Raw genomic sequence first — 72,089 nt, 5'->3', positions numbered from 1 at the left:
AAAACCAAATGTAGATAAGTTGGAATCAAGGTCAGAAGTTTGTCAATTGCTAGGTTATCCAAAATGAATAAAGAGTTATTACTTTTATAGCCAGGTCAACCTTAAGGTGTTTGTTAGTACAAAGTCAGATTTTTAGAACATTACTATATGATAAGGAGCAATTCTAAGAATGAGGTCAACTAACTAGCACTCATACCCCAAAATTCATTACCTCTAAAACCATCTATCTAAAGTGTCTTGTGGAGATGACCTAATCACTATATAGTAGTTAGTTTTTTTTTTTTTTTTTTTAATTGTAGTTCAAGGACTAAAAGTTCCAATGATCACTCTAGTCTAATTATTTTTGGTAAACCTTCATTGCAAATATTATTTTTATTTCTTTAAACTAGAAATGGATGTTGAACCATATACCTATTACCACTAGCCTCTATCAATAGTGACCCAATCCTTGGGAAATATATGACCACCTTATGGTCTCACCTATAGGTTAAAGTTACTAAAGACTTTACCGCTAGCTCAATATCATCTCAAGGTTATAGTGTAGTAGCTTGGTGAGATCATGACAACCCGATAGCTAATGTCATGTCTCATCATAGGTATAATCCAATATGTAACCATACAAACTTTCTAGTAACCATAAGAAAACCATTCCAATGACTAAGACAAATGGTTCCTCTCGGGGGTTGTGTCTCTAGTTTTAGACAAAATTTGGGAATAAATCTATCAATGAAGTTTTCAAAAATAAAACTTAAATGAGATTAGTCATTGAAACCCTTAGTTCTTAAACCAAAAAAAAAAAAACAAAAACAAAAAAAAAAACTAACAATTGTATAACGGTTAGGTCATTTCCATGAGCCTTTAGATTGATCATACTAAAAGTACTAGTTTTGAGGGGTGTGACTACTAGTTGAACCAAAAATAAAAATAAAAAATAATTTTTTTATTTTTATTTTTGGAGAGGAAAATGATCCTAAAAATTGAAAGTTAAAAAAACTGATTTACTCTAAACGAAAAAGTTTATTGTATTTCCTTCTTTCTTACTCAACTCACCAACAAGGCTTTGACCTTATGCTTATGGCTTTAGGATCAGGCCAAGGGTTTACACCAACCATAGGGTTTCAATTAACATGAACATTACTTGCATCTTCTAAAGCTTAACTTGTTCTTATTACTCTTTTTTTTTTCTTTGCAATTAGATGATGTAGATGGGTTTGTGCTCATGTCAAAAGGGTTGTGTTTGGTCTATGGGTCCACCAACAATTATTCCTTGTGGTTCTCATAACTTTTAGACTAAGTTGGCAAAAACTCTTTTAGTCTTTATAACCATTAAACCAAGAAAGGTCATTTTCAACAAGCGATAACTAAACCAATGGTGAACTAAACTGAGATATGAAGACCTCAGCTTGTTTCTCCTTAGAGCAAGAAAGAAATAAAAAGAAAAACACACAATAGAGAAACACAAACAAAAAAATAAAAAGAATAAAAATTAAATTTTTTTAAAAAAAAAATACAAAATGAAATGAAACACAAAGACTAAAACAATCTAACTTATTTCCCTATCAAATTCCTCTTTCATTTGTTTATTTACAGTTCTCGTATACATAATTAAAAATTTTCATTTTTCCCCAAGTTAGCTACACTTCTTACCATGATAAGGACCTAAGTGTGTCAATGCATCCATCAATCATGTGCGAAGTGAATAACTACACTTCCTAATTTTTTAGTATAATACAATGGTGGTAAAGATGGATTAATCAAGACTTCAAGGGTGTCATTTGTTGCACAACCTTGAGTACACAATGACCATTTGTGCAAGGTGGATTTATCAAGGCAATGCATTAGTGTAGAAGCTATCTAGGATTCTCTTCCTTAGTGAAGGAAAAAAGACACTTTATAAACAAGGAAGGTATGTTAATCTATTGAAGAAAATTGTACTCTTAGGGTTGCTAATGTGCGTTAAGCTTATTAATGCACAATAACGCACTTAAGGTTGGTGTGGTGTACTTTGTAAGTTTTGTGTAGGATGGGTTGGTGTGGTGTGTTCCCATCTTAGCGTACTTAGAAAGTATGCGACTATTGAAGTTTTGAAGGCAAATATGCTATTCATTTGAGCTTGTTCAAAAGGTGCGCAATCTGAGTAGAGTCCCTTAAGTGCATTTATCTAAAGTGAATAATGTAGATTAGGCTCCCTAAGTGCACAATCCATACTACAACTCAAAGATGTGCAATCTAAGTGCATTTCTCTAAGTACACAATTTGGATTGGTGATCCTAGGGTGCACCATCTACAAAGGGTTCTCCTTAGTACACTATTAGGGTATTGCCACATCAAAGTGCACTCTCAATGATTGTGTACCTAACTTAGGTGCTCATTTCTCATGAAGTGTTGAAAATGTGTCAAATCTTTCTTAATTTTGCAAAAATCTCACAAAACACAACAAAAGAAATCTTCTAAAAGCATTAGCATCAAACTGAAGAATTAAGCTTGTTATGAGTACCTCAAGCACACTAAAATAAGCTCTTTTAGAGTCATCCTAATGCTTAATTTGAGTTATCATCAACAAGTCATCTATTTCATTATAAGGTAGTACACTACAACCTCAAATGGATTGCTCAAGTCTATGAACTAATTGCGAACAACTCATCTATTTGCAAAGAACCCATGACTTGGATCTCCTATGCAATTCCCAATGCATCTAATTTATGTACAATACAAAATATGTTAGGCCTTAATTCTAAAAGAGTATAATGCATGAATAGGATAGATAAATTTGGGAAATTGGAACCATATTATAGGTAATAAATTCATCCATTATTATATTATGTCATACTTTTAAGTCTCTATCCTAATAGTAGGTGTACTCGATCAAGTAAAACTATGTACTCTTTTCTCATAATTAGTGGATAGTCTAACGATCAAGTGACTACTCATGATTTTTTAAACACAATAAGTTGCTAGTTGGTTTTCCACACTATACTTGAATTAATAAAAAGGGACAAACCTAAAGTAGGTAATAAAAGATTTCATTTAAGGATTGATTTAGGGACTACCTATTCACCTTTGTATAGGTAATTTCATAATATCAAAACTAGACATTAAATTTCTTTCAACTTGAATTGTTCTATCTCAATTTCCAATGTAGGATGCACTTTCTATAAAATAAAATAAAAACACACACACACACACAAACATAGAAGAATGAAAGATGGCCTAAACCCATGACCTCAATGTTATTTTGTTATTTATTTTTAATGGAAGATGGATTGAGGCCATAACCTCAAGACTTGAGAAATGCACATTGCAGTACTAAGGATATATATATATATATATAGAGAGAGAGAGAGAGAGAGAGAGAAAGAGAAAGAGTAAATAAATTTTAACAATCTTATTCTTTCTATAATTATTAAATACAAGTACAAACTTATAAATAAAGTTATCAACATTTTTAAATTAAAAAATAATTATAAATGTATCACCATTTTCTTTTATATCCTTGAATTCAAAATAAATATACCTTCATTTTAATATTACTATGTTTCAAATGTTATGTCTGATGGTCTCCAAAAAGCCCACGGCCCGCGGCTCGCTTTAGGCCCGGCTCGGCCCGATGGGCTAAAGCCCGACCCGAGCCCGTTTTATGGGCGGGCCGGGCCGCGGGCCTAAATTTAGGCCTAACCCGTAGGCCCGCCCTTAGGCCCGCCCCTTTAAAAAAAACTACAAAAATAAAAAGTATTAAAAAAAATATTCATTTCAAAATTTTATTCATTGAATGTATAATTACATTTAAAAATGTGGGAAAAGTTTACATCACTACAAAATAAATACATCCCAACTAGGTTGGCACCTATTTATTTGTCAATCATATGTATTTTTCAAACACAAAAAATAAAAATAAAAATATAATATACATTTAGTCATTATTTTCTGGCGGTGATGGCGAACTATCATGCATCTATGAAGATCTTGATAATTTTAAAGATTCCATATCGGCAAGCATCTCTGTTTCTCGAATGGAATCGTACATCCTTTTATCTGCTATTTCCCAATCTTTCACACATATCCCTGCTTCAATAACATCTGGCGCTAAGTTGCACCGTTTTTTACTAACTACTCTTCCACCTGCACTAAAAGCAACTTCTGATGCAACTATACTCACAGGAACTGTTAGTACATCACGAGCAATTATAGAAAGCACAGGATATTTGTGTTGATATGATTTCCACCATATTAAAATATCAAAATCTTCTTGATCTTCAAATGAAATTATATCAGTATTAAGATATTTATCTAAATCAGATGTATTGTTTGGAGAACTATTTGTTGTCTTTTTTCGACTTTTCAACATTTCTAGAGCTCCTTTATAAAAAGATGAGGAGTTTGTAGATGTAGGTGGTAATTTAATACTATTAATATTATTACCATATTTTTCTTTATAATAGTTATATAAATTATGTAATAATGAATTTATTTCATTTTTAATTTCTTCAATTTTTATTTGGTCATTAAAATAAATAATTGTTAACCATTCATCCAAAGCTTCAAATTTCAATCTAGGGTCCACAATTAAAGCAATATAAAAAATTAAAAGTATTTCCCCCCAATATTTTCTAAATTTTTCTATCATTGCAAATATTGTATCATTAAATATTTCAAAACTTAAATATTTTTGAAGTACAATAAAAATATTAGTTATTTGCATAATAACTCGATTTGAAGTTGGATAATATACACCACAAAAAATGTTTGTTGAAGTATCAAAAATTTCAAAAAGATCTCTTAAAAGATCTGCAATATGCCAATCATAATCACTTAATGCATAAATATCTGCTTCACAATCATTGTTAAGTAATTGTATTTCATATAATTCGACTACTTTTCTATATTTTGTAAAAGTTTATATGTGGAATTCCATCTAATGGCCATATCCAAATTTATATTTTTTCTTTTTATATTTAACATTTTGCAACAATCAAAAAATAATTCATGTTTTGCTTGAGAACTATTAATACTATATGCAATGCCTCTAATTTTTTCCAATGTATCATCAACATTTTTTAGTCCATCCTTTACAATTAAATTTAAAATATGTGCACAACAACGCACATGAAATATTTTAGCATGATCTTCTTTTACTTGCTAATATCGTTTTAGTCTATGTATTGCTGTATCATTATTAGCAGCATTATCTAATGTTATTGTCAATATTTTATCACGAATGCCTAAATCTATAATTTCATCATTTATTAAAGATGCTATATTTTTACCACTATGTGGAACATTTATTAATTTAAATGAAATTATTCTTTTATTTAATTTCCATTCATTATCAATGTAGTGAGCAGATATACATAAAAAACCAGTGTGAGTTAAAGATGTCCAAATATCAGATGTTAAACAAATATTTCCTTCAAAATTTGCAAAAAAATTTTTTAAAATTTCTTTTTGTGTATAAATTTTTTTCATAATATCTCTTTTAACTGTATTTCCAGACCAACCTTTAAATTGAGGATTAATACCTCGTTGAATTGTTCCTACAAAATCATGAGTTTCCATCATGTTGAAAGGTTGTTCTGTTCTTATTATATAATCAATCATTTCTTCACGACAATTAGATTCATCATAAGAAAATGTTTTTAAATTTCCACTTTCATTTTTACCTAATTGCATATAATTTCTAATATCTACATTATTTTTAGTTTTACAATTTTCGTGATGTCTTTTTAAATGACTTGTGTCTGCATTTGAGCCACCAGTAAGAAATTTATTACAAATTTTACATTTTGCTTTTATTTCTTTTTTATTATTTTCTAAAATTATTTCTATTCTATCAAAAAAATTCCATATATTTGAAGTAAATTTTTTGTTTGATGATATTTCATCACATGGACTAGATGAAGAAGCACTTGTCATATTATAATTATTGATAAAATATTATGCCAAAAATAATAAAGTAATAAATATAAAAAAAATATATAACAAAAAAATAAAGTAGTAGGGGTGAAGTATGTTACTCAATTAGAGAACCGATGCAGAAATTCCTAGCAAATTTGAACTCTTGGAGCCACCAATGCTTGTTTTGCACCACCAACAATATTGTATAATTTGACGGAAAAATAAAAGAATTTGAAATATTGTAGAATGTGAGAGAAATAGAGAGAGAAATAGAGAGAATTTGATAAAAAAATGAAAAGGAAGAACATGTATTTATAGGAAGGTTTTTTAAAAAAAAAAAAAAAAAAAAAATTGGCCATGTGACCGTTGGGCTCCAACGGTCACATGACTCATATGGGCTCACATGGGTAGCTGGCTGGAGCTCCAATGGTCACATGACCGTTGGAGCCTTTAATTTTTTTTAAAAAATAATATACTTTATTTTTATATATATATAATTAACTCAATTATTAAGCACAAAAGGAATGTAGCTCAGTTGGTTAGAGCCTTGATATGAAAGCATGAGGGGAGGGGTTCGAATCCCCCCCTCTCCCTTCCTTTCTTTAAAAGCCATTTTGGCTTATTTAAAAAAGTCCACGGCCCGGCCCGCCCAGCCCGCCAGCCCGCGGGCTCATAAGCCGGGCCGTGGGCCTAACATTTTTCCATGGCCCGAGCTGGGCCGCGGGCCTCCTATTTACGGCCCGGCCCTCCCGTTGGAGACCCTTAGTTATGTCACAAATTATATCATACACATGTTAATTTCTTTAACCAAAAAAAAAATCTAATATGTGTATTATCATTTCCTTTGTCATTTTTTTAGAGTTTTCTCCAACTTTTTAATTTGATATTTTTGTCAAAATTTTAGTCGATATTTCCTAATATCTCCTGATATATCTATAAAAATCAATTTCTTCAAAAATAAAAAATAAAAAATTAATATGTGAATTATTATTTCTTTGATTATTTTTTGAAGTTTTCTCCTACATTTTTTTTTTGACAAATTTATGCTCCATTTTTTGTCAAAATGTTCATTGAAATTCTTAGATATATCCTAATATATTTGTAAAATCCAAACTATTGATATATTCATGAAAACTAACATTTTTATCGTTAGTAAAAGGAAGTTAATTAACGCCTAAATTCATACAAGTTCATTACTTTGCCTTTTCTTTTATGGAGTCATAGTGTAGACCCCAAAAATTGTCCCAAACCCATTTCTAATTTTTGTTTTAGACTCATTTCTTTTTCCACATTTTTTAAGATTCATTTTGGAGGTTCTTTGTGAGCCTAAACTTTTGTTAAGGGTCTCTTTAATTTGGTTTTACTCTTGAAGTAGGATTTGAGCCTTGGAGGAGATTATGACATTGTTGGGATTGAATCCCCTAAAAGTAAGACATAATATAACAAAGCTAGACTTAATTGTTCTCTTGCTATCTCTTTTATGTATTAATACCAATTTGGGCTCAAGTCACTTAAACCCATAGGAAAGTCTATATAATCTCCCTTAGGGTTAGGGCTTCAATCTTCCTATTCATTTTTCTAAAATTCTAGAGAGAGGAATCCTAGCCACCCTCACGGAAAAGAAAAGTTCACCCTTCTTTTGTGTCGAAAGCCATGAAAGGAGATATCGAGTGGAAAAACACTGGGTAAACAAGTTCTATGGCATTTTCGACATCTCCATTGGCTTGGATTTGACTTGGGAACATCCAGATCACAGGTTTGAGTTTTCATCTCTATATCTTTAGTATTTTTTTTTTAATACCATTTTTCCATTGTGCTTACATATAGAGAAACTTAGGATAGGATTGCATACACCCTTTTGATCTAAGGCGAAGCAATCTAGGGTTCTTAACAGACATGTTTCAAAATCTTCACCCTTCTTTAGCCTATAAATAAGGGTCTTAGGCCTATTTTTCAAGGGACTTCTCTTTTGCATTTTGAAGGGAAACTCTATCTAATTATTAGGAGAAAGGAAAAGGAAAAAAAGCTTTAGGATATTTTGAAGAAGACTTGGCTTGAAGATGAAACTTTTGCATACTAGAAGCCAAGTGTTTCACTTGAGAGGAGATTCTTGGTTAAGTTTATCTTCACTTTATTTTCTAATGAATATTTTATTTTTTTTTTGTTCATCTATCTATTGATTCTTGAGATGATGAATGTATTGGTTGTGTATGTTGAAAAGTCACATGCTTATTTGATGAGATGTTTATTCTCATGTTTAGTCTTTTATTTAGATGTCTTTCAAACCTTGTTTGATTTTCTTTTGTTCATTTATTAGGTTTTCTTCACTTTTTTTAAGCTCATTGACTTAATCATATGATATAGGGCTCCTTTAGACTTGAGATCCTTGATTTTTCTTTTGATCTTCTTTTGGGGCTTTTGTTTTCCTCTTTGTTTTGATGTTTTTTAGAAGCGTTTGTGATTGATTTTAAAATAAAGATTGAGTCACACGTTCAATATTTTTTGAAAACTAGTTTCCTCTAGAAAATTCTCTTTAGAACCCCTTTTGTCTTTTTTGCACTACAAGAATTATAAACTGTACCCACATAATTTTAGTGGGGGTAAAAAAGTCTCCTACTAAAAATGATATATAGAGGTGAGAACAATTTATTTGTGTTTGCAAGTCTTGAAAAAGGGAAATTCTGGAGTGAAAATTTCCTGGTAACTCTATGATCATGACAATAAGAGGAACCAACTCTACATATAGCTTTTTGGTGCACTGATATTTGTAATGAAACCATATATCGAGTGCTCTAGTAGCAAGCTCACTTACACTGCTACCAAAGGCCTATTGCAGTAGAAGCCTTCACCACTATTGTAAGTACCATGTATAAGCCCTAATTGGCCCTTTATTTCAAATTACTTTCCAAACCCACGATGAACAAACCTTTAACACGAAGACTCAAAGATGAACATCTCTTTTTTCAGATGAACATCTCTTCTTTCCTTTACATGGAGATCTACATATTCAGATTTATATCTTCAACGTCTCCATTTGGAAGAGGTTTGTTTGCGCCTGATAAAGTAGAACCAAGGAGTCAAATGAGAAATAAGAAGAACAAATCGGTTGGCCAAGATACCCTAAATGAAACTAGGATTTGAAAAATAATCTTACGAATCAATCTCTACAACTGTTAGAATTTCTACTGCTAAAAATTCTAGAACAATTGATGCTCTAATGGCAATGTCTAGGTATTTATTTTATGTTACTATATGTGTGTTTAAACCTTATTTCTTTAGATTTTTAAAGATCTTAAGTTATTGACAATTTATTTTTATAAATTAGGTTACAAAAATAGAAACAGAGAAAAAACTTATTCAAATGATAATTAGGGGATGTTTGGTGGTTATAGGTTTTAAAAAAATTATATCTTTTTCTTGACTATTCTTGAAATATAATAATGTCGTTTCTTTTGAAAAAGAATTACTTCTTGTTATTTTCTTTTTTAAAGAATAATTATGAACATGGATAGTTTCTAGCTAGTTGTTTTGACTTTTTAAATTTTAACATGTTCTTTCAATCTGACTTATTAAAATATATCCTTTATTTTCCTATCCAAAAAAACAAAGGAAAAAAAAATTGTCCATATTGTGGAAGTCTAGTACATTTTTGAATTTGCTATTGAAATTTCAAAAAATTAACAAAGTTTTCCACTGAATTATTCTTTGGTTGTGAAAATATGTGTTATGTTTAATTTAGTATCCTATTTTGTTCATGGGCCAATGTTTTATTCAATTTCCACTTAATTTTAACTGCATGGATCCTACTCTAGAACAAAATGTTGAGGCTAAGCTTTGATATGAAAATAAAAAAACCTTCATGTTTTTTTGTGTGGAAGAGATGCTAAGATGTTCTTAGATTTCTTTAATGCCTTTTTGTTGGAGAATAGCCAAGATTTTTGTGAGAGTTGTCCTTTGGGTTGATTCTACAAATATATGGGTGCTCTCTACTCTCATGTCAGTGGGTAAACCCCACAAGAAAATTCAATTTTAAAAAGTGTGGTTACCAGAATGTTGAGTGGAGTGTTATCTCTAAGCACTACAACACCCACATTAGTTACTAGATTGTGCTCTACCATTTTTTTTTTACCAAAAATTGTTTCAAACCTTTTTTCTTCTTGTTATGAATTATGAAAGCTTACGATCTATTTAGCAGTAAAGATTTGGTAAATTCAAGACAAATATTGTTGTAATAGATTTTTCATACAGAGGTTTTGGAAATAAATAAAATAGGAAATGTGTTGTAAGATATATAGGGGATATGTGTAGTGCATTGGATTTGCCATAATGTTTAATATGATTTTACAATAAAGCTTATGAGAATTTATTTCCTAGCAGCCCTAGTGCATCAAATGCAATAGTATTATCAACTTGGCGTTTTGTGAATTAATTTAGTCTTTGTAGTCTTGTTTTTGAGCTATGAAAGGTTTATTGAAATTTGTATTGTATGGTGCATGTTTAGACTCTTTAAGATTTTAAAATGTGATCTAGACATCTTATATATACTATAGAATTTTTATTTGATTTTCATCTCATCTATGTGCTTATGAAATAATTTAATCTTTGCATGCTTATTATGTAGCCTTATTTTTTAGCTATGAAATTTTTATTTAAATATGTATCATATAATGCATGTTTGGGCTCTTTAGGCTTTTGAATGTTTTAGATATCTTATATATGTTTTAGGTTTTTTTGCTTTGATTTTTATCTCGTCTCTAACTTGTTGAATCGACCTATTTTGGTATATTTTTAGCCTTCTCTGGCTCTTAGTTTACACCTTAGACACCTTGTGCATGTTAGACAAACTCTCTCTTGTAGCATAACTCCCATTTAACTTTTTATTTGGATTTATTTTGTAATTGGATGTGTATTGCCTTATTCTGCCTTTCTTTGCATGTTTGTGTAATTTACTTCATTTTGATGATTAGTTTAGTTATCTTTGACCTTTGATTGGATTTGTATTGTACATACTGTTTTATGTTTCCTTTAGTGTTAAATCACTTTTTATACTTGTGCACTAACCCATTCTTTTTTGTACTAACATGTTGCAGTATTTTGGTTTTAGAGGTACATTATCTTCTTCCCTTAACTTGTTTGATTTTGCATGCGATGCTCTTGTCTCCATTATCATACCTTGTGTTATTTCAATTTTTGTATCTCTATAATCTATTAAACAATTGTCTTTATTCTCTCTATTAGGAATCTTAGATTGCTTCGTTCCCTAGCCCTAGTTTTGGCTCTGGCTCTCGTAGGGTGCATACATCTACCATAGGCTTCTTTAAAACTAAATCAAAGCATAATCATGCCATTCAAAACACCAATATGATATCAAATTTAGAGAATAATGAAAATATACCTGGATTTGGATGTTCTTGAATCAATTACAAACCATAAAAGATGTTGCTGAAGAATTCAAAACCATAGAAAATGTTGTAGATCTCGTCTACCCAATAGTCTTCCACTTGATCTCTCCAAAAAGGGTCTAGACACAAGAAAAATGTAGGGTTTTCTCTCTAGAGGGTGGCTAGGGTTTCTCTCTTTGGAGACTCTCTAGAAGATGACAAGCATAACTGAAATCGTAACCCCTAACAAGGGTATTTATAGGGCTTCCTATGGGCTTAAGTGATTTGAATCCAAATTGGGTTTAAGTCATCTAATCCAACCCACTTGGGTCCTAATTAATTAATTAACCCTATTGAGCTCCAATTAATTAATTAGCTCATTTTAGAAAGTCAATTTATAAGATCTAGTGCAACTTTGCATTTTAGTCAAAACACCTTTATACACTCTAATGAACTAGAAACCCAAATCCCTCAAAACAAACATGTTACCATGAACTAGGAGCTTGCTTAGGGACCACTAGGACCCATAGGAAAAATACTTGATCTCTCATAATCCAATTCTAAAGTTGATTTAATATTCTACTAAGGAGAATCAATCGCACTCTAATATCCTATGTAATTACAACAAGGCGTGGCTCAGGTCCGTGCCCTACTATCTACTACATGCAAAGTCTTCATAAACTTGTGTCTGTAATCTAACAAGGTAGTATTATCACCTACCAAGATTACTTCTTCAATCCTTAAGTTACAGATCCTCCTTATTATGTGATCAATTGACGTACTCTAACTTCAAGGAGAATATGTAAAATTCCATTGAGTAAAATGTTACAACCATAGTCTTCCTATTAATATGCCCTTCGGATCACCCAATGGGACACATTGTCTTAATATCATATACATATCGCGGTGCCAATATTAAGAATATATGTGACCACTAGCCTTCATCAATAATGACCTAATTTATAGGGATATATGACCACTTTAATGCTCTCATTGATTTTGGCATAAGCTTAATGTCGTCTCAAGGTTAAAAGTTCATGTAGTATAGTAGCTTGTGAATCATGACAACTAACAACCTTATGTCATGATTCACTATAGGTCTTGTCTAATATGAAACCATAGACATTAGTACACTCACCATTAAAAACTCATCTAGACGGCCAAGACAAGTCATCCTTCCAATTATGAGGTAGTGCACTACAATCTTTATTAGATTGCAAAATCCATAAATTAACTGTGAACAATTTATCACTTTGCAAAGGACCTATGACTTGTATCCTTAGTCCAACTCCTAATGCCTCTAAGTCATATACAATGCAAGTGATATGAGTATGTATGCTTAGATAAACAATTAATGCAAATAGGATAATAAAAGGGAACCAAAAAACATAATAAATGAACGGATCTAAAACTATTACATCATGTCATACTTTCTAGGCCTCAATCCCAACACCCTCTACTTGCTTAGAAGGGTGCTACACTATAATACCTACTCAATAAGTAACTTGACCTTTGGAGTTAGACTCGATTTTCACGGACTTCACTTTTTCTTCAAAAAGGAGTTATTTTATGGTTCTATTTCTTGTGTTTCCCTCTAAAAATAAACCAAAACAAGCGACAACTCCAACTTTTTTTTAAAATCATTTTGTCACAATAAAAAAGTGAATTGAGTTATCGAAAGATGATGCACATGAAAAATACAGGTCCACACTTAGAGTTTTCCTTTTTATTTTGTTTCCCTTAAAAAAAAAACTAAAATAATTGTTTTGCCTTTATTTTATGGAGTCACATATGATTTTTCTTTCTTATTTTGTTTCCTTTAGAAAATAACTCAAATAAGCACATAAAGTTTTCTTTCTTATTTAATTTATTTAAAAAATATAATAACTAAAATTTAGATATTCAATCACCATGAATAGAATTTTAGAATTTTATATGTGTTGATAAAAACTTAAATTAGCATAAGGGCTTGCACACCCTTAAGTTTGAGCCCAATTCCACTAGCTAAATGTCTTGTTATTAATATTTCTTTCTTTCTATCTTTCTCTCCCCCCCTATAAATACCTCTTTAAAGGTTAGGATTTCCTAATGATTTTCTAGAGAGTCATCACTAGGCTACTTCTTCATTATGTGGAATCAATTTGGAAATGTCCAAATTGGAGGTAAAGTTTTCTATAGCCTTTAATGTAGATCTTTGAATGTTAAAAATTCTATTTTTTGCTTCTATTGCATAAGATATAGAGGCCTAGGTAGATTGCATGTACCTATACGATCCAAGGCATAGGATCAAAGAAATCCAAAGTTCCCATCAATTTTTCCTAATATTTTTATAAGTTTTGATCAATATAGACCACACCAAAATATGTGTGAATACTTTAGTGGTTCTCTAAGGATAAGGATGTAGTTGTAGCTTTAAAAAAAACCTAGTATGTCGGGTGTTGAATCTCAAAGAAGGGATCTTGGAGTGCAAGTAAGGTGGACAAATTAAGAAAATGAATAAAATCGGTCCTGAAAAATAACACTTATTTGAATTCTTGTTTTAACTTGTTTTAAACAAGAAGGCAGTTGAAAAGTGGTTTTATGTAAAACAAGAATTTGTTAAAACTTCATAACTAACTGTTAAGGAGAAGATATACCCTATGGGTTCCCTTTTCTCACCATGGAATGTCCTTTGGTAGTAATATTTCAACTAAAAGTGTTTATCTATCAATTGAATTCCACTATACAACCCTAAGTTTTTCCCAAAATATTAGTGATTTGAAAATTGTTGCCTATGGAACCCTAGCCTCCAACTTCTAATTTGGTATAAAAATTTGGTCATTTTATTTAACCCAATATCTCATCTATTTGTTGAATCACAACATTAAGTGCTCAATAGTGATCATTACAAGTCAAAATGACTTCACCATTAAGCATTTGAAATACCTCAGAGAGACACCTTAAGTTCAATTTCCAAATATAGAAAAGTTTAGTGATTTAAAAAAGCTCTATATTATTCTATTTGTTAAATTGCATAATTAAGGGCTCAATAATAGCTATTCTAAGGCAAAATGGTGAAACCATTAATCACTTGGAATACCCTAAAGCGACCCCTAAACTCCAGTTGTCAAATATTAAGAAATGTGTTAGGATGGAGCCCTTAAAAGCATGTCATAATGTAATAGATTTGGAGTTCATTATTTATTTCATGATATTCCAGTTTCACTTATATCTATCTTTATTCCATGCATTATACTTTATGAGCATTCTCACATTGGATTTCTTGCATTATATGACTTTGGTGCATTAAGAGTTGCATAGAAGATTCAAGTCATGGATTCCTTGCAAGTAGATGACTTGTTCACAATCAATTTATAGACTTAGGCAATCCATTAGAGGTTGTAGTATACTACCTCCTAATTTGAGAGATAGTTATTCTTGGCCATCAAGATAGGTTTCCCATGGTGAGTGCACTAGTGTGTATGATTACACATTGGATAAAACCTATAAAGAGTCATGACCTAAGGCTATCAAGTAGTCATGACTTCACTAAGTTGCTTCATTGTGTTATCTCTTAACCTTAAGAGAATATTGAGTTTGTGCTAAAGTTAGAAATGACTTTAACCTATAGGTGAGATCATCAGCTGATCATATATTCCTTATGGATTGGGTCACTATTGATGAAAGTTGGTAGCAATAAGTATTCTCAATAGAGGTACCATGATATCTCATGGGATTGAGATATATTGTCATCTTGGGCAATCCTAAGGAGATGTGTTCATGTAAACTATGGTCATAGTTGTTCCTTATGTGAAACTTAACATAGGCTTTTAGAGAGCTAAGATATGTCAATTGATCACACAATAAAAAGATCTATAACTCAAGGATAATAGGGGTAGTCATGAGAGGTCGATAGTTTTCATCTTATTGGACTACAGATACTAGTTTATGAGGAGATTGAATTGAATGTAAGGTCACAGACCTGAGCACTGGCACTGCCCTTGTATAATAAGCCGTCTCCATTGGGTCTCATTGTTATTTATATTAGGTACCATAATACAATTGATTCTCTATAGTAGGATGTTGAATCAACTTCATAATTGGATTCTAAGGGAGCCAATATTGTCCTATGGGTCCCAATGGTTCCCGTCATAGCTCATATACCTTGTTAACACGATTTATGAGGGTTAGATTGACTCTAGGTTTACTTTTGTGCATAAGAGTGTTTTGGGTAATTACATAGGGTTGCACAATGGTAAGTGAACAAATTCTTTGGATTGGGCTAATTGATTAAATAATAAACCTTATTGGGTCAATTAATCAATTAAGACTCATTTTAGGTTAGACTAAGTGACCAAGTCCTTAGTAGGTTCAAGTCACTTAAGCCCAATAGGAAACCCTATAAATACCCCCTTAAGGTTTAGGGTTTCCATAGAGTTGTCTTCCACCTCCAAAGAGAAAGAGAGTCATAGTCTTTACATTCTCTTCTCCACATTAGAAGTGTGCCAAAATCAAGGAAGAATCATTAGGCAGAATATCTTAGGTCTACGAGACTTTTGATGACATCAATTTGATTCTTCAACACTTGGATTCGAGATTTGGGAACATCCAAACCTAAAGGTTAGGATTACAACCCTAACGATCAATTTTTTTTTTTTTAAAATAGTATTGCTTTCATCTCTTAGATCTAAGATACCAACAAAATGTTGCGTTCATTTAGATAATGGGATTCAACTAATGGGTAAATTAAAACTATAAACACCTCATAAGCAAAGTCATTCCAATGGTGGAAGGGGATGCCCTAAAGTTTCCTTTCCTCAATCTAGATGACTACTCACAAACATTAAAGGAAATTTAAATTGAATGAATAAAACAAATATTATACAACTAAACATAGGAATCTTAAAACTTGAAATTGAACTTACAAGAATTCAATAATAATATAAAAACTCCATAAACCTTTTAAGAAAACAAATTCATGATAAGAAAATAATCTTAACAAAAGCAATAATGTAAAGAAAAACCTAAAACACAAAAGAAGTTCCAATATCTCCTTTCTCTCTAATATAGACTCCAAAAACTGAGTAAGAACGTTCAAAACTCCACCCAAGGGAGAAGATCTTGACCCCTCCAATGGCTGCCCATTCCTTCTTTTATATCATTTCCAAGCAAGCCTTAAGTTATCTCATGTGAAAGTATCTCCCCTTCACATGAAAGAGGCTCAAGGATGATTTGGAATTAGTAAGCTATTGGGTCTAGCCCATTTTTTTAGGTTTAAACAAAAAAAAAAAAAAAAAAAAAAAGGTCACTCATGGGCTACAATTATGTGCTCCTTAAAAGAAGGGGGTGGCACCACTCCCCTTTTGGAGCCCTTGGTGGCACTCTCTTGAATTGGAATATCACTCGTGTTTCTTTTTTTTATTTTCATCAAACAAACGACTTACAAAAATTCTAAAATTTGGTCAAACTCAAGTTCAGAAAGTTAGGAATCCAAAAAAAATTGTTTTAACTTGATCGGACATGTCTAGCATCTACAACCACCTCAAAACATTTTATTGGTAGGACAAAGTCAACACTTGACAACTCCTTGCAAATTCAATCTTTTGGTTCAATTCACCCTCCATTCTTACATCCAAGATGTCCCAAAAGGATTTGAAGGTCATCATTATTCATGAATATACTTGTAAATATAAAAAATTTAAAGAAAACATGAGAAAACTAGTTATATTCAAGATGACATAAAATTACTTATTCAAGATGACATAAAATTACTTAGTTGAAAAGTGTTTTTAATGGTGAAATTGAGCTAAAGAAGTGATCATCACTCCTACTTTTATATAGAATATTACATTATTCACATACCCATCTTATCGATATTTTTTGTTTAAATTTCATTCAATATTTTTTATATTTCTCAATATTTTTTGTGAAATTCAATAACCAATATTTTCTTAATTTCTATACTTTAATCCTTGGTTTCCAACAATTGTTGACACATTGGTACTAATACATGAAATAAAATCAATTTCTCCTAGTGTTTCTTTACTACCAAGTAATTGAATTTCTAAAGTATTAAAGCACCAACCTTTTAAATTGAAATTCTATTTTTATAAATTAAATAAAGTTCGATTATTTGATAAAAATTACATGAGAGAAAGTGTTTGATGGTGTTAGTAAATATAGAAAAAATTAGTGTTAATCTTAGATGAAAGTGTTTTTTTTTAAACCAATTTGCTTTTAAATTTTATATTGTTTGCTTGTTTTTTTTCTTTCTACTTTTTATTAACTTATTATTTAAATTTTTTTTTATTGAATAAGAAAAACTAAAATATTTGGCTTTTTCTAAATACCAAGAGTAACCTATTGGTTTTTCTTTACTTTTTAATATTTAATAGAAAAAATTATTTAAAAAAAACAAACTATTTAATATTTAACATTATTAATCAATATTTAGTTTTAAGTTCTATTTAGAATTTAAAAAAAAAAAAACACCACCAAAGTCTTTGTTGATACTTTCAAAGAATCGAATCCCAATTAGGATCTACAAATGAATTTCTCTTAGCTTATGTTTGGTTCCCATAAATTACTAAGGAAAGAAAAAAAATACTAAGAACAATAATTTTCTCACATTTGGTTTATCAATGAAAAATATGAAAGAAAAACAAATATAATTAAAATTAGTTACAGATTTATATATTTTTAAATTATTTGATCTTTACATAAGTGAGGGGAAAAAAAATGAATTTGAAGTAACCCATAAAAATGATTTATTGATTTTAAATCTAATTTTTATTTTTCTTCTCATTTTCTCTCTATTTTTTTTTCTTTGCATTTCCCCTCAAATATTTTGGAACCAAGCATAGCCCTAAAGAGAAATATGTGACCAAATCCAAATTTAATTGATTTGGGGAATGAGATACAATCTTTATTTGATCTTTTTATTCTTATAGGATGGAATTTGTCTTGGTTTGGATTGGACCTTAACAATCTTGGGCTTGAGCTTGGGTTTAGGTTTTAGGCTTGAACTTTGGCTTGTTTTGGGCTTGGGTTTAGGTCTAGGCTTGAACTTTAGCTTGTTTTGGGCTTGAGGTCTAAATTTAGCTAGGCTCATGTTATAGGACATTAAAGACATCTTGAACTTGATATTCAATCCTCAAACTTGAGCTTTTTGAATCATTAAGGCGTGAGGTATACCTATGTGATTTTGGAAACTAAGGAGACCCTTATTTCATGAAGGTTATTGAAGTTTTCCTTATTTCTTGTAGATATTGTTTCTTAATTAGTTTATATTTTGGAAGATTATGAAATATATTCGGAATTAAAAATCAATAATTTGGGAACATGGCAAAACATATTTGAAAATTTATCTTTTCACTTGTCAAACTTATTATTTTTTATTTATTTTGATAATTACATTTTAATAATTAAAATTTTTATTTATATTTTTATTTAATTTGAAGACAATTTATCTTGGCGGCAATTATGTTTTAGGGGCAAATAAAATTGATAATTGGCCTAAGGTCCACAAAACATGTAAAATTCAACCTAAAGGTTGATAATGATTTATACTTAAGTTAAATGATATGACTTTCTTATATTGTCAAAAATATCCAAAGGAAATGGAAATGGTATAAAATGAATATATGATATGTGACTATATTGTATCATTTAGGATGCACCATACTTGTTATATATTTTTTTAAAGTTTATTTCAGTCAAATCTTTTTTTCTAGTCTTATCCCAATTTTCTGGTTCTCCTCCAACTTTTCCTACTAAGTTCGTTTGGAATTCTCAAGTCCCTTTCAAAGTCAAGTCATTTGTCCTCATTGCAATTTATTTTTTAAAAGGATAAAAATAAATAAATTAAACCATGTAAAATTTTGATTTGAAAAGTTTATTTCAATATGTAACTTTAAATTATTTTTCAAAATATAATTTAAAATAAAAATATTAAAATTATTTTTTAAATAATTTTAACATGATTTTTTATTTTATATAATAACAATATATATCATATGAAAATTCTAAAATATATGCAAAAAAATCTTTAAAAAAAATGTTATAGATTTCTTTCATTTCAAATATATGAAAATTAAATTTAAAAAATGCTATTATTTATAATAGGAGAATAAAAATAAAACTAAAAATAAATTTAAATTATAAAAAATATTTGTTTTTACTAAAATTTAACTTATTCAATTATAAAATATAAAAATTAAATTAAATTAAAAAGGTATAACTAAAAGTCTATTTTTTTGCATTTTAAATTTTTTTAAATAAAGAATAAATGAAAAATATTAAAATGATTTTAGAAAAAAAAAATTAAAAAGTGAAATAAATATGACACTCAGATATCAAAAGAGGAGAGTAGAAACAAAAGGAAAGCATCTATAAAAGTCAATAATAAAAAGAATGAAATGAATAAGCACATTTAATTTCCTAATTTTCTTTTACGTATTTTTGTCTTTTGTATTTTATATCATAACATCAATTATGTTAAATATGTAGATTTTTTATTTAATTGATCCTAAATTTTATTTTAATTATGTTGATTAATAATAATATGTTACTTTTACTTAATAAAAAAAGTTAAATATTTTGATTTTTTAATCCGGTCATCTAAAACTCCTTTGCATTTTCTTTCAAATATATGAAAATTACATTTTAAAAATGCTATTATAAACAATAGGAAAGTAAAAAATTAAATTAAATTATAAAAAACATTTGTTTTTGCTTAAAATTTAACTTATTCAATTATAAAATATAAAAATTAAATTAAATTAGAAAAATAAAAAATTAAAAAGATATAACTAAAAGTCTATTTTTTTTAAATAAAAAATAAGAGTTGGTAAATATTGACAGCAGAGGGGTAACTCAGGTTGATGAATATAATAGGAAAATTACAAGAGAAAATTTTTTGAATTCACTATCTCACTCTCTTTTTTGCACTCTTTAAGCTTTCTCTCGAACTCCTTCTAAACTCTTCCTGATGAAGAAAGTTGAGGCTCTATTTATAGGCTAGGCTTCGGACTTGAGATTTTCTTCATTTTTGAAAATTTTGAAATCCGTCACATGTATAAAACAGTTAGAGCCTTGGTGAATTATCTCTGCAGAAAAAGGTAAGAAAACTTTGCTCTTGTCAGATTAGTTTGGAAGAGAAATTATTCTCTTTCAAAAGGATAAAAATAAATAAATTAAACCATGTAAAATTTTGATTTGAAAAGTTTATTTTAATATGTAACTTTAAATTATTTTTCAAAATATAATTTAAAGTAAAAATATTAAAATTATTTTTTAAATAATTTTAACATGTTTTTTTATTTTATATAATAACAATATATATCATATGAAAATTCTAAAATATATGCAAAAGAAATCTTTAAAAAACTGTTATAGATTTCTTTCATTTCAAATATATGAAAATTAAATTTTAAAAATACTATTATTTATAATAGGAAAATAAGAATAAAACTAAAAATAAATTTAAATTATAAAAAATATTTGTTTTTACTAAAATTTAACTTATTCAATTATAAAATATAAAAATTAAATTAAATTAAAAAAATTAAAAAGATATAACTAAAAGTCTATTTTTTTGCTTTTTAATTTTTTTTAAATAAAGAATAAATGAAAAATATTAAAATGTTTTTAGGAAAAAATAAAATAAAAAGTGAAATAAATATGACACTCAGAGATCAAAAGAGGAGAGTAGAAACAAAAGGAAAACATCTATAAAAGTCAATAATAAAAAGAATGAAATGTATAAGCACATTTAATTTCCTAATTTTCTTTTACGTATTTTTGTCTTTTCTCTTTTATATCATAACATCAATTATGTTAAATATATAGATTTTTTATTTAATTGATCCTAAATTTTATTTTAATTATGTTGATTGATAATAATATGTTATTTTTACTGAATAGAAAAAGTTAAATATTTTGATTTTTTAATCCAGTCATCTAAAACTCCTTTGCATTTTCTTTCAAATATATGAAAATTACATTTTAAAAATGCTATTATTTATAATAGGAAAGTAAAAAATAAAATAAAATTATAAAAAACATTTGTTTTTGCTTAAAATTTAACTTATTCAACTATAAAATATAAAAATTAAATTAAATTAGAAAAATTAAAATTTAAAAAGATATAACTAAAAGTCTATTTTTTTCCTTTCTAATTTTTTAAAATAAAAAATAAACGAAAAACATTAAAATATTTTTAGAAAATAAATTAAAAAAGTGAAATAAATATGACACTAAAAATTCAAAAGAGGAGAGTAAAAACGAAAAGGAAAGAATCAAGTCAATAATACTACGGATGAAATGTATATGCTCATTTAATTTCCTAATTTCCTTTCAGGGTATTTTTGTCTTTTGTATTTCATATGCTAACATCAATTATATTAAATATGCAGATTTTTTTATTTAATTGATCCCGAATTCTATTTTAATTATGTTGATTGATATTAATATGTTATTTTTAATTCAATAGAAAAAATTAAATATTTTGAAATTTTTAATTCAAATAAGAGAAAGATAAATCATGGTGAAGTGTTGTGAAGGGTTTACAGAGAAAAGACGAACAAAAAGCAGAGGCGTCATTTACTTGCGGCCTACGGGAAGGGAATAGAGGAATAGGGGGAGTTATAAGAAAAGAGTGATAATTAAAGGGAAAAAAGAGGGCGGAAATAATTAAATAAATAAAAAATAAACAGGAGAAGTAAACAATGTATCCAATTACGTAATTCCGAAGATATCCCTGGACTCTGGCCCTTTTCTACACTTTCTCCTTCGTGTTTACGTTGCAAGGGCTGCTTCTCCCTGGCGCTCTCTCCAATTCCTGTCTCAGATTCGCCGATCGGACGGCCATTCTTGTCCGCCAATGACTCTCATGACTCCTCCGCCTTTGGATGTATCTACCACTTAACCTTCTTCAACTCTGCTCTTTCACTTTCTCTCAATTCGATCTTCATACTGTTGGCTTAGGGATTTCGATAATTCCCGAAATCGACCCCAATTTCATCCTTTCCTCTGGTCCATGGTTAGCTCCTAGGGTTACTTTCACCAGATCGGAGCTCTTATATTTCACCTTGTTTTGCAGCAGGAGGACGATGAGATGCTTGTTCCGCACACCGACTTCGCCGACGGTCCTCAGCCCATGGAAGGTACTGCTGCTGCTGCTTCTTCTTCTTATTCTCTTTTTTCTTCCTTTTTTGGTTCCCTAGAAAATGAAAGAAAGTGAAATCTTAAAAAAGAGAGGAAATCAAAATTTTGAGGTCGTCATGGTTTTGATTTAAGAAACAATTGCCTCCAAGGCAGTGGCTTTTCGTGTTTGGATGGCGGCAGAACTGAGCGACGCAAAAGAAAATCGAAATCAGGGTTTTGGGACTTGGGTTTGTGTTTTGGTACGTTGGTGTTTCATCACACTCAATACCACTCGGCCAAGTGCAAAGTGGTTGTATTGGGTTCAGTTGAGTGAAGATATTCTTTGTTGAATATAAAATACGAAATCTCTTTTGTTTTCCTTCGTTTTCTTGCAAGCAAACAGGGCACATTTATATCATTTTGGGGGTGGGCAATAGACTTTTTCTTCTTAATTGATTTGATTCTGAATTGGTTTTTTCGTTTTCTTATTTAATTTTACTTTCAGTGGCGCAGCCAGATACTGCTAGTGCAGTGGATGCGCAGACAGTGGAAGATCCCCCGTCGGCTAGGTTCACGTGGACAATTGAGAACTTTTCTAGGTTGAATACCAAGAAGCTCTACTCGGATGTGTTCTATGTTGGAGGCTACAAATGGTAGTTGGATCTAGTCCATTCATTATGTTTCTTTTGTATTTATTCTGGTTCTTGATTATGTTTGGTTTGCTTATTCTTTAAATTCCTTTTGCATTGCATTTGTCTTGGGCAGGAGGGTTCTTATTTTTCCCAAGGGGAACAACGTGGACCATTTGTCAATGTACTTAGATGTAGCTGATTCAGCAACCTTGCCATATGGATGGAGTAGATATGCTCAGTTCAGCTTGGCTGTGATCAATCAAATTCATAACAAGTTCACAATTAGGAAAGGTACCTTCTTTATCGTATTTATATCACCTTAGAATTGCATGCAGTAGCTTGTGTCTGTTAATACACATGGATTCATCATTAGGATAAAGTGCTTTACTGGTAAAATTTGTGATTCTATATTATGTGATTTTTTATGACTTGTAGGCACTTATCTCTATCAGTACTTTGGGGTATTGCACACATGTTGATGCAATATCCTTGTCCATTTGCCTGATATGTGTTTTGGCATTTACAAAAAAATCCGATTGTATTTCCTAAGATGAATTTTTCATGGTATAGCATTGGAGGGAATTATGAAACTTTTGACATTTTGACCTATTTGGGGGAGTTCTTAATATGACTTTAGCTTTCTTTCACACTCATTCTGGACAAAGCAACAGTGAATCTGATTTTACTAATAGAGAAGTATGAAATGAATGTAGGGTTGAAGGTTGAAGAATCCCACACAAATCAGAACATAACAAAACAAGGAAAATAGAAAGAAAAAAAATGGAGAAAGGAATAAATTAAAGCAGATAACTATTCTCCCTATTGAAATGAAGAATGTTTGCCCTTCTTTATGTAAAAAAATATGCCTTTATTTTTTCTTATTTTCACATCAGGTTAAACTCCAGTGTCAGGAAGTGAGCACTTCCTCCTTTTACTCACAGAAGAAACTTCTGTACACCAAGAATGTAGAAGAATTTCCTTAAATTTGCAGCAGTATTATTCTTGCTCTCCAGGGGATAGGTGTCCTAAGTGTCTAAGACCTTTGAAAAGAGCACAATGTATGCTTTAATGGAACTATACATGGCTACCTTCTTATAGAAGGCTAGAGAGTACTTTGGATTTTTAAGGATCCCTCCAACACAGCCAGATTTCCAAAAAGATCATCCCCAAATTTAAACTTGGCAATTTCTCTCAGAGGTGTGTGCTACAACCTGTGCACCATTTCTCTCCTTGCCTTGGTTAGGATCATGCACCTACTAGATCACTCTGCATAATGGTGAGAGTGTTGCCTACCATGTAGAAAGTTTTGGAATAGAAACCATAAATGAGTCAGGTATGAAGTTGAATCTCAACCTCATTTTGGGAAGGCCTCTTTATCTTTCAAAATGATGGTATTTCCCTCAGCTCTCATTATTCAAATAAAGCCTAAAAGACAGCTGATGAAGTCTTGTGCCTCAGCTTCTGTCAGACCACAATTTATGTGTCTACTCTACCTGATGCGTAGGTAACTGTAATTTTCTGTGTGACTTGGTCCACCTAATGCCTTAGGATGGGTTTGGTGCTTAGATAACAAAATGTACCGCATCTTTCACTCTTTGGAGCAAATTGTTGCCATTCGTTTCCGGCAGAGGAGGTTTAGGGCTCTTGGACAGCTTTTGCGGTGGGAGCATAAGGTTTTTGAAGGATAAGTGGTGTAGAGATGAACCTTTATGTGCTACTTTCCCTTCTTTATTTGTCATTGCTAATTTGAAGGAGGCATGAGTGGCAGATGTATTGAATCAACTAGATGAAGGGGGTTGCTAGAATCCTCCTTTCTCTAGGCCTACGAATGATTGAGAGGTGGAAAAGTGGAGTGGCTCCTTATGATACTGCAGGGAAGAGGGTGTATTGTGAAGAAGAAGATAGAGTGATTTAGATAGAGTCAAACGGTAAGTTTTCTATCAAAGACCTCTATACTATCTTAGAGCCAAGGAGTTTAGCATCTATCCCAATGAATTTTGTATGGAATTCATGGATGTTGCCAAAGGTGGGTTTTTTTTTGCTTGGAGGTCATGTGGTTAACTTTTAAAAGGAGAGGGTGGCTTCTTTTTTATTTTTTTATTTTTAATTAGAAACAAAATAGATATTGATAATAGTAAAGTTGAAGAGAAGGATGAGAGGTCCTACTCACAAAGAACAAAATCTGATCTAAGTAAGGCTATACTCCTCTACTGTACAAGGAGAAGTACTGAAAAAGGCATGTACAAAATATCTCAAAAACCAAAAGCATACTCTCTCAAATGTTATCCACCTCTTTCGAATTACAAACTGAAAGCCAACTAACTGAAGAGGGAGAGGAATATAAGATCGTTTGAAAATGAGCAATCTAATTGAAGGCTAAAATAAACTTGTCTTTGTGATCTTTGGTCATGAATTAAGATGTTTATAGATAATGGTCCTTTATCTTTAATTGACTTTGTTGATTGGTTGAGTTCTTATTGATGGTGGGTATAGTTTAGCCCCTTTATTCTTTTGGTTGTGCTTTTGGGTGACTGTTGTATACTTCCTGTGTACTTTGAGGCACCCTCTTTGGCGTGTTCTTTTATATAATGCTATTTTATTTTACCTATAAAACAATGTAACTTTCTGATGATTGATCATTTTCAATGCTTTGATGATTTAAAATCCTTATGCCTGCGGCAGATACACAACACCAGTTCAATGCACGTGAAAGTGATTGGGGATTCACTTCATTCATGCCTCTTGGTGAACTGTATGACCCTGCAAGAGGTTATCTTGTGAATGATACATGCATAGTTGAAGCTGATGTTGCTGTACGTAGGGTTATTGATTACTGGACTCATGACTCAAAGAAGGAGACTGGTTATGTTGGACTGAAGAACCAAGGAGCTACCTGTTACATGAATTCCCTTCTTCAGACACTCTACCATATTCCTTACTTCAGAAAGGTTGGGAAATTCTCTTTTTTCCTCCTTTACTTGTTTCATTGATATTATTTGCAAGAAAGCACTACATTTGGAACTGTGTATTTCAGGCTGTGTATCATATGCCGACAACTGAGAATGATATGCCATCAGGGAGTATCCCTCTGGCTTTGCAGAGTTTATTCTATAAGCTCCAATACAGTGACACTAGTGTAGCGACGAAAGAGTTGACAAAGTCTTTTGGGTGGGATACTTATGATTCTTTCATGCAGCATGACGTGCAAGAACTCAATAGGGTTCTTTGTGAAAAGCTTGAGGATAAAATGAAGGTATAGGCGCTTAACATTGCCACTTGTTGGACTTCAGTGCTTATAAGCAAGTTTGGGAAATCATTAAATTTGATTGTTATTTTTAATGGCTCAGGGAACTGTTGTGGAGGGTACTATACAGCAGTTATTTGAAGGGCACCATATGAACTATATTGAATGCATTAATGTGGACTATAAATCAACAAGAAAGGAATCATTTTATGGTATGTATTTCAGTTTTCATGGACTAGATTGTATTATCTGTGATAGATTGGTGGGTTTCACTTGTCTGTATACATATTTGGTTACAGATCTTCAGCTTGATGTCAAAGGCTGTCGCGATGTTTATGCTTCATTTGACAAGTATGTTGAGGTTGAACGTCTCGAGGGTGATAATAAGTATCATGCTGAAATCCATGGGCTACAGGTTAGTTGACACCAAAAACATTGCATCTTTAAATTTTTTCAACTTTGTATTATTTCCTGAGGAACTTAAACCAATGAAGCATACAATGGTTTTATCAGATTTTTAAATGGCTCAATTTATATCAGGAGAAATCTTGTTTTTGTCTGGGATTTCATCTTGTTTTCTTTCTTTTCTTTTATGCATTCTCTTCTGGGTTTCCTGAAACTGTGGTTAGTATTTATTCAGTTTGAAGTTAGTTGTCAAAGTCATAGAGTGAAGTCTCTCTCCAGCTTTGCTCAATTATTAGGTGGAAGATGGCTCTCAAAGCTATACTGTATTTGATCTTTCCAGGATGCCAGAAAAGGTGTTTTATTCATTGATTTTCCTCCTGTCCTTCAACTTCAGCTAAAACGGTTTGAGTATGATTTTATGCGGGATACTATGGTCAAGGTTAGTGATTTGAATATTTTTTTCATAGACTGTAAAATCATTTAGCAATTGAATACTTAATTCTCTGCCTTTATTATTTACTTCTATCTGCCTTGTATGACTTGGCCTATTTCATGATCATGATTACTAGCCTTGTACAGTGCACGCAAATAAGTTATATACAAAGCACCAAAAAAATGGTTCCAGTGTCATACACTGTTCATTTTATGTTTCTGTGCCTCTGCTCAGTTGTTCTTTCTTGTATTCCCCATTATAGCTAAATTAAGATTTTACTTAAGCCTTGGAGCATTTACTAAGTTAAGATAAGAAAATTACATATGGTTGCCACACATGATGTTGCAAGCTAGAATGGTGTTTAGTGTTGAGATTCTGCCATGTGCAGCACAAATCTTTCATGAGTGCCTAGCATATTCATAATATCCAAAAGAATGTCAATTACTTCTTTTCTTTATTTATTTTTATAGTTTTTAATGGAATGGAAAGCTACTTGAGTAGCATATTGCTTCTTCCATTCTTTGTTCCATATTTCATCCTTGGAGTTTTGTCTTTAGAGATGTTAAATTCTTTTAATGTTTGTATGTAGAATTTTTATTCTTTTCATATAGTTTTCAGGGGTTCTTAGTAGGAGAGGCTAGCCATGTAAATGGTGAAGTTTTCATGTTTTGGGAGAGAGTAGAGTGAATTGAGGGGTGTGAGAGTTTGTGAGTGTGGCAGTAACCTCTTGGTGGGTCTCTTAAGTGGTGAATTCTTCAAGAATCCTCAGAGGGAGAGATCCTTGTGGCATCCAAACCAAGGTACTCAAAGCATTCAATTTACTTAATAGTAGGGCAGCGTATGCACACCTTTGACGTGCAACAACCTGTTTTGGGCTCTTCAAGCCCTAATTCCTGACTCAGACATGCATGGAACATCTGGTGTTTTGTTATTAGGCAAAGTGTAGGAGATGGGCGTTACTCTTGGGGCAATTGAAACATCCTTATGTGATCACCCTTGAGGCTTTGGGGGAGGTAGCCACTGAAGACACCCTCTTGAAGGGGGAGAGTAGGTGGTTATCCTTCATCACTATCTTGGAAGGTGTTGATGTGGGTTATTGGAGTTGGTGAGGATGCAGTCACTGAAATATCTAGAGACATTAGCTTTGGGAACCATGTAGAGATGGAGTCATGTGAGACATTCTGTTGGTAACTCTGCATGGAGTGGAACCACTAATGCATGATGTATGGGTATGCCTTAATGTGTCGTTGGGCCTGCATGTCAAAATGGACATGTGGCTTATATTTATGGTTCACTTGTTAGCCACAGTACTAAACATTTATTTGTATTTATGTGATAAAGGAATTGAACAAACGTCTGGTTCCATATTGATGATCTGTTTGAATCCTCAAGATCATGCCATTGGGGGCAGCCTCTTTTGTTGGTATATATATTTTTTTTGATAGGTAAAAGAATGTATATTGAAATTAGAAGAAGCAGTCAAGTACACCAACGTACATAGGATGTATACAATGAGCACCAAAAGCAAGCCCTCCAAAAAGAGCACAAAAAACACTCTAGCCCTCAACAAGACCCCACCCACTCCACAAAATCAAACAAGGTCATCAAATCTACCCTTATATACATGCTAACCCAAAAAGAGAGATTACAAAGAAATGAAAGTTTTCACCATTGGTCATTGTGTTCCTAATCTTCAAAAGCTCTTTGATTTTGTTCCCTCTAGATTGTCCAAAAGATGCAAAGAGGAGCAGTTTTCCACACCTTTTTCCTTTTCTTCCTAATAGAGGTCAAGAACAGAATCCTCACTGAAGAGGGATCACTCATGCGATCCTAAATAAGGAAAACAATAGATGCCATGGAAGCCTTACTTTAGAGCAATGAAGTAAATGATCAATAGACTCCCCCTCCTGCTTACATAGCTAACATCTATTCACCAAGGGTCGCCCTCTCTTCAGGAGATTATCTAAAGTTAGCACTATTCCCTAATTAGTTTTCCATGCAAAAAATTTGACTTTGGAGGGTACCCATGAATTCCAAATAATGTTCTTTGGAAAGATGATCGCCCCACATCCAAAACTTCATAGAAAGATTTGACAAAAAATGATCCTTTCTGATCGTCTTTCCAAACCACCTTGTCATTATCGCCCCTTCTGACCAAATTCCCTCTCAACCTGGAGAGAAAAGTCACAACGATGTCCAACTCCCAATCATTAAAGTGCCTAGTGAAGCACGGGGTCTAGTATCCCATTCCTCTTGTGTCATCCCAAAAATCTGCCACCTAAGCCTTCTTGGACGCCGCTAAAGCATACAAAGAAGGGAAAGACAAGTACAAGGGTTCGTCCCTACACCATTTGTCTGTCCAGAACTTTACCCTTTTACCGTTACAAACTTCAAAGGAGGTTCTATTGAAGCAAAGATCCCACCCCTTCCTAATAGCTCTCTTGACACTAGCCCTATATCCACCTCTAACTTCACAAGGATGCCAACCCATTCATTCCTTCCCATATTTCCCTTTAATAATTTGCTTCTAAAAGACATTCCCATTAGAGACATATCTCCACCACCACTTAACAAGAAGGGCCTTATTTAGGAGAGAGAGACTTGTAATTCCCAACCCCCCTTTTCTCTTCTCTATGCAAACAGTTGACCAACTAACCAAATCAGACATTTTCTCTAGAGCCTCACCTCCTCAGAGAAAGTCCCTTTAAATCTTCTCTAATCTCAATCTAACCTTTCTAGGGATGCCAAACAAAGACATACAATATTGGCAAGCTCGATACATTACTTCTACCTTTAAGGCATGACTCAAGTGGTAAAGCGATGGGGAGGGTTTGTGGGAGGTTCCAAGTTCAAGTCTCAATGGGGACAACAATTTATCTATTAAAAAAGAAAAGCTTGATAAAGTACTTCTAATCAAAGTAAGTCTCCCTCCTTTAGAAATGTATTGTCTTCTCCACAACGATGGTTTTTGTAAAATTTTTCTTTCACAACATTTCATAATGCTTTAGATCTATAGGAGGCTCCCAAAGGTAATCCTAGATAAGTGGAAGGAAGTTTTCCTATCTTGCAACCCAATTTTGTAGCCAAATTATCTACATATGTACCCTTCCAAGTGGAATCAATTTCGCTTTTATCTAGATTGATTTTGAGCCTTGATAATGCCTCAAACTACATGAGCAACCAACTCAAATGAGTCATCTCCTCTTAGGAATCTTCACAGAGGACCATAGTGTCGTCTACAAATAAGAGATGGGACACCACCATTCCCCCTCCCTCCTCCCTCTAACCCTGAAACTAGACAAGTACCCCCCCCCCCCCCCCCCCCCCCCCCCCCCCCCCTCTTAGGCTCTCTCTATTAGGTGGCTTAAGACCTCCATGGCTAGAACAAACAAAAATGGGGACAAAGGATCCCCCTCTCTCAACCCCCTTGAATTTTGAAAGAAACCAAAAGGAGTTCCATTAACCAACACTAAAAACCTTGCTGTGGAAATGTACCATTGAATCCATCTAATCCATTTATGGCCAAAACCCATTTTTCCATAATTGCAAACAAAAAAACTCAATTGACATGGTCATATGCTTTTTCTATGTCCAACTTGCAAATGACACCATTGGAGTCGACCTTCAAGCTTGAGTCAATTGCTTCATTTGCTACAAGGGATGCATCTAAAATCTGTCTCCCCTCTACAAAAGCGTTCTAAAACTTAGAAACCACTTTTCTCACCACTTTAATCTATTTGCCAACACTTCGCCAAAAGTTTATAAAGACCCCCGACGAAACTTATTGGTCTAAAATCTTTCAAATCCTCTACACACCCCTTCTTTGGGATTAAATCCAAAAAGGTAGTATTTAAACTTTCAAACTTGCCATTGGCAAAGAAATTCGAAAAGAACCCCATCACCTTATCCTTAATGAAATCCCAACTAAATTGCCAAAAGGCCATAGTGGAGCCATTAGGGCCAAGAACTTTATCCCCACTTAAATTAGATGAGGCACTAAACACTTCCTCCTCTAAAAAAGCCCTCTCCAAGCCCAAAGCCTCCTGCTGATCCAAAGTCTTCAAATATATGCCACTAATGCTTAGCCCCCCCAATCACCAAAATCAGACAAAAGATGGTGAAAAGCCTGTGCCACTCCTTGCTTAATTTCTGATTCCTCTGTAAGCCACTCCCTGTCCGCCTTGATCTTGGCAAAAAAATTCCTCCACCTATGAACATTAGCCATTTGGTGCAAAAACCTGGTGTTCTTATCCCCCTCCTTCCACTAAATCTCCCTAGACTTTTGCCTCCACGAAACTTCCTAAAAAATTTCCCATTTGCGAAACTGTTCTTTTGCTGCCTGTCTAGCTACCTCCTCCTCCAGCAGTAAAGGAGATTCCATCTCTTTAGAGTCCCAAAAACCCACTTGCTTCAAAGCAAACTCTTTTTAGATAGCTATATGACCAAAAACTTCTTTGTTCCACACCTTCACTCTCACTTTCAATGCTTTCAGCTTAGAACTCAAAACAAAGCTAAAAGATCTCTTGCATCCAGCTCCAACCACCAACTCTTAAGCAAGTCTTTGAATCCCTCTACCTTCAACCACATATTCTCAAATGTGAATGGGGTTTTGCCACTTCTCACCCCTCCCTCATCTAGAAGAATTGGTGTATGATCTGAGACAGGCCTTGTCAGAGAGCATGGGAGCAGCCCGCTAAATGATTTTTACACTCTTTTGAGACCAAAAAGTGTTCCAAGCATGATAAAATTTTAAATTTTTTAATAGATTACACATTGACATAGAAATAGAGACATCTATACGCATATAGATGTGTGTAAATATATATATATACACCTTCACACAATGTACAATATGCGCCTAAAAGCTAATCAAGAAAAGAGAACAAAAAACCTCCCTCTCCTTATTGCAAGCTTAGCCAATCAACAATGCCTATCATGGATATTGATTGATGATTCATGTTTTTTTTTATTTTTTTTATAGGAAACGACAAAGGGATATATTGATAGAAAAAAGAAGTACAAGAGAAGGATGAGGAATCCTCCCACCAAAGAAAACTAAACTACAAGAATACAAAAACAAGAAAATACTCGGTAAAAACAAACAAACTCTCTAGATTAGACCAATCCTTTGGAATTGCACACCGGTAACTAGTCAAGTTGTAGCACATTAAGGGGAGTCCCCTTAAAAACCTTGGAACAAAAAGCTTAAAGAGAAGTAAGGAAATGAATAGAATCCAAAGATACTCTGAATTCCTTACTTTATCCTAAAAAATCATCGCATTTCTTTCTCGCCGCACAACCCAAATTAAAGCGATGCTCGCAGCTTGCCACAAAACTATCCCTCTCTTAGATAAACCAAAACCATTATAATTGATGGACAACATGTCGAAGATGCTCATCGGGGGAACCTAATCCATCTTGGCTAATTGAAATAATTTGTGCCACAACCCCATCGTCAAAGAGCAATGTAGGAAAAGATGATCTGTTGATTCTCCATGCTTCATGCACAGATTACAAATATCAGGATTAAGAGCTTTGTAGGGTCTTATCTCAAGAGTTATGTTTACTCCTTGCTTTTCTAGGCAAAAGATCCAGCTAGTCTTCAAGAAATTTATTGACCATGGGTTAATAGTTTCTAAAGCTTTGTGTCTTGAAAATTAAAGTGCTGTTGACCAGTTTTCTTAAGTTTAGCAAATAAAGGTCTGGCTTTCCTGCTGAGATTAGGAATATAATCTCTAGCATAGTTGAGTATTCCTAATGTTATGGGCTTCCTGAAGATAGCTGTTATCTTCATTATGATCTAAAGGAACTATAATAATGTTTCCTTCGTTCTCATAGGCTAAATCTTCTTCCGTTTTAAGAAGGTTTGACTTAAAAAGGCTGTCTGAGTATTCCTTTAACTCAGAGGGGCTATAATTGATGAGAAAAGAAGAATTATGAAGAATTCTCTTATTCATCTTCTTCTTCTTCATTATTGCTAGTATTAGCATCTAGCTGAGGAACGCTAGTGGCTTTGTAAGAAGTAATCCTCATAGAAGTGTTACCTGCTGAATTGGTATAATAACTTGCTTTTTCTGGAAGCAAATCATTTAACTGGGCTGGCTGGACAAATCTCTGGATATTCCATTCTTGTCTTGCAGCTTCTTCTGCTTTATATTCTTTGGGCATAATCATGCTTACAGAATTATCAGCGGCTAATTCATCAAACTTGTTGATGTTAATGAGGTATCTAACATTCGAATTCTTAGATACTTTCCCAACTATACCATAGCATACTAATAAATTATTGCCACCAATCCATGAATCATCATATCCTTTGGTGTCAATGCTAATTTTGACGTATTTTGCTGATACCAAATTGAAAAAAGGGGGGATACCTTTCTTCAGCTAATGGTAAGGCTGTAGACATTAAAAGCGGAAACAGTCTATCAGCTGAATCCATCAGTCACTAAGATTTCCTTCTATGAATCCTATTTCATCCCAATAGGTGCTAGTAGAGGCTGCTGTCTCTAACCATCCTAACCTTCTTAATCCTTCTAAGGTATAAGATCTATATTCTACTTCATCAGTGGATGCTCCAATGGCTTTAAGATCAGAGATAGAAATACGAAAATATTTCATAATCTCTTCTCGCTTGAAAATCTCATGCTTATACTTATGGAAAATAGATCGGTGCTGTCTAACTTCTCTAAGATAATCTTCATAATGAAAATTATTATAAGAAGAGGCTATTTCGGCTGTATAAATAAATTTTTGGATAGAATATCCACATAACCAGAGGCTGAGAGGCTCATAAGGAATAGAAGTCGTGGCTTCAAGGGGCAAAGTTTTGACTAAACAGGTTTCGGCTTTGAAATAGGAATGCAGAACTGTGCCAACTTGTGATTCTTGCAAATACATGCAAATAATTCCAATATATCTACCCTCATATCTTTGAAGTGTTTGGCTGCTGATATAATCTGCACACATGATTGCATATGAGTTTAAATTAATGAACTTGGTTGTTTTCCTAATGAAATTCGACTGAACTTCTTCTAGGCTAAGCATGGCTCAAGAATCTGACAGAGGTTTTTATCACACCTTGAAATATCTGGATAGAAGCTACTCTCACAGAGGTATAAAAAAGGATACTTCTTGCCCTAAACGCCTATCCGTCGGCTAAAAGCGGGCATTTTCTCCAAAACCAACAGAGAAATAGGAGGTAAAAACCATTTCATGATGCCTGACATAACAGATCTTAAGACCATAAAATAAGCTTAAAGAAGAGTCAAAATAGGGAAACAAACATATTTCATTAATTGAAATCATAAACACATTGTACATATAACATAAACAATCTTAAACACTTACAAACATATTGAGGAAAGATTCTTGAACAAAGAAGCTCCTCATGGAAGATAGCACACTTTGCTTCCTTATTTCTAGGCCTACTCCCTTTAAAATGGTTTTAGCTCTTCATTCTCACACACTTTCTCATATTTTTATTTTCTCCCCATTCTCTCACTATTCTCTATTCTATATTTGTAACAAAGAGGGAGGCTCCTTATATAGGAGAAGGCTTATATGCTACGCAAAGCATAAAGTAAACAAGCTGTAAAGTAGGGAATATATTCCTACTTTAATAAAAGGCTATCAGCTAGCAGCCAAGTGCTACCAAAAGCTAAAAAAAAAAAAGAATCTTTCTTTCTTTTTGGCTGGCTGAGGGGACCACAAAGGACTACATCACTTTATCTTGGTCGGTTTTCTTTTCTGAAGAATCTGGCTGTTCTGGCGGGGTTGGAACAGTCACATGGGAGACTGCTTTTGAAAGGCTGTTGATGTTAGGATGCTTTAGTGTCTCGAATTGCTGCATCATCATCAAATAGAATCTTTCCATCTTTTGTTCCATTTTGCTTTCCAGTTGTTCAATAATGGTGGTTGATGGAGGCTTTTCATCTTTTGCTGAAGAGGCTGATGTAGACGACTCATCTTTTTTGATAAGCATGCTTTCAGTTGGAAAAGCGGGTTGTTGAGCTGGCAACTGATGTGCTAGCACTTCTTTTTCTTTCTTTTTCATGGCAGGAGTATTGGGCTTGAGATAAAGCTTATCTTGAGAAAGGGCTTGATTGCTCATGATAAAAGCTGCTGACTTGACATCTGGGATGAAGGTCTTTATAGTAACTGATAATGTCTTCATAATTCTCGATTTTTCTTTCGAGACTTTCAATGCGGCTTTCAAGCTTTAGATGCATAGTCTCTCCTGGCTCAGTAATGATAGACATTCCGGGGCTGACATAATAGTTTGGGCCAATTTCACTTCTCGCATATTCGAAAGCTTTAGAGACATCTCTAAAACCTTTCCAACGGTAAGACTGATCCATTGGGATGACTAGTTGAACTTCTGCCCAATTGGCAAAAATTCCAAGCTTAGCTCCTTTAGTTACCACATAACATGTGTAACTTTTGGTTAGAACATAGTTGTTGTAGTCTTCGAACACATATTCTAGACATTTGCAAACGTTAAAACAAACTTTCCCGTTTCTTGAAGTAAATGAAAACCAGAAATTATTGAGGATAACTTTCTAGATATCAGATGGCTTAGACATTCCTTTCCAAATATTTTGGGTGAAACAATAGAGTTCATTTGGAAAAGCACAAAGAGAATTCTTACCAAAGTTGAACCGCATTGGCTGAGGATTTTGATTGAAGGACTGATTCCTCTCGAAGGCTTCAATAGGCTTGCTCATTTTTGTAGATGACAAAAACGACTTGAAAGATGCTGTAAACAAAGAAAGAAGATGTTTTTCTTTGGTTAGCTGTGAAAACTAAAGAGCAGAAGGCTCTTATTTATAGGCAGAGGGCCTGTATAAAGCTGGTTAAAGTTAGGCAAATGGCCTTTGAACTTATGGCTGAAATTTAAAGAAATCATGATAAGATTCCTTTGATTGAAAGCAAGATAGCCTTTGAAGGCGTCTTTCTTACTAATACCTTCTTGAATAAGGTTACTTTGAGGGGAAGAGTGTTTGTGAAAACAATCCCTCTACTAATACCCATTTGAATAGGGCTACTAGAAAACGCTTAAACTTTCTTTGTCGGCTTAATCTTTTCTTCTTCCATCATTCTGGATAAGAAATCTGCTGCAGTGTTTTCTTTTCCTTTTATGTGCTCAAAAGTTGGAGTGTAACCATTCCCAATTATGGCTGATTCGAAATGTACCCTGCGACGGGTCCAAATTCGTCTTTCTTTTTGTTTCTCTTGAAAGGAAACCATGGCTTCACAGTCAGTTCTAATGGTAAAAGGTTTACTTACTACAAAAAGTCTAAATGCATGTAGGGCTTCAATTACTCCCCAAACTTCTGCTTCTGTGGCGGCTGTTATTTCGATTTTGAAAAGTCCAGATGCGTACCTGCACATTCTTTCAGAGTCTTTTGGGCTATACTTGTCAGGTTTACAGTAGAGAACTGCTCCCCATCCAAGTTTACAAGTGTCAGTCTGAATAATTAGATAATCACTACCTAATGGTAATTTAAAACTTTGTAAAGTTTTAACTATTTCTTTAATTTCTTTGACAAGCTTTGTGTCTTGAAAATTAAAGTGCTGTTGACCAGTTTTCCTAAGTTTAGCAAATAAAGGTCTGGCTTTCCTGCTGAGATTAGGAATATAATCTCTAGCATAGTTGAGTATTCCTAAGAACTTTTGAAGTTCTTTAAGGTCTTTGAAACTATCTGGCATATCCAGAATTTTTTGGGCTATATGAGGTTGGAGTTTTATTTCTCCATTCCCAATGATTGTTCCTAAGAAATTAATCTCAGGTTTGGCTAATTCAATCTTCTTTTTAGAAACTATTAACCCATGATCAATAAATTTCTTGAAGACTAGCTGGAGATGTCCAAGATGAGTATCATAATCTTTAGAAAAGACTAGAATATCATCAATATAGACAACAACAAACTTCTTCAAATCTTTGAAGATGTTATCCATTTTTCTTTGAAAAACGGCTGGTGCATTCTTTAATCCAAATGGCATTGCATTCCATCGAATAATCCTTCACTACAAGTAAAGGCTGTCCAAGGAATTGACTCCTTGCTCATTTTGATTTGATAAAAACCACTTTTTAAATCAAATTTGCTGAAATTTTTTGCTCCTTGTATAGCATTAATCAGCTGATTTTTCATCGGCAGATTATAGCTATCGCTTTTCATATTGTCATTTAACCTTTTATAGTTTATGACCATACGGGCTTTTCCTCTCTTAACTTCGCTATGATTTCTTACCATGAAGGCTGCAGATCTGTGAGGTGATACAGAAGGGCTGATGATCTTGAGTTTGAGCAACTCATCAATCTGTACTTTACATTCTTCTTGATCAAGATTGCTAAATTCAATCTGGGCTGTAGAAATGAGATGGTCAGGGTTAAGAATATCAAGTTTACATTCTATACCATCCTTTTCCCAATGCTCTAAAGGATTTTCTCCTATGACTTTTAAGATATCTAACTCGTGTAGAATCCTATTTAAATCTTTCTCGCTTTTGATATTGCCTAATGCAAAGAAAGAGTTAACAAGGCTTAAATGGCTAACTGCAAATTCAGGGACTTTGATTTTGCGCTTTGGAGGAATGAAGTCGATAATCTCGGTGGGAGATTGATCATTCTGCTTTGTGTATTCGAAAAAATCGAATTCTTCTTCATCTTGAAGAGGGACTAAAATATTTGTGGCTTCTATGTCGAGTTCAAGATCTAGTTTTTCCTGTATGGGTCTACCACGCTTTTCTCCCAACTCTGATGGCTGTGTGGGAACAGAAATTGTTCGTCGGCTAATATGGAAGGTATCCGAAGTGAGGATAAATGTTCCATTTTTGTCTAAAAGAAAATTTAACCCTAAAATAAGCTGGTAGGATAAATTAAACTTTTTAATCCAAATTGTTGGAGCTAAAAGCTTAATACCTGGCTGGTCACAAAATTCAAGTGTTGAGGCACAAAGAATTTTGTCTTGGATAAACTTAGTACAATCCATCTGCCTAACTTTAACCAGCTTTATACAGGCCCTTTGCCTATAAATAAGAGCCTTCTGCTCTTTAGTTTTCACAGCCAACCAAAGAAAAACATCTTCTTTCTTTGTTTACAGCATCTTTCAAGTCGTTTTTGTCATCTACAAAAATGAGCAAGCCTGTTGAAGCCTTCGAGAGGAATCAGTCCTTCAATCAAAATCCTCAGCCGATGCGGTTCAACTTTGGTAAGAATTCTCTTTGTGCTTTTCCAAATGAACTCTATTGTTTCACCCAAAATATTTGGAAAGGAATGTCTAAGCCATCTGATATCCAGAAAGCTATCTTCGATAATTTCTGGTTTTCATTTACTTCAAGAAACGGAAAAGCTTGTTCTAACGTTTGCAGATGTCTAGAATATATGTTCGAAGACTACAACAACTATGTTCTAACCAAAAGTTACACATGTTATGTGGTAACTAAAGGAGCCAAGCTTGGAATTTTTGCCGATTGGGCAGAAGTTCAACCAACCATCTCAATGGATCAGTCTTGCCGTTGAAAAGGTTTTAGAGATGTCTCTAAAGCTTTCGAATATGCGAGAAGTGAAATTGGCCCAAACTATTATGTCAGCCCCAGATTGTCTATCATTACCAAGCTAGGAGAGACTATGTGTCTAAAGCTTGAAAGCCGCATTGAAAGTCTCGAAAGAAAAATCGAGAATTATGAAGACATTATCAGTAACTATAAAGACCTTCACCCCAAATGTCAAGTCAACAGCTTTTATCATGAGCAATCAAGCCCTCTCTCAAGATAAGCTTCATCTCAGGCCCAATACTCCTGCCATGAAAAAGAAAGAAAAAGAAGTGCTAGCACATCAGTTGCCAGCTCAACAACCCGCTTTTCCAATTGAAAGCATGCTTATAAAAAAAAATGAGCCGTCTACATTAGCCTCTTCAGCAAAAGATGAAAAGCCTACATCAACCACCATTATTGAACAACTGGAAAGCAAAATGGAACAAAAGATGGAAAGATTCTATTTGATGATGATGCAGCAGTTCGAGACACTAAAGCATCCTGACATCAACAGCCTTTCAAAAGCAGTCTCCCATGTGACTGTACCAGCCCCGCCAGAACAGCCAGATTCTTTAGAAAAGAAGACCGACCAAGATAAAGTGATGTAGTCCTTTGTGGTCCCCTTAGCCAGCCAAAAAGAAAGAAAGATTCTTTTTTTTTTTTTTAGCTTTTGGTAGCACTTGGCTGCTAGCTGATAGCCTTTTCTTAAAGTAGGAATATATTCCCTACTTTATAGCTTGTTTACTTTATGCTTTGTGTAACGTATAAGCCTTCTTCTCCTATATAAGGAGCCTCCCTCTTTGTTACAAATATAGAATAGAGAATAGTGAGAGAATGGAGAGAAAATAAAAATATGGGAAAGTGTGTGAGAATGAAGAACTAAAATCCTTTTAAGGGGAGTAGGCCTAGAAATTAGGAAGCAGAGTGTGCTATCTTCCATGAGGAGCTTCTTTGTCCAAGAATCTTTCCTCAATATGTTTGTAAGTGTTTAAGATTGTTTATGTTATATGTACAATGTGTTTATGATTTCAATTAATGAAATATGTTTGTTTCCCTATTTTGACTCTTCTTTAAGCTTATTTTATGGGCTTAAGATCTGTTATGTCAGACATCATGAAATGGTTTTTACCTCCTATATTCCTTTGTTGCTTCCTATAAAAAAAATAAAAAATGTGGAGTGAAACTTTTTGGATCAAGTATTAGAAAGGAAGGGGTCACTATATGGAGATTGTGGATGAGAGGTTGTTTGTCTTTAACAAGCTTTATGGTCTTAGTGAAGGGTAGTGCCAAAGGATGAGTTAAAGCAACCAAAGGGATTAGACAAGGAGATTTGCTTTCTCATTTTCTCTTTACCATAGTAATTGATGTCTTAAGTAGGATGTTGTTGAAAGCGGAGGAATGTGATATCTTGGAAGTTTTCTAGTTGAGAGGAGTAGAATAAGGGTGTCCTACTTGCAGTTTGCAAATGATACCATTCTTTTCTCGAGTGTTAATAGGGAAGATTTGCAAAACCTTAAACTAATATTGTTGATTTTTAGGCACATTTTAGGTCTTAAGATCAATTAAGGCAAGAACACTTTATTTAGTTGATACATGCATAGTTTTAAAAGGCTCAAGGCGCACCAAGGTGCAAAGTAGTCCTGGAGCCTGAGGCGCAAGGCGCGAACTTTAGTGAAGTGAGGCGCACCCTAATTTACATATATATTTTTATATAATATAATCAAATTTAACAATCATTTATTTGTCCTAAACACAAATCATCAAATATCATCCAAAACTTCAATTTAATCAAACAAAACATAAAAATAAAGAACTCCAAGCATAAAAACAAATCCAAATCCATATTGCTAATAGCCTAATACATATCCAAATCCAAAGTTTCCAAACCAAAATATGAAATTTGTCCACAATTCAATAATATCATTAAAAAATGCAGAAAAGTGAAGAAAAGAGAAAAATACCGAGGTCTCGGAAGGTACGTGACTATTTTTCCTCTATTTTTCCTCTTCTTCTTCTTCTTCACTTCTCCACTGCATGACTGAGGCTAGGGCACGATTGGGAGTGGTGTCGGGTTCAAAAATACCATAAAAGGGAGCTGGAAGGGAAAACAGGGCCAAAACGACGGCGTTTTGGCCTGTTTTTTTTAAAAGAACAGGGACCAAAACGACGTTGTTTTGGACCCAAAAAATTTAAAAAAAATTGGGGCTCCTCAGCCCCAGCCCTCTGCAACCTGATGACAACTGAAGAAGAGAAGGAGAAGGAGAAGGAGAAGAAGGAGGGCGTGTCTGGTCGGAGGCCAGTCAGGCGACCGCGTCGCACCTAAGCGGCACCTTCGTTAAGAGGCGTCGCGCCGCCCCGAGCCTGGGCGTGCCTTTCACAACTATGGATACATGAGTTAGGATCAAACCCTAGGTTGGCTTTAATGCTTGAATGTAAGGTTTCTAAATGACCATTAACCTATTTGGGTCTTCCTTTAAAAGGAACCAAAAGGCTAGTGTTTTTTGGGATTTGATGGTAAGACAAAATTTTGTGGAGGTTAGATGGTTGAAAAAAAACGTTTGTATCTTTAGGCGATATGGGGTTTAGGAAGATTGCTTTAAGGAATAAAACACTCTTACAAAAATGGCTTTGAAGGTTTCCTTGCAAAAGTGATGCTCTTTGGCGTAAGGTAATTTTGAGTATGTAAGGAACTCATCCAATTGGTTGGGATGCCAACATCATAATTAGGTGGTCAAATCGATGCCCTTAGAAGACCATGACACAAGTTTTCTAGGATTTCTTTGGTTATACCTATTATGTCTTGGGGAATGGGGCAATTTGCTTTTGGGAATACTTGTGGTTGGGTATTCAACCTCTATGCTCTCAATTTCCAAATATTTTTAGAGTTGTGACAATTAGAAACTCATCTTTCTCATCTATTCTTGGAACCTCCTATCCTTTTTCTCGGAACTTTATATTTTGTTATAGTCTTACTAATGTGGAGATAAAGGATTTGGAAAGACTAATGTCCTCTCTCTCTCTCTCTCTCTCTCTCTCTCTCTCTTGTGCACTTGATTCCATCCTTGACAAGAGAGCTTGGTTTTTATCTTCTTCAGGTATGTTTTAAGTGAAATCCTTTCTCTTAGCCATATCCAATGTATCGGAAAAATTCATTTGACAATCTAAAGCCCAATGTAAGGTCAAGACCTTCTTGTGGCTGGTGATAAAAAAAAAAAACGTGAACACCAATGGCTTAATCTTCTTTCGGTATATTTTTAGTAAAATCTTTCCTTTTGGCCTTGTCTAATCTACTAGCTTCTATTTATTTCTTGAAGCAAAATTCATTCGGCAATTTAAAGCCCCATCTAAGGTCAAGGCCTTTGCTTGGCTTAGTGGCCAACAAGAAAGTCAACACCAATGACTTGCTACAAGTGAGAAGACCAATCAAGCCCTTGGTCTTGATCATTGCACTATGTGTATGATGAGTGGCGAGATGATTGATCATCATTTTTTGCATTGTCCAATGACTATGGTGCTTTGGCATAGATTATTTAGCGTGGATAGGGTAGATTAGGTTTCTCTTAAGAACATACCCGACATGATGGCCATTTCCTTCAAATGCATGGGTAGTGGCAACACCCTTTGGAAATCGCTCACCTTTCTTTGATTTGGATAGCCGGAGAGAAATGCAATGATTTTCAAGGATAAGTGGAGAATTACAAATCAATATGGGACATAATTTATTTCTATTCCTCTTTGTGGGCCTCGATAACTTTAGATTTCAAGGGCACTCCAATTAATGTTAATTCATCTTAATTGAAACTTTGTGCGTACATAATGATCATAATGGCCTTTGTTTTATCTAGGTTTTCCCTTAGGAGGGAATCCACAGACAATAGGATTTTGGGATCTGGTGGTTAATAGAATTTCGAGGAGGTTGGATGGGTGGAAAACATGCCTTTTTGTCACTAAGGGGAAAGATTACCTTAAATTCATTCATGTTTGTCTTACATCCTTAGCTATTTCCTCTTTTTTTCAAGATCCCAATATCAATAGCCTCAAAGATTAAGAAATTGCAAAGGGACTTTCTTTGGTCAAGGGCTGGGGAGAGTAAGAAAGATCATCTGATTAGTTGAGATGTAGTATGTAGGCCAAAGGAGATAGGAGGCCTAGGGATTGGGAAGACTTCCTTGAGAAATCGTGCTCTTTTAGGGAAATGGCTTTGGAGGTTCCCTAGGGAAAGTTGTGATCTTTGGCATCGGGTTATTACGTGTATTTATGGGACACATCCTAATGGATGTGATGCCAACATGGTGGTTAAATGGTCACACAGATGTCCTTGGAAGGCTATTGCACAAGTTTTTCAGGATTTTTCCCTATATATCCATCTTGTAGTGGGGAATGGGAATAGAATTTGATTCTAGGAAGATCTATGATGGGGCGACCAACTTTTGCGTTCACAATTTCCAAGTCTCTCTATAGTGTTATCTTAGTGAAAAACTCACCATCTTAGTTGTCTGTGGTAATTCCTATTCGCTCTCTTGGAATTTTAACTTATGTCATAATCTCATTGATATAGAAATTGAACTTCAGTGCATTTGTTTCATTTTGATGTAGATTAAACTTGGTCCTTATCCTCCCCAAACTTATTTATAGTAAAAAGAATTTTCTTGGTCTTGTACAATTTCTCAAATCGATTCCTGTTCCTTCAAGCTAATTTTCTATGGAAATCAAAACTCCTTCAAACGTTAAGGCCTTTGCTTGGTTAGTAGCACAAAGAAGGTAAACATCAATGACATGCTACTGTTGAGAAGATCCTACAAATCTCTTAGTTCTCAGTGGTGCATTTTATGCATAGGAAATTGAGAATTGATTGATCATCTTTTTCTAGATTGCCCATTAACTTTAGGGCTATGACACAAGCTCTTTAGCCTTGCAAGGATGGATTAGGTTCTAACAAGGAGTATTGGATGTATGATGATTATTTCTTTTAGAGGATTGGGGAATTCAATCAGAGGCAAGTCTCTTTGGAAAATTGCTTGCCTCACTTTATTGTGGATTATAGAGAGAAATGCTAGGATTTTTTAGGATAAGTGGAGATCGGAAGGGATGTTATGGGATTTGCTTCCCTTCTACTCCTCTCTTTGGGCCTCATGTACTGTTGCTTTTAGAAGAGTTCCACTTAATGTTATTCAACTCAACTGGCTTTCAGTTTGTGATTCAAAAGTTTGAGATGGTTGGAGGATGCCTTTGTGTAATAGTTTTTGTATAGTGGGGTGTCTAGTCTTACTTTGATCAGAATCTGCATTTTTGAGGGAAGGACCTCTCATCTTTCTCTTGTACCTTTATTATTATTAATATATATTTTGTTTCTAATAAAAAAAAAAATAATGGTTTTGATACAACAAATTTTGGTGCAAAGTTTCGACCTGCTTTTGTAGGTGCATGGAGTTCTTAGGAGAACAAAATCTCTTTTGTTTTGTGTAGTTGTGTGTAGTATATAGTAGACATTTTATACATTGGATATTTTTATTAGAGTTTGTATTTGTATATTTAGGAAAAATTTCTTATCTTTCTCATGCATTTCTAACTTGGTATTGATGAATTTTGTTTTGGATAGAAAAAAATAAAGTTCCAAGAAAGAGAGGATCCATAATGACTACAAATAGTTGAGCCATAGGAATCTCTTGAAGTGGAAAGCAAATAGAAACATCATAAGGGTTGATCTCCCCTCTAAAATACAAACGGATATAGAACTTCTTAAAAACAGATAATTGTACTATAATTAACATAAAAATGAATAAAATTATGATATTATATGTGCTTCGACAAGGGTGGGCATCTTTGTTTGGAAAGTAGTTTGGAGGAGGATTTTTTGACATTAGATTAGCTCAAATGGAGGTGATTGATGTTGCCAAATGGGTGTTATATATTTAAAATAGAGGAAAAATAGTTGATCATGTACTCTTTCATTGCTCTAAAGCAAACATCTTGTGGTAGTTGATTTACTCTTTGTTTGCTATAGTTTAGGTGATGCAATGTTTACTGAGAGGAACTCTTTTAAGTTGACATGAATCATTTGTTGGAAAGAAGTGGAAGGAAGCTTGAAGAACTGTTCCTTTCTGCTTATTTTGGACTATCTGGAAGGAGAGAAATAAGAGGTCATTTAAAAATGTTGAACGAATGGATCAAGCAATAAAATTGTATTTTATGTGTAATTTTTTGGAATGAGTTGGAATGTAAATAGAAGATTATCAATATCCATATGATTGGCTTTCTCTCTTCTTTTGTACCTTTTTTTGACACCTTTTGTATATGCTGTGTGTACTTTAGTGTGCTCATTTTCGGAGTGCTTTAAATATATTTTCTGATTGCCTATCAAAAGAAAAAAAAAAGAAAAAAGGGGGGCATAAACTTAAGAAATCAGGAAGCTCTGGGCAATAGCTTCGATGGAAAACAGTATAAACATCTAACCAGCATGTTGGCATCCCATCCGTTAAAGTTTGATCCATATATAATTATAACAATCTTGTGCTAGAGTGCATGACCCTGCATGGACATCTCCTCTGCTACATATAGCCAAGACAACTCTATTCCTCAAAGAAACCTTATCAGTGCCAAATCCCCTTTCACCTTTTGGCTTGTACACCTGATTCCAACCTATTCAATGATCCATCTACCCTCCTAAATCTCAGATAAAGAAATGTCCCACTGGCTTCTCTCAGTTCTAGTTGCTACCTTAACGATGATCTTGATTAAGTGATAGGATAACAAATAGAAATGTAAACCAAGAAGAATTTTTCTGAGTGTAATTATACCTTCTAAGGATCAAATAGACTGCCTCCTAACCATTGAAACTATTGGAGATTCTTCTAAAACAGAGTTCCAAAAAGGAGGAGCTCCTGGATTCCCACCCAAAGGTAGACTCATAAATGAAAGAGGGCACTAAATGTTGCAACCTCATGCAGTGGCTAACCTTTAGAAAGATCATGGTTGACCTTGATTCCAAAGTGGATGCTCTTACTGAGGTTAGCCTTTAGTCCTGGTGTCCACAACAAAACTGAGAGAATGCACTTGATATTAAGGATATCTTAACTTGAGAAGAAAATAATATCATCTGTTTAATGCAAAGTTTGACACCCTTGTATGATTTCTACCCACTACTCTGCTCAAAACATATCGACAATTGTCAAAAGAAAAGGTATCAATGAAATGCCTTGTTAAATTCTTTCTGATTTTGGTTTCTTTTTTTTATTTATTGGGTGCATTCCCCTTGTGACTAAGGTTTCTTTTATTTCTGAGAAATCAAACACGTGTGTGTGCCTTTGTCTGTTAATAGCTTTGATAAACTGTTCCACTGGTGGCCAACAGATAAATGACCGCTATGAGTTCCCTTTGCAACTTGATCTTGATAGAGAGAATGGCAAATATCTATCACCAGATGCCGATAGGAGTGTTCGCAATCTTTACACCCTTCACAGGTATTAGCAGTCTCAGTTTTCCTGTTCTATTTGGTAACCTCTTCTTTTTATTTGGTGAAATCTCTTGCAAAACATTCATTCCTGTTCATATTGTACCCGTTATCCAATGTCTTGATAATAAATAGTAATTATATTATTTGTTGCTCCGTGGGTTGGTCAACTTACAAAGTTTGTAGCTTCAATAAAGTTGATATTTTGTTACTTATCAATAAGAAGAGGGAAGTAATAAGGTGTGTAAGACAGACTGTAATTCTCCATTTACCCCACAGAACCACTTACCATTCTTTCCCAAACTGCCATCCACCAAACTAAAATAAAAAACTACACAAAATTAACAAAATGTGGTATAACTTAATGTTATTTGTTGGGATGCCACCTATGGAACAGATCAATTTATTGCAGCATCCATAATATATTTTGGAAAAACGAACATTCCCATATTGCGTTCATGGGAGATGCCTCTTTGGTGTAGCTTGTATTCCTTGCACCATCAATTTATTATGTATAGAAGAAATTGTAGGGAAGTGCCCTTATTGCAATACAGTCAATACACTTCAATTTCATTTATTAGGAAATTTTACTGATGTAGTCTAGACTTCAATTTGAAAGCCTATTGGAAGGACAATTTATAGGCTCCATAAACTGTGAACATAAAAACCTAGAAAGTTATGTTAATATTATAAAATTACCCTGACAGATGCCTGTAAAAAATTGAAATAACTAATCTAGTAACCTATGGGGCTTGATTTTGACGATTAAAATCTAGAAACTTCTAAAAATTAGGAAAAAAAGAAAAGAAAAAAGACTCCTACAAAGTGAACATTATGAACATAAAATAAAAATCTCCTATTATCTTGATTTTGTGGGTATCTTCTCGTGTTAGATCCTTCTACTTGGAAAAATTTGTACTTTTGAGTTTCCTCCAAGGAATTTTACTCTGAAGTGGCATCGACCCTATTCTTTTCTTTTAATGGTGCATGGTTGACTTTCATAATGCTGTTTACTAAGATTCACTAGTTTGATGGATGTCCCATTAATGCTATCAGTAAACAGATTGTTAAAATGTATTATTATGGTAGAATTCCTATTATTCTCAATTGTTTGTCTGCAGTGTTTTGGTTCACAGTGGTGGGGTGCATGGTGGACATTATTATGCTTATATAAGGCCAACACTCTCTGATCAGTGGTAAGCATTGAATTTCCCAAAGTTTTGACAGCTGTCAGCAAATTTACCAATTTTGTTACTTCCAAATTTTTGTTCTCTCAGTGCATGTTCATTCTCTCATTTGTACAAAGTTATTTATGTTTTACTGTGTTTAGACAACTTTCCCAAAGCTGCCATGTCATTTTCTAGTTCTCTATTTATTTTGGTTTGCCACTTGCTTTTGTGGACTGTATTAAAAAAATTCCCTCTGCCTTCAGGTTCTTATCATTGGGCTGTTCTCTTTCTTACTTTCATGAGTGTGCATTCATGCAGTTGTCAGGCTGCAATGACATTTTCTTATAGCATCTCCAATGGGGATACTAAAGGGAATGCTATCCTTGAAATATAGCATTTGCATTTAGCATTTAGCATTCTTGCTCCAATAGGCAATGCTATTTATGTGCCAAAACAATCATAGCATTATGTTTGGCATTGTGCATTGGAGTAATGTACTAAAATTTAGGACTTCTATTTTAGCATTTGCATTGGAGAGCAATTGCTAATGTCAAAAAATAACTTTTGTATTGCTGTTTTAGTATTTTGCATTGAGGATGCTCTTATGTGTTAATACACCTATTCCTGAGTAGCCTTTGGTTTTCTTCATTTTGATTTTCTATTATTTTAATTATGGTGTCTCATCATTTTCACTAGTGTCGTTTCTGTATTTTTTATTCTAACTTTCAATTGGAGTTCTTTGCTTTAGGTTCAAATTTGATGATGAACGGGTGACAAAAGAAGATATTAAGAGGGCACTAGAGGAGCAGTATGGTGGTGAGGAAGAGGTAATTTATTCACAAGCATAGATTGTAAGTTTTCTTTCTACTTTTATTTTAATCTTATTCTTATCAATATTATATCTGTCTGTATCCAACAGCTACCCCAGACAAATCCCGGATTCAACAACTCTCCATTCAAATTTACAAAATACTCAAATGCATACATGCTTGTGTATATACGTGAAAGTGACAAGGAGAAAATAATTTGTAATGTGGACGAGAAGGATATTGCTGAACACCTTAGAGTAAGATGTTTATTTGTAAATACTGAGTTGAGTTCTTCAAACTTCTGTTCTTTCAATAGAATTGTATTGAGCACTTTAGTTATTATATTCCAGATAAGGTTGAAGAAAGAACAAGAAGAAAAAGAGCAAAAGAGAAAGGAAAAAGCAGAGGCTCACCTTTACACTATCATAAAGGTTAGGACTTCACCTTCTCCCTCTCCTCCCTCTCTCTCTAGCTCTCTCCGTGGGTTGTTATTTCCTTGAAATTTAGTCTCTGCCTCATGGATTATTATTCACTAAATCAGTCATATCTGCCTCTAGGTTGCTCGGAATGAGGACCTTATTGAACAGATTGGAAGGGACATATATTTTGACCTTGTGGATCATGACAAAGTTCGTAGTTTTCGGATTCAGAAACAGACTCCTTTTAACCTTTTCAAGGTAGTACTCCTTTTTATGTTAAAGTTATTTTGAAGTTTCAGTAAGCTTTGGTTGGCTGGAGAAGTATAAGATTTAGTTTTGCTTCTAACTATTCATTAACGTTCATGCCAATTAATATTATGTAGCTCTGGAAGGCTTATATATGGGGCCTTGGGAAATCTGCCCGCATTGAGTTTTTATGTTCTAATTGAAGTTTCAATTTCTTCCAATCTAGAGCAATGATTTCTGTTTGGTTTATCACTTATCTTTTGCTAAATACACTTGGAAATTAGTTAGAAGGGGAAAACCTGTATCTATAATACCCGGATCCTTCAAGTTCACCCATTGTAGCCATGTTGACATGACATGACATGTGTGTAGGTATGGGGTCCTTGTTAGACACTCCTATTTTACTTTGTGTGTGACTTCTTGATTTTCCATAGATATTCTTTTCTTCTTTCAACTTTCTTGGTAATAATCACATTATAAAAAAAAAGTTAGTTAAAAAATAATTTTTTGTAAGAATATCTAGGGATATAAGGGGAAGAAAAGGGATTAGAGGAAAAAGATGGAAGCTTTTTAAAAAGGATTTCTTCATTTCCAATTTATTTTTAATGGGCTTTTCTTTTATTATGTCATATTCTAGTACCCCTGCCCCTTTTTGGATCCCTTTTAGTCGAGTTCTTGTATCCTAAAATTTGAGTTATGACACGTACCTATATCTGATGCTCATACCCAAACCCATGCAACATAGATATTAGAAAATATGTTCATTAAATTTATTTTAATGAACAAGTAAGCCTCACCAAGTCCTTTTTAGAATAAAATCCTTTTACTTTAGAACTTGAATTGACAATTGTGCATGGTGTATCCAACTTTACTTTTGGTCATATCCTTTTTACATATGTTTGGTAGATTCACCTCCTTCCCCTTAATTTATCCATGTTGACATGGCATATGGGACATATGTTGGACATGATTACTATTTCAAATGTACCCAAGTTTTCTAAAGTAGGAGAAAAAGAAAATGAAAGACAAAGATGATCTTTGTGTTCTTTCCTTAGTTTCAAATTTAGTGCCCCCTTTGAGTTATGTTATGAATCAAATTTGTGTATCTTAGGACTTTATCTTAGACTTCATTGGTGCTTTACCATCTTCTAGCTTGTTAGTCATCCCCTTTTTGTTGGCTTTTTCTGTTTGTCTTTTTTTTTTCTTTTTCTTTTTCTTTTTCACTTCTTTGGTGTATGTTTCTTGTATACCTGGGTGCTCCTCATTCTTTTATTGATATGCTCTTTTTAATTTATTTATCTGATTTGCCTATAAAAAAATAATAATAAAAATAAAACATCTAATTTTTGTTGTATACTGCTAACTGTTCCAGGACTTGCCATTTGTTTTGAGTTTCCTCTGTCCTATATAACCCGGGCATGGTTAGTAGACATGGATTTTCCATTTGTGAGAAAGCCCCTTGGATTTTCCATTTGTGAGATTCCCAGTGTAAAACTGAAAACAATTGCCATGATAAATGGATGGATTTTGAAGTGTGATCTCTCTTGCACTCTCCTCTTCCACCCAAACCTCCATTGTAACATGGTTTCATTCTATTAAAGCTTACATAATTCATTACAGAATTTTCAAAATATATGCATAACTTTTCAAGTTTTGAATGACCCAGCAGGAGTTATTCTACCTCTCAATTTGCTATAGTTGAAAATGATCCATAGTCATAATTTTTGTCTCCATGCACCTAAACAGTCTCTTTTAGTCTTTTTCCCTGATGATGGGAAAACTTCAAGCCCTGCTTCATGGGACCAGGGAAAGTTCTCGTTACACAATCCCTCTCAACAGAGCATGCATTGGGCAGGATTCATACCTGGATGTCCCACTTGTTTTGGGGTGTGGGGGAAGGCTTGCCATGTGCATGGTGGGATTGCCTGTCAGTTCAGTTACCTGTGGAGGGGTTATGTGCTGTCTCTTTCTTATCTTCTAAGATGTAGTTTCACACAAGCAACACAAAGACTTGCTTCTACAATCTAATCCCATGGCAATGAAGCCTTCCACTCGCCTTTGCATCTTTGCTCTATGTGGACGACATTCATTTCATGCAGCACAACTGGAATTGCTAGTGCTTGGAATAGTTCCATGAACAAAGACAGAAATGATCGAGTGGATTGGAAAAGATCACATTTTATTTGTAGGAAAGGCATGGTCAATGCATGGCCTCTTGCTTCAAGACTTGACAAGCCATTTGGAATCAAGTCTTCCACTTGCTATTGCATCTCTGCCAAATGTTTGGGTGCATTCTAAACTTGACACATTCTTGGATGGCAGTTAGTTGTGCTGTAAGTAATTTTATGGGTGAAGGCAGAAACAGTTACACAGAAGAGGAGGATCATCCTTTCCTGTGTGAAAAATGTATGGCCAACAAATGCTCTTGCTTTCACACATGAAACCCTTGCTAATAACTTCTTCACTTGCTCTTATCTCTTCCCTGTGTGTGGGTAACCTTCTAAATTTTAAGCAGTGCAAGACTGCAATTGGTTGTGCTGCAAATGCTTCTATGAACAAGGTAGAAACAATCATACTAAAATGAAAGATTGTCCAAAGGAAATTTTGACTTCAAAACAAATAAAAATTTTATACTTGAGATAATTATATAAAAAGTCTTAACTTGATGTTTGATTTTAGTGATATTTATAGGAACATATATGAATCAATGATTCATTAATTGAGCACAGAAAAGTCAGCTAAATGTTTTCACTTAGGGTCTGATAACAAGGCACAGACTCATTACTATGATTGAGACTGATAATAACACTGTACAATTAAGGTCGCTTAAGATATTTTTCAGTTTGTGGGGGCCATTGCTTGGGAGTCTCAACTGGTAGAATAAGGACAGGGTTTTTCATCAATGTTGAATTTAATTGTATGATTTACACTATGTATTTTAAAGATGTTCTCCAAAATTTATCCATAATCCAAAGGATTGCATTGAAATATGATGTTTGAAGTCATCTTGACTCAAGATTAATTTTTTTAGCTTGACACTTGATGGAAGCCATAATATTTTTTCTTTTTTCTTTTCTTGGTTTATGAGAAATTCTTTTGCTTTGATAAAATTTATTCATGAATAATCAATTTATAAAAAACAAATGGTATTTAGTTGGATAGCTTGCTAAATGGATTTGTATTAATGAACATGACTTTAACTTGATAAATTATCTAGGCCCCCTTGTGAGGCTGGTGGAAATAGTCAAACCCAAGCATTATTTCTTAATTTTATTTTTCTGCCTTCAATTTCTAGATTTATTTTATTTTATTTGTTCACCATTTTTAAATCAATTTGGTAGAAAATAATGCCTCTTATATTCTATTTCTTGTTATAGATTAGCAATTCTAGATTTATTTCAATTGGAGTTTGTTTTCACAAAACAATGTACAATCACAATCAACATTTTTTATTTATATTATTGTTCCTCAGGAGGAAGTTGCGAAAGAGTTCGGTATACCAGTGCAATTTCAACGTTTCTGGCTGTGGGCAAAGCGCCAAAACCATACATATCGTCCAAATCGTCCTTTGACACTCCAGGAGGAAGCACAATCTGTGAGTACTTCTGCATCTTTTTGTGTGCAACAGTATCAACTATATGTATATATGTCTGTATGTATGTATGTTCATCAGAAACAGCTGATATACCTCATGGTTGTCTAAAATAACTGGTTTTTTCTTAAATTTATTTTGATATTTATGTATTTGTGAACATGCTTACTTTGTAGCATTAGCCATTCTATTAAAAGGAACTCTGTTTTTGTACTTGGTCTGACAACTTTTGGAGGTAGGTGCTAAAAGAACACTGTAGAATAAGTTCCTGAGGAATATGATTTCCATTTGTATATCTCAAATGCACAGCAGATGAAGGCCAGGAGTGGAGGGTTGAGAGTGTTTTTAGTGCTTGTTCTTATGGATTGTTATATTTGGATGATGCAGACCCTTAAAATAGTGTACCTTTTCATGAAGTTTAGAATTAATATCATTGATGTCCAACATCTTAATATTCAATTGAGAGTGTATTTGGTGGATGCGTCCTTTCCCATTGTTATTTCTATGTGAGTTGACTTGTTTCATTTCTTCTGCTCCAATTGAGTTGCTTTTAATGACCTTAGGTTGGGTGAAGATATTGGTAGATGAAGTTAAAATGAACTCTTGGTAGGTATGTTGGATTACTTGATGAAGGACTGTATGCATATTTTATTGTTAGAGAGCAAAACTATTTGAAGCCACTTGTTGTAATTTTGTTAACATTGAGAGAGGAATATTAAAGAGAGATTGTTGGTCAATATTGAAGACAGATTCTTGGTCTTAGTGCTTAATGACCTAAATAGAGGAATAAGGACTTGTTTAATTGTTAGAAAACAAAACTAAATCGATATATATATATATATATATATATATATATATATAGTGTGTAAATGCTTGTGCAAATGTGTGATGGAAGACTGTTTTGCCCTTATTACAATATCTGATTCCTATGCACTTAACTTTCTGATACTCCCTTTAGTTTGGGGCATGGATATCCATCATGATCTACATTTTACATGGATTTGGAAAATTATGACCCTATATAGTTTTAGTAAACATTGTTCTCGGTTGGCTTCTAGATGGAGAATTCAAAGAAGTCTTGGTTGTCTAAGTGAACATGTTTGATGGAATCAGTGAAGATTTCAGCTTTGAGGGGATGCAAAGGAAAGATTTGGAGAATAAATTACTGAATTCCATTGTGCAACATTTCTCATCCAAGACTGAGGAGAAAAAAACACATTATGTGAGGATATTAAAGGGGAGGAAAGTTCATGGATTGGTCCCTTAGAAATCCTCTGGATTCAAAATTCTGGTCTAGGGAGGAGGTGAAAGCTAGTGTGCTAGAGGGTTGATTCCTCCACCACATATCCTCCCAGAAACTGGTCAATAATCCAATGCACCCATATTTGATGAATGCAGTCCTGGTGTCACTGGATTATAGTTTTCCAAGAAATAGCTGCAGCATTCTGCCTCGGGAGGTGTCATCCTTCTCATTCTTGTGCAAACCATAATCCTTCTAGTCACCAGTGCCATAAGGAATGCTCCCTGGGAATTGTGAGAACCACTCGCCAATGACAGTTCCATCTAGATTTTCTTAGTTCTGAAGGCTACTTTTTTTTTATAGATAAAGTTCTGAAGGCTACTTGGTCCAGGATTTTGGAGATGGAAAAGTTGGTTGGAACCAGATGACCTTGAATAGCAGTAATAATACCTTGAAGGAGATATTTTCTTTCTGAATTGCCAAGAGGAAATTTATCAAAGGGTGCCCAAAAAGGGAGGGAGATGCAGCCCAAGTACATGGTTAGTATGCAAAGGGTGTTGAAAGGCACAAACATAAGAATAAAGAGCCGAATATCACTAGTAATGCCCTCTACAATCGATAAAGACTAACAAGGACCAAATACCAACTTACAAGACCTTTTGGATCAAATGAAAAGAAGATATAGAAAAGATTCTCTTAAAAATTGATTAGTGTGTTTCAAGTCTTTGAAAGTTCTTTAATACGTTCTTGTCAAATGTTCCAGAACAAACACAATGGTGCTGTCCTTCAAACCTTTCTTCCTTTCTTGCTTACAAAAGTCTCATGCCAACCTAATAAAGACCTATTTCATCAATCTAGGAAGAACCTCCAAGAGTCCATATATGGGGAATGGGAAACTTCTTGATTTACAAGTTTTACTAGTGTAATAGGACATGGTTGGCTACTTTGGTGCGCTCTTCTTGGCGCTTTTAATGCATTTTTGCTTTCCTATCAGAAAAAAAAAGAAAAAGGACATGGTTGGCTCATTCTTTTTGTACTACTCCTTTCATAAGCTGATCCAAATACAGAATCCTGGACCCATTAAGTAGTTTAGAAACTTTATCCATGATTGGACCTTAAAAATGAGCATCTCTGGGGTTACCTCCTAAGGAGAGGCATTGATAAATGAATCAATAACTTGAATGGATGTTAATCTTCTAATATGATCGAGATCAAATTTGTGCCTTGTCATTGCTTGTCTGTGTTAAGGTTTGGATACTGCTGCATAGAGCCAAAGACTGGGCTTGGGACTATGGGCAGTATAAAGAAAGACGATGTTATGAGCAAATTGCAAATAAGAAACTATTCCTTCCAACCACAAACCCGTAATGAGAACAGCTCTATAGATTATCCTCTTGTGGGTATTAACCATACTAGTAAATAAAAAGAGAACTGAAGGTCACTTTTAAAATTTTTCTGGATGTTTCAATCCATCCTTCACTACACTTATACTGAGCTTTGCAAAACTATTTGACAATCAATGCCCTTGTATCCACCTTTGCAATATATCGTTGTTGTTGTTGGTTTTTCTCCCCCTCCCTTTTCTTAGTGTGCAGTTCACTTACCAATGTACTTTAATTTGAAAACTAATCCAGGGTAGCTTAATTTATATGGTTGTTTTCTAGTGAATCTGAGACAAATAGGTATTAGTGATTGTTCTTTAGGAAGGCAGGTATTAGTGGTTAGAGCTGTGGACACAACTTATCTCCGGAACGTGCAATGGGTAAGAGTTTTGGTCAGTTCAAATGAGAAAAGGACGCTTCGGTCGTTGCAAGTGGTAGTGGGCCTATCTTGCTTCGCTAGATAATTGTGGTGGGAAGCACCACCATGGATTTCTCTCGTGGTTCCGAGCAATGGGAGTAATGGTGTGAGGGTTAGGGGTGAGCTTGCGGGAATGTCATGCGCTAATGAGAGCATGAAGAGGCAATCTTCATTATTACTGAAGGGGGCAGTTGATGCGTTGCTCCAGTGTGGGCAGAGAGCAGGGTTAGTTTTGGTGGTGGCTGAAATTTCTGAAAAGTCTATGGTAAGTAGTGGGTTAGTAGATGTTGTGGAGGGCGACAGTGATTGGAGACAAGCTACTAGGGGGACTGTTTAGGTGTGATGTGTAGTAAGGGAGCATAAAGTGGGGTAGTTGGTGGGTTAGAAGAAGTGGGCCTTGAGGACTTGAAAGAGGCCTAATTCTTTTAAGGTTTTTCAAGTGAAGGGGCCCAACTTTCAAGCAGCCTAATAGAAGTTTTCAAGCCTCAGGAGGCCTGCAGGTTAGATCAGGGCTGTTACAAGAAGACGCAGTCCCAATAGGAAGGTGTGGGTTGTGTTGAGGTGGTCCTTGATGTTTGCATAATCAGCCCAGTGGTGGAGCTGGCTCTTTTTGGGGCCTTTCTCGTCTCTAGAGGGTTCGATTCTCAGATGCCTGAGCTCCTCCGCTGGTGGTTCACCCTCATGGACCGATGTGGCCCTCATGGTGGAAGTGGTAAGACCCCCTGGTACTCTCTCTCTCTTTTGGGCTCTTCTTTAGGGACTCAGGTAACTATTTCTCCTTCACCTTCCAGGAACAATCTTGGTTTGGAGAGAAGTGAGGTAAAGTTGCTTCCCTTGGGGAGGGTAATGACCATTTGAGGATGGTTTTGGTGGATGGCACTCAGTAGAGTTTGAAGATGTTGATGTGAGGCTGATTGAAGAAGTGGTGGGTGAGACAACTTGGGAAAAGGGCACATGTCTTGGTTTGGTTTCAATGAAGGAAGTGCATATGGAGGATTGGTCCTCAAGCAACCTAGCAGCTTTTAGTAACTGGTTGGGCTTACCAACAATAGGTTTTATCCATATTCTTACAGTTGCACATGAAAGTTGGTATTTGAATTTGATACACTGATTTAATTTGAAACAACTAGTTCAATACAAAATTTTTTGAGTATTGGTTCTATCTAGAATCTTGATATGTGGGCAAAGATTGACTAAATTTGACCGTTGGCTCAATTTTGTTCAGGACTTCAAAATTCTGAAGTTTAAATGCTTCTAAAAAACTTGATAAAGTTGAAGTTACCTAAACAGAAATAGCTTGTTTCTTTACCCAGCTAGAAGTAATATATATTTTATTGGCATACCCTTTTTCTCTGTCACAACCTGGTTGTGTTTAGTTAACTGAGGAAGTTGATTCATGATGTTTTGTATGGCATTCTTTTTTTAAGTCAAAACTTGGCTGATTTTTTTAACTTTGCCAGTTATTATACTTAATCGTAGGAGCATGCATTTTGTTTCGACTTACAAAAAATCACAATTTCTGGTTCTCTACACTTAAATCGTTTCTCAAAGTATGCGGGATGCTTAATGGAAAGGCTTGAAAATCTGGTGGAGAAGATTATGTCTATTTCTCAACCATTGGTTGATAGTGTTTCACTCTTGCTCTTCATTATGACATTTGGGCTAATAGGGAGTGACTGAAATGATTATGGAAAATAGGCTTAATAGGGAGCAATTAAAATGATTGATTGGTGTTGTTTCATGTTGCTCTTCATTTGGGCATTTGCGTTTCACTGAAGTTATTTTGCAGTTGTACACATTAATGAATGTCCATGATTTGTGCAACATATAGACTCTTTCTGGTGGATATTTAACCAGTTCTGCAGATTTGAGTAGTGGCAGTGTGCTTCCTTCTCTTTATTTATTTATTTTTTTGGGTGGAAATTCTTGCATTATTATTGAATTACGATGCTTCATGTGTGGTTGAAAATTGTTTTTCTGATATCATATCATATTTTGATTGGAAGTATTTCCATTTTTTATTTGAATATATATATATATATATATATATATATATATGTTTTGAAGTTTGTTGGAGCTGTGAGGTGTTCAACTGAAGTGGTTAACCAGTATGGTAAGCAAATTTTAAGTTGCTTGTGTCATTTTCCTTGTAGGTTGGACAATTGAGGGAAGTATCCAATAAGGCAAATCATGCTGAGCTAAAGTTGTTTTTGGAAGTTGAACTTGGGCAGGTGATGTTAGCTTATTAATTTGATTGTGGTTCCTTAATACTTGATTGCTTGTATTTCTGTTTAACTTTTGTTCAACTCAAGTAATTGGTTTGTTGTTTCTGTGGAGCTCTGTTTGTTGTACTGTTACTGATTTATATAATCATACAGGATTTACGGCCGGTTCCCCCACCTGAGAAGACAAAAGAGGAGATTCTCCTTTTCTTTAAACTTTATGACCCTTTGAAAGAGGAGCTCCGGTATTTACTGATTGCTGCTTTTTTCTTTGGCTGGAATTTTATGTGGAAATACTCAGGGTTTTTTCTATGATGGCAGGTATGTTGGGAGGCTATTTGTGAAGGGGAGTGGAAAGCCAATTGAAATATTGTCAAAACTGAATGAATTGGCTGGCTTTAGTCCCAATGAAGAGATTGAACTTTTTGAGGTCAGTCTTCCAGTTCCAGTTTCAGTTGTATTATTATTTTGTTGGTTTGTCCCCTGATGCATAATATTATGGTTCCAGGAAATAAAATTTGAACCTAATGTCATGTGTGAACACATTGATAAGAGGCTCACTTTTCGTGCTAGTCAGGTATATATTGTCGTTGACTAATTTCAAGCTGTTTATTTTTCAGATGATTGTCTTCTTTACCAATAAAGTTTACTACTTGCTTATATTCTAGTCAGGCATATATTTTCCATGACTATGATCAATATGAAGTTGTTTCTTTGGTAAATTGTGCTGTAGCAATTTTTTTTTTAATTTTTAATTTTCCTATTTAGCATTCTTTTTTCTTTTTGCAGCTTGAGGATGGTGATATAATTTGCTATCAGAGACTCCTTCAAATTGACAGTAGTCAACAATGTCGCTATCCTGATGTTCCTTCATTTCTGGAATATGTTCATAATCGTCAGGTATATATTTTGAACCATTTTGGATGATATTAATATCTTCCAAATTTTCATGTCACACATGTTGCAATCTCAAAATTTGATTTCTGTTATTGTGGATTCTTTGTACAGGACATTCAGTACTATCTTGGTTTATGGCTTGGGCTATTAAGTCTTAAAGTTTGTACCAGTCTTAAAAATGTTGATCCCTGGAAAAAGGAAAAAAATTGTGTGGGACTGGATTTTTTTTTTTAATAAATGTCTTTTCTTTTCTTTTTTCTTTTTTTGAATTGGGAAAAGGGGGCACAAGGGGTGGATAGGTGTTGCATTGTTTGGTTTGTCGTGGAGTTCCCTCCTTACTTTGGTCAAGTTAGGGTTTTTTTTTAATTCTATTTTTTTCCCTTTTATGAAGGGTTGCTCATTCTTCTTTGCATTTACCTCTCTTTGTGTATCATAAATTGTTCTACTTCCTATGAAAAATGAAGAAATGGAAAACAGGGGAGGGGAATTTTTTTATTTTTTATTTTTTTATGAATGATAGTTATACCCAAACAAATCCGAAGGGCCAATTCTAGGAAAAACTACGAAGGGTTGTTGTCTATCCGACCCTTCAAGAACCTGCTTATATGATAGTAACTAATGGAACTTCAACTTGATAAATGGTAACTCAATGTTATAAAAAATTGCCACATTTCTTTCCATTAAAATACACTAAAAAGTGTGTGTTCAGTTCCTTGCCTATGTCCTTTAACTCTTGGTGTACTCTGGCTTCTGTTAGATTCCTAAGAATTTGCATAGTGAACACTAAATTGACTTTTTAAACTGTACATTTTTTGTCATACTGGATTTTTTTTGGTTCATAATATGTAGCTTTATGTGTTAGATATGTTTGCTAATTGTTCTTTGTATATATTTTCAGTGATATTTGTCGATTTTGGAGTGCTGTAATACACATTAATATGACTCTCTGAAATTATATATCTGTTTATTTAGCCTTCTCTTTCAAACCTTTTATAGTTCAAACCAAATGGATCTTCCAGGAAGGCCAGATCAGCCATTTTCTATTTTTTTTTTTAAGGAAAGGAGCAATTTGTCGGTTCAAAACCTGCCTTCTACATGGGGCTGCAAATTAACTGTGTTGTTTTCCCTTTTCTTGGCATTGGACTTGCTTATTTAGTTCACATAGCAAGCTCAAGCCCCATTTTGAACCTAGTTTGATAGACATCCCTGAGCTTCATTTAGCCTGAACTTATGTGATCTTGGCTTTGCTTGGTTGGGCTTGTGAACAAGGTTTTATGATGGCTTATTTGTAATTTCTTTGAATTTTCAATCCTTCTTCCCAGTAATGTTAGGTACTCATACTTGAAGCTTCATAGATTGAAAATCTTACTAAACAAGTAGCTGCTCTTGAGATTTCAGTACCATCATCATACTTGTAACATCAAAAAACTTTTTTCCTCTTACATTCAATAATTTTTTTTTTTACCTTTTTATGTTTATTTTTATTTTTCACTTTGAACACGATAGATGTCTGGCAAAAAGTTAACAATTTATGCATGCTCTGGCTTGAGTTTGCTTGTGACTCTGGAACTGAGTTCAAACTTCGCTCAAAGGACTACTTGGTTTTTTTTTTTTTTTGATAGATGGCTCAAAGAACTACTTTCAGAATTTTGCATATCTGAAAATGTTTTATCCTCAGCTTTAAATGTTTTTTTATTTTACTTTTGTAGGTTGTTCGCTTTCGCTCTCTAGAGAAGCCTAAGGAGGATGAATTTTGTCTTGAGTTGTAAGTTATGCCAATACAAACTCACTAGATGGTTGAATAGTACTTTGATCAAACTTTGGATCTCATACTTGCTCATACTCTGATCTGTATAAATTTAGGTCAAAGCTTTTCAATTATGATGATGTTGTGGAAAGAGTAGCTGCTCATCTGGGATTGGATGACTCTTCCAAAATCAGGCTTACATCACATAACTGTTACTCCCAACAACCTAAACCCCAACCTATCAAGTACAGAGGAGTGGAACATTTATCAGACATGTTGCTCCACTACAATCAGGTTGTGCTTTAGATTGCTGTGATTCTGCATGAGACTTTATCATGCCTTCATGTTTCCTTTGTGTGTTTAGTTGGCTGACATAAAACAATTTTTTTTTTTGTTTTGGATAGACTTCTGATATACTATATTATGAAGTATTGGACATCCCTCTGCCAGAACTACAAGGTCTTAAAACTTTGAAAGTTGCCTTTCACCATGCTACAAAGGAAGAAGTGCGTACAGACCATGACAATCATCTTATATTTTCTTATTTGTTCTTTATATGTCATGTCAAGTTTTTATTTTTAGTAATTCTTGATTTAATTGTTCTCAGGTAGTGATTCATACTATTAGATTGCCAAAACAGAGCACTGTAGGGGATGTGATAAATGACCTTAAGTCCAAGGTAACCCTTGCAGCTTTTCACACTTTCTCTCTCTCTCTCTCTCTCTCATCCTTGTGCCTTATTTTGGAACAGGTGGAGTTGTCTCATCCTAATGCAGAACTTAGATTGCTTGAAGTTTTCTATCACAAGATCTACAAGGTAATGGATTGTATTCCAATAAATGATTTCTTTAGGGTGGTGGGGAAAAGGGAATCTTTGATTACCTTACAGGAAATATTTGTTTGAACCTCCTAACTTGATCATGCCTTCACCAATGAGATCAAGTAAAAGCGTTCCTTTTCACCTTGATCTTGCTTTCCCCTCACGGTTGAGGTGGAGGGGAACCACTTTAACCCCCTTAGTCCATCACCACAATCACAAGACTCACATTATCTTCTTAGATCTATGTTGAAGGTGCCTGTACACGATCCTGAATAATGGTTCTGCTTGAGTTCAGAGAAGGTCTCCTGGGGTTTTTACATTGGCTGACCTAGTGCTTGGGATTTTTGTAAGGGTCTTGCTTTAGTGGCCAGAGTTGGAATCTTTCCAATATCGGAATGAACCATAACATTTGTCAAAATTCTCTCGGTTGATTCTAGCAGAGAACAATTATTCTAGGCAAGTTTAGGAAAGTTGAGGGAGATCTAAGTACTAGGGAGGAGAAGTTTGTGGGTGCTAGTCGCTAAAAGGCTATTAGGAGAGATTGAGAAGTTCTCCATTCAAGGATGACTACCTCTATGGGTAATGGTCATCAAGCAAGGTCTTGATGTGATATTTGGTATGGGGAATTTCCATCTTCCCAATGTTGTTCAGTATCACTTCTCATAGAAATGGGTGGTTGATCCATGGTGGAAGAGTGTCCTCATGGTTATTGGGACCTTGCTTTTTAAGTACATTCTAATAATTGGGAGTTGTCAATGTTGGAAATACTCTTGAATTAGATGTAATAGGTTATTGCTAGGTCTGGCAAGTACAGATCATTTGGTGAGGAGGGTTTCCAAGTGTGGTTGCTTCTGGTTAAGTTCTACAATTCTTTTAGTTTGTGTGTGCCTTGCTTATTTCCAGGTAAAGAGGATGCGTACACTTGAAGAGCCTGTCCAAAGTCAGTTTCTCTATATGGAAGGCAATTTGGGAGAAAGTTCTTATAATCGATTAGCTTATAAGGTCTGGGTCTTTTGTGAATTGGTGTTGCCTGTACAACATAGTCCTGTGTCTGCCTTTTTTTCTTGTCTTGTTGTTCCCTTGGCCTTCGGTCTGCTCCCTTGGATTGTGACCCCCTAATAATATTCTCTAATCTTCCTATTAAAAGAAAAAAAAATGTTATCTGTTGCTCTTTAAGTTCTAAAATTTTGGCATTGGAGGAAAAAAATGAAGTCATCAGAAAATTCCTCTTTTGAGATATAGCTCATTAAACCTGCTGTTCAGGATTCTCTAAGAATCACAATGTCTTGCAATATTTACTCCAGATCACTTAATTCTTCTACCCTTTCTCTTCTTTGAAGCTGCTTCTCCGTCTGATCAAGGTTGGATGTGTGACCATGTGGTGACCTCCTTGCTTGCTAAGAACCCCAGATCAATAATAACTACTCTTTCTTAGATGGTTTTGGATTGATTCACAAACATTGGGAGCAGTTTGAATGTTGATAATAATTTAACATTTAGGGTAGTTTAAATTTTGAAATAATGAGAAAGTTATCCTGTTCTATAAATGAAACAATTCTTGGTGCCTCCTTTTATGATTGCCATCTTTAATGGAAAATTGGGTCCTTCAGGAGTTTCTTGAAGGGGATATGCTACTGCTGCTAAATGATTTTGTTGCATTTTGTTAGTTATTCTTTTTCTCTGTTTTTTAAGTAGTTTATACTAGTACGTGTATGAAATTTAGTAGACAAAATAGAAACTTATGCAGAGCTCCCTTTACTGAATTTGATCATTCAAAAAACATGGAGCCTGTAAGAGTTCTAAGCTTCAAATAGAGATTGTAAAGTTGATTTCCCGGTTTATCGAATATCTTTTGGAATTTGGATCACAAGCTTAGAGTAATAGTTGTTTTATTCTAAATATAATTATGAGTAGGATTGTACAGTGAATTCATTGTAATTATCAAATTAATTCCAACAATGATTCTTGAATTCCTCAATATCTCTTCGGATCTGTGAAAATGCTAAAAAAATGGAAGGAATTTTAGGGTCTATTTGGTAACTGTTTTTGAAAACAATTTTTTGTTCTCTAGAACATAAAAAAAACAAGAAAATACATTTGAAAACTAGAAAACAAAAAATAGTTTTCTATTATTAAAAACAGAAAATAGAATATTTTCAAATAACATCTTTTAATTGTTTTTACTTGTCTTCTAAGGGTTGTTTTAAAAAATTATTACACAAAATGATTAAAAACAAAGTTCTACATATATGAGCTATTTCTAAAATATATTTAAAAACATAGAAAACGGGTTAAAAACATTTCAAGTTGTGAAACTTGCATTTATTCTACACAATTTTTAGAAATTATTCTCAAAAAATGTTTTTCATAATTATTTTAAAAAACAATTATGAAATAGGCCTTAGTTCTCATTTTTTGTTGTGTGAGGGAGAATTACCCTAATTCAAAGCATTCTGTCTAGTTTTTCTATATACTTTATGTCTTTGTTTTGCATGCTAAGGTTAGTCAGATTGATGTTAGAGCAAATTCAGAGGGATTTTCTTTGGGGGGGCAGGACTCTTGTTCAGAAGCCACGCTTAGTAAAGTGAGAGATTGTTTGTTTAAATAAGAGGAAGGGGAGCTTGGGTGTGAAGTTTCTCTCAACACTCAATAAGGCTCTCCTTTGCAAATGGAATTCGCTTTCATGGACAATATTAGGAATTATGGGAAAGAAGGGGGGTGGTGTTCTTGTGAAGTGAGGAATAGGTTTGGTGTTGGGTTATGGAAAGCTCTAAGGAAGGATTTGGATCTTTTATTTGTATTTTGGGGTCTTGGACTAAGATGTTTATAGAAGATGGTCCTTCAACTTCAGTTAGCTTCTTGGTTTGGTTGGGCACTCGTTGAGGGTGGGTGGCGGTGTTGTAGCACTTCCTGTTTTGTAGCTCTTTTTCTTGGTTGTGCCTTTTGACTGTTGGGGTATATGTCCTCTATACTTTGGGTTGCTCTTTTTGCGCCTCTTTTTAATATATATACTTCTTTATCTATGAAAAAAATGAAGGAATGTGACATATAATAAGAATTATTTGAAGACTCATATTTTCAAATTCATTATTTTCTATTTACATTGAGAATAAAGTTGGAGAAGGATAGAATAAAAAGAATATTGAATTCAAATTTAGTTTTTGTTTTCCTGTTGTTTCCTTCTTCCTTTTCCTCACACTTTTTGTGATCCAGTCAGTCCTAATCATCTTTATTTTATCCTGCTGAGTGATCTAAAAAATTCCTCAATTGTGAAATGTGAATCATTTGTCATCTAATATTCCCCAGATAATGCACCTGTCAGAATTTGTGGGTTGATTTTAACTGGTACTTGTTGAGGTTTCCTGTAAACTGGAGAAGGGGCAGGCCAAAGAAGAAAAATGAAGACGGAATGTCATTGCGAAAGCTATTTGGTTGCTTCAACAAAAAATCTAAGTAGTTAACGGTTAACTGTACTTAGAGAGTTCTAAAGCAAACCAAAACAGCTCTGGCAATGATGTTGCCTAAAAAAAATCGTGTTGTTTATTGGAAAAGCCAAGAAGTGTATCAAATGCTGTTTCTTGCATACTTACCTTCTGGGCTTTGGACAGCCACAGGATTCCGAGTTCTATTAAAGATAGTAGAGATCATTAGAGATCCTTTGTTTGTGTTTCTTATTATCCTGCTTGTAATTCTGTGACTATCCCTGCAGATTTTCCCACTCAATGAGAAGATTGAGAACATTAATGATCAATACTGGACATTACGTGCAGAGGAGGTAAGTGTTATTTTCTGGTTGGGCACGTTTGTGAATAAGATTTTCAGTTCCCATATTGTCTATCTGTTTGGTTGTGTTTTATGTTTCAAATTAATGCTCTGGTCAGTGTTACTTTAACTTGATTGACTGTTTTGTTTTTTGACTTTGGACTTGAAATTCTTGTTGATACTTGTGGAAATTACATAAATTGATCCTCCTTACCCAGCTTGCTTGTTATTCTGTTTGTCTGATAATATCTTAAGAATTGCTTGCCTTAGACTTTAGGGGCAGTGAGGTAGACCAAGAGGTTTTCTGCCTTATATCAGATCTAGCTAGGAAAACCCATCAGATAATAACTAATAATGCCATTTAAATATGCAGTGTTTAGTTTTCTTTTCTACAATTTCCATTGATGTGAATTTTTCCTGTTTCCATTGTTTGAACATACCTTCTTTTCTTTCTTTTGTAGTTTGTGTATTTTAATATTTTGTGTTACTGGTTGGTATTTTACCAGATCAACCATCCACTTTGACTCTTTAGACCTGATTGTTATAGCAAATCAGTAGGAGGGTTTCAAGTAGTTTTTTAACTTGTTTCTTTACTACAGATTCCTGAAGAGGAGAAAAACCTAGGTCCTCATGATCGGTTGATTCATGTTTATCATTTTATGAAAGACACAACTCAGAATCAGGTGGTAAGCTAACGTGGATGAAAGTTTTATTTGGCACTGCCCTTTTTTTTTTTTCATGATTCATACCTACTTGTGCTGTGATGATTGTAATTTTATTCACACTTGTAAACAGAGATTCGGTTATAATTGTATATAAAATCAATTGGTTCCAACAGCAGGTTCAGAATTTTGGAGAACCCTTTTTCTTGGTCATCCATGAGGGTGAGACTTTAGCTGAAGTTAAAGTGCGCATACAGAAGAAATTACAGGTTCCTGATGAGGAGTTCTCAAAGGTATTTTTTTTTCCTTCCTGCCCTTGCAGCTATGTTCTACTGCCACCTAAAACTATGGGTTATCATATGTTACAACATCATAATCCTGCTTTTTACCATGGAATCTTTTTTCAAAGATAGATTATACTTTTTCCAATAATTTGGCCATAGCTGACCCATTGGTCTCAACACTTCAACCATCTCTCCTCACCAAAGGAAAACAGAGAAATGTTTTATTAAAATAATAAAATTAAATAAAATGGAGGACAAATCTGAAGCACCTTCTCTGAGCACTGTATTTCTAGAATCATACCTTTTACTGACTATGTTTCTTTTCTTCTTCAATATACCTTGATTTGTTGTGTTCAGTGGAAGTTTGCATTTTTGTCCCTCGGTCGCCCTGAGTATCTTCAGGACTCTGACATTGTCTCTAGTCGATTCCAGGTCTCTCTTTCTCTCTCTCTCTCTCTCTCAATGTGCCACTTGTTTGGATTCCACTTTTACCCAATTTTTATTTTTTGCTTTTCAGAGAAGAGATGTCTATGGTGCTTGGGAGCAGTATCTTGGTTTGGAGCACTCCGACAATGCTCCCAAAAGGTCATATGCAGCTAATCAGGTAAAAGGCTATTAATTATAAACAGGGTGGTTAGCGGCCCCCCCCCCCCAAAAAAAAAAAAAAAAAAAAATCTGGTTTTAACCAACACTGATTTTGGACCAGCAGGCTATGCTAAGCTTGTTATTATGATTCTGTTACCTTTCTCATGCCTCACATTGATGGCATTGAAGCTGCTATAAATGATGATTACATTAGCAGCTAAATAATTGTTAGTGGTAGTAGTAAAAGTATAATACTATGATTTGGTGGTAGGGAGCTCTTATACTAATAATCTTCAGCAGCACGGTAATGAACTTCACTCACTCGGTTTTGCAGAATCGCCACACATTTGAGAAGCCAGTAAAAATTTACAATTAGGAAAATCAGACAATTTCCACCTTTGCATCAGCTGCATCAGATATGGGTTCAATGGGGATGTTCAGCATTTTGGGAAGAGCAGAAGATGCGAAAGAAAGGAAGCTAGCAGTGAGAGTTACTGCTGGATTCAGTTATTGATTTTGTTAGGATGTGTAATTCTTTGTTAGAGGGTGGTGGAAGGATTTTAACCTGCAATTTATGTTTCCTTTATAGTTTGAACCTGCCTCCCAAGTTTTTCTCTGTGGAATGCACCCGTCTCAGGGGTGAGGTAGGTGGTATTTCATATTTTATTCCATTGTAATCTAGAAGTACATAAGATTTTGGATTTTGGGTTGGGAGGGATGTATAGAGAATATAGGCTTGGGTTTCAACGTCCTTTTTTCCTTTGTCCTACACTCCCTTGGTGGTTTGTCTTTTAGATGAATGAGAGAATGGGAGAGGGGTCTGTATAATGTTTGACTTGGTTACTGCGCTTCTGTGCAAAAGAAACAACTACTATTCTCCACATTTGAGTTGCTCTTGGTCTTGCGCTTTCTTAGCTGGGCAAAGTTCCCTGTGTTGGAAATCCTTGGTCTTTATCATATCATCTCTACTTGGATCCCAATTAAAGATTTACCAAGGACACCGACATTATCAAACTCCGCCCCATCCAATCATCTGAGTCAACACACCCTGGACTCTACAAAAAAATTAAGAGTGCGTTTGGGAGTGATTCTATAAAGTGTTTCTAGCATTTTTTAACACTTGAATGATAAAAATTTTCAAGTATTAAAATTATCTAAAGTGCTTTTTAGAATCATCATCAAACGAACTTTAAGTCTGCTTGCTTGTCTAAATTAATGATAAATCTTATCAATATGTATTGGACCGTTGTTGCTAATGACTGAACCAAATTCAACTGAGTGGTCTGGTACTTAACAAATCTCCCTTACTTCTTTTTCCTTCATGGTCTTTAAAAGGCAGTTGTGTTGGATGATTTGAGCTTTGAATTCAACATCAAATCCTTTTCATAAGTCTTTTTTCTACTTCTGGGCAGAATGTTAGGTGTCTTCGTGAAGCCTGGCGCATAGTTGCAGTACAACTACCGGGATTTCGAAGAAATATTGCAGTTTAAAAAAATATTTATTAAAATATTGCACTTCTAAAACTATTTCCAAATGTACGGGAGTTAAAAAAAATCAATTTAAACTTGTTTTTTGGAAAGGGAATTTAGTTGAATTTTAAAATTGTTTTTTCAATATTTCCTTTAATATTTTTTAAAGAGTTATAAATTCCCACCTTCAGAGAGAATTTTTCTATATAATTATCATGTTTTTAATTTATCATATATCCTTACATGTTATATAGCAAAATTTTTATAAATTAGAAATTATTTTCCCAAATTCTCAATCTATTAGTTATGTTTGATTTTCGAAAAGTATTAAGAAAAGAAATAAAAAAAATGGGAAGAAAGTTGGGTTTCTCATGTTTTGTTTTAAGGTAGAAAATACAAAAGAAAATAAAATATAATTAAAATTAGTTAGAAATTTATATATTTTAAAATTATTTAAAAGATAAAGAAAAATAAATGAAATAAATTTAAAGAAGCATATAAAAATGATTATGAACTTCAAATTTATTTTTTATTCTGCTATACTTTTTTTTTCCTTCTACTTTACCAATCTATTATCTTTTTTTTTTATTTACATTTTCTCTCAAATTTTTTGAGAACCAAACAAAGCTATTATGTTTTTAATTATTTTTTATTCTTTTTCACTTTTTTTTTTTCCTTCTACTTTACCAATCTATTTTCTTTTTTTCTTTTTATTTACATTTTCTCTCAAATTTTTTGAGAACCAAACAAAGCTATTATGTTTTTAATTTCTTATGAATATCCTATGTAATTAATTTAATAAATAAATTTCTATATACTAGGATTAGGAATATATCATCCTTTAATGTATTTAATTAATTTTATAACAGGTGAGTATTTTTTGAACAAAATTCCTAAGTGTCTCTTAACTCGGTTTTTTGAATCCTTCATACTTGCGTAATGAAGAAGAGGTCGAGATCAAGCTTGGTAAGGACTCCAAGTATGTTCTAGAAGATAAAGGCATGCGGCTAAAGTGAGAAGGTGCTAGTCAAGTAATCCGTGAAGGATTAGTGGACTTGAGCTGAGTAAATCCTTGTACACATTGGTTGTTCTTCATATTGGAATTTTTTATTGTTGGTATACCCATGGTTTTTTTTAATCTCTTATGAGATTTTCCACATAAAATCTAGTGTCTTTGTCTTTCTTGCTCTAATTCTAGTCTATGATTTATTTCCAATTTTTGTTATCCTCTGTTACTTGAGAATGTTTGTTGAAAGGATGAAATATGAGTTGAAATTGGTGTGATTACCTTTTGAATAATTTTGAATAATTTTTCTATTCATATCGTTAATAATATCAAATAGTAATTGGAAATGTATGAGGGAGATAATTAGTCTTATATTAGTTGGAGAGTGTTGGAATATTTGCATGTGGCTTGCATTGATAGATTATTAGGAGAGTATTGTTACATTCATGCTTGCTTGTGTTTTTTATCCTTTGTTGAACAATGGTTGAAAGAGAGGAATATAATTTGTCAGGATTCAAAGGAAAAGATAATATACATTAGGGGACCTTTTTGAATTTGTTCAACAACACATATTCACCCCTCCTCCTCCTCCTCTAGGTGTAGTTCATCATTGGGATTCACTTTCAATTGGCATTAGAGTAGGTTTTTAAAGCAAAATCATTTTTAGTCCTTGAATCTCAATCATAGAATCTTATCAAAAGAGAGCTTGCATTGGGAGACCACCATTCTAAACTGGCAAAAATTATTCTCATTGGAAAGTGAGAATGCAATATATTCTCAAAATGCAAAGCGAAAGACTTTGGAACACTGTTGAATTTTGTTGGTCTCCACCTAAGGTGTTTGGATAGAGAAGGTAGACCAATAAATGTTATCAAACCTAATTAGAATGAGATAGACGTGAAAATGAAACTAGTGAGAATAATGCTAGAGTCATGTATTCCATCTTCAATGTCATTAGCACAAATGAATTCCATAGGATTGCTACCTATACCTCAGCTAAGGAAGCTTGAGACATCCTCTAAGTGACTCATGAAGGAACTAATGCTGTTGAAGTGTCCAAACTTTAAATGTTGACTTCTAGGTTTGAGACAATTAGGATGGAAGATTATGGGAATTTTGGAAAGTTTCATACAAAATTGATGGACATTGTAAATTCTAACTTTAATCTAAGTGAACACATCCCTAATTCTAAAGTGGTTAGAAATATTTTAAGATCTCTTATGGAGAAATTTAGTGCAAAGGTCACTACCATTAAAGAGTCCATGAATGTGGATCCCTTAAATATAGATGAAGTTGTAGGTTCTCTCCAAACATTTGAAATGACTTTGGGATCACCTAAGAAATCAAAGGATATTGCCTTGAATGCCATTAGATATGAGTCCTTAGGTTCCGAAGGCAAGGGTGATGAGAAAATGTGGGAAGGAGGAGGTACTAGATTTGCTAGAAAATTCAAGAATTATATAAAGTTCAAGAAATATAAGAGTAAATCCAAGGAAGATGCTAAAAAAAATGGAAAAATCTAACAAAAAGATCAAGTGGAAAAGACAAAAAAAAAGAAAAAAGACAAGTGTCAAAAAGGAGTTTGAGATTGAGTGCTTCAAATATGGGGGAAATGGGGACTTTTCCATTGAATGGGACTCAAAGAAAAAAAAAAAAAGGAAAGAAAGTCATGCAAATCACTTGGAGTGACACAAAATCATGTAAATCAAGTGAAAAAGAATCCAATGGAAGTAAGGAATGCACTAACTTTACAACCTTTGTGGCAAGTGTCAGTGAGGAACCACCCATGAAAAAGGCTTTAAGTAAGTCTTTTGAGTCAAGTGATTCTAATGGTGATAAAAGGAGTTTTGACTTTGCATATGAAACTTTGTACGAGGAATGCTTAAGCCTTCAACAAGAACAAACTAAGTGGAAAGCTTCCAAGAAGAATTTAACCAATGTGGTTAATGCTTTAAAGGGAGAAAAGAAGTTTTTACTTGATAAAATTGTTTTTCTTGAAAATGTGCACTTTGACATGAAGAAGAAGTGTGATGAGTGGAAAAGTGAAATCAAGTGTTTAAGAATGAGTTAAGTTTTAGGAAAGAAAAGTCACATCCTAATTCCAAAAGACTTAGTGAATTAATCAATTCAAGGCATAAATCTTTTGATAAAAGAGACTTAGGTTTTGTTGATGAATCTACCATTCCAAATAATGATAAAACAACTTTTCTCAAGCCTAGTGAAGGAGTGCTCCCTAAGAAAACCCATTCTAAACTGAAATTTCATTGCACTCATTGTACTAAAATAATACATATCGTTGATCGATTTATGCAAAGATATTTGAAAGTTTTCAGAAAAAGTTGACCAGCCTAATGAACAATCATTTACCTTGAGAAATAAGTTGATACAAGGTGGCAAGAAAGTGTCCAAGAGGGATTTAAATGTCCCTCATCATAGTGGATCCCAAGGAAGTACTTCCAATGGAAAATCAAAGTCACAAATGTCCAATATAGGTGAAAAAGAATGAACTTAATTGCCTTGTTGTCCATACCGCACTTAGAGCTAGTGAGTCACACTTACGGTACTTTGATAGTGGTTGCTCATGCCATATGACATGTAATAAATTGTTCTTCACTAATTTCATTGAACTTGATGAAGGAAATGTGATATTTGGTGATGATAATGTAGCATGTGAAAAAAAAAAAAAAAAGATTGTATGTGCCCCCAACATTCCTAATTTTGAAGAAATCTTGTATGTGGATGGATTTAAAGCTAACTTGATTAATATGAGTCAAATATGTGACAAAAAAAGTTGAATGTTCAATTTTCACAAAATTTGTGCAAGGTATTTGATTTAGATGGAAATTGTGTGATGATAGGATTGAGAACTTCAAATAATTCTTATGTTGTTAGTAAAAAATCATCTTTATCATCTTCTCTTATGTGTGGTAGCTCAAAATTTTGAATCGGTTGATTTGTGACATCGTAGATTAGGCCATTTAAACTATCATGACTTAATGAAGGTTGTTAACAATGAAGTCATCAAAGGGATTCCTAAACTTGGAAAACCCTCCAATCCTAGTTATGGTACTTATCAAAAGGGAAAACAAACTAGGAGTACTCATAGGAGAGTTGATGAAATTTTGACCTCTAAATCTTAGAACTCTTACCCAAGGATCTCATAAAACCAATGAGAACTTAGAGTTTAGGTGACAAGAAATACAACTTGGTAATGGTTGATGACTACTCTAAGCATGAATGGGTTGCATTCCTAAGAGAAAA

At 33.9% G+C, this 72,089-nt stretch overlaps 1 protein-coding gene across 10 annotated transcripts; it reads left to right on the top strand.

Annotated features, from left to right (window-relative positions):
* Positions 1 to 21,935: 21,935 nt before the first annotated feature.
* Positions 21,936 to 67,234, top strand: LOC100252573 (ubiquitin C-terminal hydrolase 12). Of its 10 annotated transcripts, none has more exons than XM_010660583.3 (32): positions 21,936 to 22,164; positions 22,354 to 22,417; positions 22,903 to 23,050; positions 23,163 to 23,320; positions 25,712 to 25,977; positions 26,064 to 26,282; positions 26,377 to 26,485; positions 26,573 to 26,688; positions 27,019 to 27,117; positions 46,000 to 46,109; positions 47,221 to 47,295; positions 48,017 to 48,095; positions 48,188 to 48,334; positions 48,428 to 48,508; positions 48,635 to 48,754; positions 52,215 to 52,337; positions 57,528 to 57,605; positions 57,753 to 57,841; positions 57,918 to 58,026; positions 58,105 to 58,173; positions 58,386 to 58,496; positions 60,203 to 60,258; positions 60,357 to 60,534; positions 60,645 to 60,746; positions 60,848 to 60,919; positions 60,992 to 61,057; positions 64,770 to 64,835; positions 65,422 to 65,505; positions 65,661 to 65,777; positions 66,126 to 66,200; positions 66,286 to 66,372; positions 66,688 to 67,234. In XM_010660583.3, the coding sequence occupies exons 1-32, from the start codon at positions 22,135 to 22,137 to the stop codon at positions 66,727 to 66,729; spliced, it is 3,345 nt and encodes a 1,114-aa protein (XP_010658885.1). In that variant the 5' UTR covers positions 21,936 to 22,134; the 3' UTR covers positions 66,730 to 67,234. The 10 variants fall into 10 exon arrangements, with proteins under 10 accessions (XP_010658885.1, XP_010658888.1, XP_010658886.1 ...); XM_010660586.3 differs by having other exon boundaries at positions 21,997 to 22,164; positions 65,664 to 65,777; XM_010660584.3 differs by having other exon boundaries at positions 21,997 to 22,164; positions 65,422 to 65,508; positions 65,664 to 65,777.
* Positions 67,235 to 72,089: the final 4,855 nt, after the last annotated feature.

The sequence above is a fragment of the Vitis vinifera genome, chromosome 13 (assembly GCF_030704535.1).
Source record: "Vitis vinifera cultivar Pinot Noir 40024 chromosome 13, ASM3070453v1".
Taxonomy (NCBI): domain Eukaryota; kingdom Viridiplantae; phylum Streptophyta; class Magnoliopsida; order Vitales; family Vitaceae; genus Vitis; species Vitis vinifera.
Note: the sequence above shows the minus strand (reverse complement) of the source record. Positions and strands in the feature narration are given on the sequence as shown.

Bases quoted from the DNA above. Each gene is read 5' to 3' on its own strand.
- LOC100252573 (XM_002263876.5), top strand. From the start codon at position 22,135: ATGACTCTCATGACTCCTCCGCCTTTGGAT. The intron at 58,027-58,104 runs GTCAGTCTTCCA...TTATGGTTCCAG, and splicing joins AAGAGATTGAACTTTTTGAG to GAAATAAAATTTGAACCTAA. The intron at 61,058-64,769 runs GTAATGGATTGT...CTATCCCTGCAG, and splicing joins TCTATCACAAGATCTACAAG to ATTTTCCCACTCAATGAGAA.